This window comes from Miscanthus floridulus, chromosome 7 (assembly GCF_019320115.1).
Source record: "Miscanthus floridulus cultivar M001 chromosome 7, ASM1932011v1, whole genome shotgun sequence".
In the NCBI taxonomy this organism is placed as follows: domain Eukaryota; kingdom Viridiplantae; phylum Streptophyta; class Magnoliopsida; order Poales; family Poaceae; genus Miscanthus; species Miscanthus floridulus.
In genome coordinates, this window is record NC_089586.1 from 78,384,293 (window position 1) to 78,442,935 (window position 58,643).

At 45.5% G+C, this 58,643-nt stretch overlaps 1 protein-coding gene and 2 pseudogenes across 2 annotated transcripts; 2 read left to right on the top strand and 1 right to left on the bottom strand.

Annotated features, from left to right (window-relative positions):
* Positions 1–17,903: 17,903 nt before the first annotated feature.
* On the bottom strand, positions 17,904–22,630 carry LOC136463526 (protein PSK SIMULATOR 1-like). 2 transcript variants are annotated; one of them, XM_066462514.1, is made up of 14 exons: positions 22,368–22,630; positions 22,208–22,276; positions 21,724–22,094; positions 21,108–21,433; positions 20,910–21,002; positions 20,741–20,831; positions 20,485–20,578; positions 20,276–20,373; positions 20,090–20,159; positions 19,890–19,987; positions 19,298–19,414; positions 19,124–19,200; positions 18,989–19,033; positions 17,904–18,875 (listed from the first exon to the last, which is right to left on the bottom strand). In XM_066462514.1, exons 3-14 carry the CDS (start codon positions 22,048–22,050, stop codon positions 18,284–18,286), a joined length of 2,028 nt encoding a protein of 675 aa, XP_066318611.1. In that variant the 5' UTR covers positions 22,051–22,094; positions 22,208–22,276; positions 22,368–22,630; the 3' UTR covers positions 17,904–18,283. The 2 variants fall into 2 exon arrangements, with proteins under 2 accessions (XP_066318611.1, XP_066318610.1); XM_066462513.1 differs by having other exon boundaries at positions 22,208–22,630.
* A 7,894-nt stretch (positions 22,631–30,524) lies between these two features.
* Positions 30,525–32,291, top strand: LOC136463528 (putative multidrug resistance protein; annotated as a pseudogene).
* Positions 32,292–32,482: 191 nt separating this feature from the next.
* LOC136465695 (putative multidrug resistance protein) lies at positions 32,483–56,812 on the top strand (annotated as a pseudogene).
* The last annotated feature ends 1,831 nt before the right edge of the window (positions 56,813–58,643 follow it).

Sequence of the window (58,643 nt, forward strand, 5' to 3'; positions counted from 1 at the left end):
GGAAGCTCTACGCCTCATTGCATAGAACACAGCTCATGCCCACCCATAGCAATAAGGGCCTGAGCCAAACCAGCACAGTACCTTCAAGGAATTTCTGGATACAAAGCCTCCTATCTTCAAGGTGGCTGAGGAACCGCTATAGGTGGATGAGTGGCTCAACACTATTGAGCAGAAGTTTCATCTACTAAGGGTCACCAAGCACTAGAAGGTTGAGTATGCGTCCCATCAGTTGCAGAGACTGGCAAGGATTTGGTGGACGCATTTCTTGTCCTCTCTACCTGCTAATGCACGAGTAACATGGGAGCAGTTCAAGTTGGCCTTTTAGGGACATCACATTCCCCCAGGGCTGATGCGTATGAAGGTAGCTAAATTTATGAGGCTCACACAAGGGACTAAGACCCTCACTGAATACATGCATGCTTTCAACAACCTGTCCAGGTATGCCCCAGGTTTTGTTGATACCGAAGAGAAGAAGATAGAGAGCTTCAAGTGGGGTCTAAGCACAAAACTGATGAAGACTAGCCAATTCCAAGTGCACCACCTACAACGAGTTTATTTGTGATGCTTTGACCTAGGAAAACCATAACAATATGCATGCGGCAGCTAAGGGCCGCAAGAGGGCAATTGAGGCAGGTGCCTCTAGATCTTCACAGTCCAGAGCTCCTATAACAGCTAGACCATAGTTCCGCCCACCTACACCTAAGTTCAGGCCTCTGCCACCAAAAGCTCAGAACAATAGGCCTTAGAAGGTATTTCATAAGGCATTCACTATTGCCTTACCTAAAGGGAATGGCGGTCAAGGAAACTCCATAGGACCTAGGAGCAATCAACCTTGCTACAACTACAATTAAGTGGGTCATTGGGCCAAAGAATGCCCCCACCCTAAGAAGAATGGCAATCAGAATAAGAACAATTAGAGGCAGGTGAACTCAAGGGCATGTCCTAGATTCGTGCACTATACCGCTGTTGAGGAAGTGCCCGTGGAGAAGTTGTCACGGCTGGTATGTTTCTTGTCAACAAGCATCCCGCTATTGTTTTATTTGATTCAGGAGCTTCTCATTCATTTATGAGCCAAGCATTTGCATCTAGACATGATCAGAAAATAATTGAAGTAAGTAAGGGTGGTTATAATATAAGTTCAGCCGGGGCTACTATTTCTACAAATAAGATAGTTAGAAATGTGCTCATCTCTATACTAGAGAGGGAGTATACAACAGATTTGATAGTATTGCCCGGGTTATTCATAAGTGTAATCTTAGGCATGAATTGGATGAAAGATCATGGTGTTCTCATTGACACTAGCACTCGGACTATTATGTTGAGAGAACCCAAGGGAGGAAATGCTTTTCTAGTACCACTCTCCAAAAATTTTGAACTCCAACACTTAGCTTGTGCTATCCAAACCACTAACCTTTGCGATATCCCAGTGGTTTGTGAGTTTCCTGATGTATTTCTAGAGGAGTTACCAGGTTTACCACCTGATAGGAATGTGGAATTTAAGATTGAGTTAGTGCTAGATATGGCACCTATCTCAAGAAGGCCTTATAGGATGCCACCAAATGAGTTAGCGGAACTTAAAATTCAGCTACAAGATCTATTGGACAAAGGTCTCATTCAACCTAGTTCATCTCCATGGGGATGTCCAGCATTGTTTGTAAAGAAGAAAAACAAGTCCTTGAGAATGTGTGTGGATTATAGGCCACTCAATGCTATGACCATCAAGAACAAGTACCCGTTGCCTCGCATCGACATCTTGTTTGATCAGTTGTCCAAAGCAAAGGTATTCTCCAAGATCGACTTGAGATCAGGCTATCATCAGATAAAGATTAGGCTAGAGGATATACCTAAACCTGCTTTCTCCACTAGGTACAACCTATATGAGTATTTGGTTATGTCTTTCGAACTAACGAATGCTCCTGCCTACTTCATGTACCTGATGAATTCGGTATTCATGCCCGAGCTCGACAAGTTTGTGGTCGTGTTTATCGATGATATATTGATTTATTCAAAGAATGAGGCAAATCATGCGGAGCATCTGAGGATTGTTCTATCTAGATTGAGGGAGCATCAGTTGTATGCAAAGTTTAGCAAGTGTGAATTTTGGTTGAGTAAAGTACCTTTCTTAGGTCATATCTTATCAAGAGATGGGATATCTATAGACCCATCAAAAGTACAAGAGGTCATGGATTGGAAGGCCTCAACTTCGGTTCATGAAGTTTGGAGTTTTCTAGGGTTAGCAGGATATTATCATTGTTTCATTCTAGATTTCTCCAAGATAGCTAAGCCTATGACTAGACTACTTCAAAAAGATGAGAAGTTCAAGTGGACTCTAGAATGTGAAGCAGCATTTCACACCCTCAGGACTCTGTTAACTACAACTCCTATTTTAGCACAACCTGATATTGAGAAACCTTTCAATGTATTTTATGATGCATCGGTATAGGTTTGGGGTGTGTGCTCATGCAAGAAGGAAGAGTTATTGCATATGCTTCTCGGTAGCTGAGAAAACATGAAGTCAACTACCCTACGCATGATTTAGAACTTGTAGCAGTTGTTCATGCATTAAAGATATGGAGACATTATTTGTTGGGAAATATATGTCATATATATACTGACCACAAAAGTCTCAAGTATATCTTTACCAAACCAGAGCTGAACATGAGACAGCGAAGATGGCTAGAGCTGATTAAGGACTACAATTTGGAAGTGCACTACCATCCCGGGAAAGCCAATGTTGTAGCCGATGCACTTAGTCAGAAATCTCATTGCAACCCTATGGAAGCATTGTTGGAAGATGGATTTAATTTGTTACATCCTGTTATACTACACAATATCACTATCAGTTGTTCACTTGAGAGCAAAATCATAGAACTACAGAAGACAGATGTAGGTATATTTCACATCAAGAGCAAGAAACTAAGCATTTTAGATTAGATGAAAGGGGTGTGCTATGGTTTGAGGACCAACTTGTGGTACCGAAAGACCGTGAGCTTAGAAATCAAATTTTAGATGAAGCTCATTCATCCAAATTGTCTATCCATTCGGGCAGTAGTAAGATGTATCAAGATTTGAAAACCCATTTTTGGTGGACTAAGATGAAGGAGATCGCAGCCTATGTCGCTAGGTGCGATAACTGTAGTAGAGTAAAAGTTGTTCATATGAAATCTGCTGGATTACTTCAACCATTGCCTATCCTAGGTTGGAAATGGGAAGAAATTAGTATGGACTTTATCACAGGCCTTCCGTTGACACAGCAAGGTCATGATTCCACATGGGTCATTGTAGATCGTCTCACCAAGTCAGCATATTTTATACCTGTGAACATAAGGTATCACGTGGGGAAGTACGCTGAGCTGTATGTTTCTTAGATCATGAGACTACATGGAGTACCTAGGACCATAATCTCAGATCGAGGACCACAGTTTATAGCCCGTTTCTGGGAGCACTTGCACCAGGTTTTGGGAACTAAGCTGATTAGAAGTTTGGCATACCATCCACAAACTTTGGGACAAACTGAGCGAGTAAACCAGATCATAGAAGATTTGCTGAGAGCTTGTGTTATATCTTCCAAGGGTTCATGGGAGAAATGGTTACCATTAGCTGAGTTTTCCTACAACAACAGTTATCAAGCAAGCATCAAGATGGCTCCTTTTAAAGCCTTGTACGGTAGAAAATGTAGAACCCCATTGAATTGGATTAAGCCCGGTGAAAGGAGATACTTTGGTATTGACTTTGTCACTGAAGCTAAAGAACAAGTGTGTATTATTCAATAGCATATGAAAGCCGCTCAATCCAGACAAAAGAGTTATGTTGATAAAAGAAGAAGACCATTGACCTTTGAGGTAGGAGACTATGTATACTTGAAAGTGTCACCCATGAAAGGAGTGCAGAGATTTGGAGTGAAAAGGAAGCTTGCACCTAGATATGTAGGGTCATACAAGATTATTGAATGGAATGGGAATGTCGCTTATAAGTTACAACTTCCACCGGAGATGAGTGCAATATTCGATGTCTTCCATGTTTCTCAGTTGAAGAGATGTCTTCGTGTACCTAAGGAAGCTATTACACCCACCAACATAAAGCTTCAATTGGATTTGACCTATGAAGAAAAGCCAATCCGAGTGTTAGAAGAGATGGAAAGAGTAACATGGAGTAAGATCATTAAGTTTTATAAGGTGGTATGGAATAATCATAGCGAACAAGATGCCACATGGGAAAGAGAGGATTACTTACATGAGGTTTATCCCGCCTTTTTCCAAGAATGGTATGTCTTGCAAATCTCGGGATGAGATTTTTATAAGGGGGAGGGCTGTAACACCATAGGTGTTAAGCTTGCATAATTTGACTTGCATTGCATGAGCATGAGCATCGAGCATTCATATATAAGCTTTTACAATTGAAACATGTGATTGAGACATATGAAACATGCTTGTTATTTTATGTTTCCTTGTATATATGCATATGATCATGAGTGAATACAGGTAGATGGTTGATGTGAGTCGCTAAAACGTCAAAGCTATACTTAGGATGACTAGTGGAACAATGTTCATGAAGGTCACTTTATATGATCAAGTCCTTAAGTGATATTATATATGTTGACCTGGAAAGCTTTATGTGTAACTCATATATGAAATGATTGTGTGAACTTGGGAATAGCTTAAACATGTTTAGAATGCCATGATGAACAACTTTGGTATTCATGGCTAGGGCTAATTTATTCACTAAGTCATAGTTCAAGTATAAGTCATCATTTGAATGTAATAGGTTTGACCAAGTTTGAACTGTATGATAGAGACCTTGCATGGATGTGTGCACTAAAGTAAAGTTGCAGTGTTGGATGAGAGGAACAACTTTTATTTTTGGGTCATAGGCTAGTTTAGCTCCTAACATACTTAAAAATTGCTCACAAGGGTCAGCATTTCATTGATTTCAGCACTTAGGAAAAATTTTCTAAGTCTTGCGTGCTTGCAGTTGGACGGTCACTACTTTGAATTGATTTTACTCTCTATCCATTGCAAATTAGATCTTGATTTCTACAGGAGTTTTGTAGCTAGTACTTAGGGCTACGAGTTCTGTTTAGATTATTTACACTATGGAGCTACGGATTGGGAGTTTTATCGCCGTCAGATCACGTCGTCAGGCTTGGTTTGGGGCTCTGATGGCCAACTCGTTCGGTCTTCAGTGGCCGACCAGCAACAGAGCATGGCCCCTACGTGGTGGAAGTGAAGTCGCATGTCACTGCTGATCTGAGCAGCCAGGCCATGTTGAGCCACAACGCGCCTTCATCATCCCCAGCACTCGCCCGCTCCATCCCGCGCTTTCATTTCGCTCTCTGCCTCCTCCTTTGCCCACCCGCAGTAGCCGCAGCAGCGGACAGCGCCGCTGTCACCATTATCGGCCACCCCTCTCGCCTTGCGTCGTGTCACGTCGCTTCACCATGCCACCTCCACCGAGCACCATGCCACCTCCACCGAGCACCACAGCCACTCCACCGTCATCCTAGAGTCTCACCGTGCCCACATTTGCTTACTAACCGTGCCCGGTAAGTCGTCGTGGCCGCACCGCCTCCGACCGCCTTTTGCCATAGCGGTTGGTGCTCTAGAACCACCATCGTGTGTAGCAGCTCGTAGACTCACTAGATCGAGTCGTCGTAGTCACCGCCAGTGTAGCGCTGTCGTCCTGCTCTACTATGCCGCCATTGATGTCGCCGCCGTGCTTAGCTCTGGCAATAGGTCCAGCTTGTCAGCTCAATAGGTGCGGGAGGTCATGGGGATCATGGTTGGGTCGGTACCATCGCCGGAGAGGGTCACCGTCGACGAACGTCGGTTGTCCCATGCCGCGCTCTGTATTGTCGTTGCTGATGTGTGGGGTCGACTGAACCGAGGGCTCTAGCTGTCAGTGACTCGATTGAGAAAGCTAGGTCATCTGTTTTCAGATCTGATGCAAACTTTGAAAAAATGATAAGTGGAGTTGTAGAGATCCAAATCTGGTGAACCAAAATTTGTTGTATTCCTTAGGAAGTGTAGTTTTTTATAAAAATATAAAATATGTATTTTCTAGTATTTTTCATGGTGATTTAAATATAGTTAAATGAGTGCTTTTTGTATGTTTTCCATTTTCACTAAAATAACCCTTGCTAGCTTGTCATTTTTGCATAGGATGTTATACATGTGCAAATAGTATGAAATTTTTACAGTAGCATATTGTGAGCATTAGGAGTCCAATGTAATTTTCTGAGAATTTATTGTGCACATTTGGTGTATGTTTATTATTTACCCTAATTATTTAATTAAATTAATAAAGGCATTTAAATAATTAGATTGTGATTAAGTATGACGTTTTCTATGGTTCTTATGATGCATAGTAACTATTGATGTCAATGGTAAGGCTTATAAGCCATTGATGGTATGCAAATAACTAATTATCACTTTATAATTCAAATACAAAGCTGCATGTATAGTTTTAATTGTGTGGATGATTTCATATGGATAATGGTCTTTGCTGTAAAACTTGTTAATAACAAAGTTGTAGATAACTTACTAATCTACCTTCTGTTAAATTTTTACAGTCATAGGGCTTAGGGTTTTTGAGTTCTAGCTGTTACAAGTTTGCTGTCCGAAATGTTTGCTTTCTGGACAGATTTTATTGAACAATTTGTTTGCCCTATACAACTCTTGAATCACAATAAGAGTATTAAAAGAGAGTTGTAGATAATTTTATAAGCTTTCCAGAAAGTCCAAGATCACAGCATTTGGATAAGTAGAACTTCAGTTATGAGTAAAACAATTAGCTGCTATTTTATGGTATAGTAAATAAATTGTTGAAGTGTTTGATTAAGTAATCAAGAAGAGATATGTACATACTCGGTAAAATGTGATGCACTTGTTCTTACTTTAACACCATGCTGTTAAGAATACTTACACGAATGCATTTAGCATGTGTCATCATACTATACTTGTCAGCATATATGCATTCATAATATCTTATGCCATATTCATGCATCTAGGATTGACAGAGGAGATAACGTTGCTGGAGTTCAACAAAGGAGAGGAAGGGGACCAGCAGGAGATTCCTCAAGCCACAACTCCTAAAGGCGAGGAGTAGACCCTAGAAGAGCTTCTGGAGTGCCCTGACCACCGCCCCACTTCTTTTCTGAAAGGCAAGCCCCAGAGCATTCTAAGTCTCCCAGTGTTTTACAAAATATTACTCGAGTCCTTTATGATTGATGCATTAGGTTATAAGAGTTTATTGGAACCACTTGATGCATATGATTTTTTTGTCCAAAAATACACCTTTAACCCTATGTAGGTACAGGATCGAATATATGCTTAGCCCTGCTTAGACCAGTAGAAGTCGGGTGATTTCCCGTCACCTGTGAGATATAGGTGGGTACCAAAGCACGGTTGGCTATATTTGCTATCGTGGAAAAGAACCATGGGGTAAAAGTAAATGGAGGCCAGGCGGAGTCTATGGTAGATTGACTCATATGATTCCATATGTGCCGATTAAGGACCGTACCGTTGTTGGCACTTCTGACAAGATTGAACGCATGCTTATCACTTAGCTGGCCGGATAACTCCTTCCGACCGCGAAGCCAAGTAGCTCAACTCAGGCCGAGCCCCGCTCTATAAGAGTGCGCACTCTGGATGGTAGTAAGGATGTGTGGGGAAGCCAGACATGAGCCCAAGGGTAGGATAGTCCTGAACGTCCTGGCGGTTGGTTGTCCCTGATTGTGCGGCGCTGGGCGAACCCACGACATGTGGATTTGAGTTGTACCAAAGGTGACCTAAGGTGACCATTGATCTGGTCCGCCTGGGTTTGTGTTAGGAATAAATTCCCAGCTGGTTGAAATCGATTCAAATTGCCGTCTCTCCTGGATAGTGAAAAACTTAGCTAGCCCTAATATCATAGTAATTGTATTATGGAATATGATGGTTCGGATAAACATGGAATTACTATACCTGCTATGGTTACTATTGCATGCTCTTAAAAAGATATACCACATGTTTGGCACAGGATAGTTGCTAATTTAGAGATGGATAGTTATAAATAACTTGATAACGGAATTATAATTGTATAACTAAGTTACTCGCTTTTTATGCAAATATTGTCAAGCTATCTCCACTTATACAGCCTTGCATAATCCGTGGAGTCAATTTATTTTTGGTTTATGATGGGTAAGTCTAGCTGAGTACCTTCCCGTACTCAGGGTTTTATTCCTATTGTTACAGATGGCATAGTTTATCATGGTTATTGCAAGAGTTGCTTCTATCCCGCTGTGGATGAGGAGTAGGCCTTGGGCAGGCTTCTTTATTAATCCCTCTACATGCTTTTGTGGACTGTGATCATATGTTGGCACTATATTAAACTATGTTGGCAAATGCTACTTTCAAACTTAATTTGCTTCCGCTATTATCTATCAAACTTGGTTTGTAATAACTTGTTTCGTACTCTGATGATGGAAATGTATCTACGAACTTTATATAATATGTGACATATATGTTAAATCATATATGATCTTGGTTGGTTGTGGATCATTTATCGAGGCCCGTCGTGGTACTCGATAGACTATCGGGTTTATATGGGCTCAAGTATGACAGTGCGACCGCTTGTGGACTGCCATTGTACTTGTGCTCTTATGAATTAGTCAGTTCTATGACAGACAGGCTCTTAATTTTCATTATGGCCAAATAGATTTTTAGCTCTTCTCCCCTTTTTTTAGAAAAAGGTTAATGTCTTTTGACCCTTTTCGTTGTTAAGGCTATAAAGCTCAGGGTGCGGGTGAAAAACTCTGATCACGCTGGTGAGCAAAAATGTCGTAGCCGCTGGAGCGTAGGTTTCTTGCAGTCCAACCAATTTTACTCAGCGTTCATTTCTGCAACCCTTGCTTCTAGATCTTAACGTGAGAAAGGGTCGGGCACAGAGAATGTTTGCTGGGTAGATATACTCTTTAATGCGTTCTGATTCTTTCCATAGTTAAGGCTAAAAAGCTCAGGGTGCAGGCAAAAAACTCTGATCACGCTGGTGAGCAAAAACGCTATAGCCACTGGGGCGTAGGTTTCTTGCGGTCCGACCAGTTTTACTCAGTGTTTGTTTCCGTTCTAGATCTTAACATGAGAAAGGGTCAGGCATAGAGAATGTCTACCAAATAGATATGCTCTTATCAACCCCCGAGTGAGACCCGACCCCTTGCCGTTGCTGGAGTCGGGTGTCACTAAAGATCGAGGAGACGATAGCGAAACCGATAAGAGAAAGCATGCGTAGATTAAGGGTAAAAGCGATGTAGCTATTCGATGTTCATGGTGTTGATGAAGACTTTGTCGTTGATGGTCTTGAGCTTATAGGTGCCTGGTCAGAGCACCTCTATGATGACATATGGTCCCTCCCACGGCGAAGAGAGCTTGTGGTGGTTCTTGTTGCTCTAGACGAGGCGGAGCACCAGGTCCCCGACCTTGAAGGCTCGACCCCGCACTCAACAGTTGTGGTACCGGCGCAACGCTTGTTGGTACTTGGCCGAGCGGAGGAGGGCAACGTCATGCGCTTTATCTAGTTGGTCCATGGCATCCTCGAGGGACGTCTTACCTCCCTATTCGGCGTACATCTTAACCCTCGGTGCTCCATAATCGAGGTCAGTTAGAAGGATAGCCTCAGAATCATAGACCATGAATAATGGCGTGTAGCTGGTGGCCCGGCTAGGGGTCATCCTCAGGCTCTAGAGCACCGTGGGAAGCTCTATGACCCATTGTCTGCCAAACTTGTTCAACCGGTTGAAGATCCTAGGCTTGAGGCCTTGTAGGACCATTCCATTCGTGCCCTCGACCTGCCCATTTGTGCAGCATGTGCCACGATGGCCCAATCGACATGGATGTGGTATTCATCGTAGAATTGGAGGAACTTTTTCTCAGTGAACTATGTGCCGTTGTCCGTGATAATAGAGTTTGGGACTCCAAAGCAATGGACGATGTCAAGGAAGAATAGCATGGCTTGCTCAGACTTGATCGTGGAGATCGGTCGAGCCTCTATCCACTTTGTAAACTTGTCTACGGCGACAAGCAAGTGCATATAGCACCTGGGCGCCCTCTTGAGAGGTCTGACCAGATCAAGACCCTAGACCATGAATGGCCACGTGATGGGGATCGTTTGGAGTGCTTGGGCTGGCAGGTGGGTATGCCGAGTGTAGTATTAACACCCTTCATAGGCATGCACAATTTGTTCAGCATCGGCTACTACAGTCGGCCAGTAGAAGCCTTGTCGGAACGCATTTCTGACCAGGGTCCTAGGTGCGGCATGGTGCCCATAGACCCCACCATGGATATCACTCAGCAACTGCTTTCCTTGTTCAATGGGGATGCAGCGCTGTAGGATCCCAGTATGGCTTTGCCTATAGAGGTTGCCCTCAATAATGACAAAGGACTTGGCATGACATGCGAGCCACCAAAGCCTCTGTTTTGTCCATCGGTAGCACCTCATGGAGGAGGTAGTCAAGGTAAGGCGTCCTCTAGTCGGCTAGAGGGTCGGCCTCTATCACTGGATCCTCGTCAAACTCCATGACTTTGGGGTCAGATGGAGCCATTGGCTGGTTAGACCCTAAGCCTAGGGCAGGCGGCCCATCACAGGTCTATTCTGGTTCCATGTAGTGGACCCAAGGCTTGTATTGATCATTGGCGAAGACACCCATTGGCACCGACTCTCAGCCAGACACCATTTTCGTCAACGTATTGGCCGCCTCGTTGAGATGCCTCAAGATGTGATTGAGCTCAAGACAGTCGAACTTGTCCTCCAACTGGCAGACTTCTTGGCAATACGTAGCCATCTTGGCATTGTGGCAGCTTGATTCCTTCATGACTTGGTCGATGACCTGCTGGGAGTCGCCCTAGACATCAAGCCATTGGATACCCAACTCGATGGCGATACGCGGGCCATTGATGAGTGCCTCATACTCAGCCACATTGTTGGAGGGGAAATAGATGTGAACCATGTACCTCATGCGTACCCTAGGGGGTAAAACAAAGAACAGCCCCATGTCGATGCCTTTCTTCATCAGCGATCCTTCAAAGTACATCGTCCAGTACTCTTGGTCGATGACTACTGGTGGCATTTGGATCTTGGTCCACTCTATAATGAAATCAACCAGCACTTGGGACTTGATGGCCATCCAAGGGGCATATGAAATGCCTTGACCCATCAGCTTGAGTACCCACTTTGCAATTCTTCCTATGGCATCCTAGTTTTGGATGACCTCATCAAGAGGGAAGGATGTCACGACCATCACTGAATGCGACTCGAAGTAGTGGCACAACTTCCTCTTGGCGATAAGAATGGTGTACAGGAGTTTTTGGATTTGGGGGTAGCGAGTCTTGGAATCGGACAAGACCTCACTAATGAAGTACATGGGACGTTGCACTTTGAGGGCGTGTCCCTCTTCTTCTCGCTCTACCACTAGGGCGGTGCTGACCACTTGCGTGGTGGCCACAATGTAGAGTAGAAGCGGTTCCCTATCAATTGGGGGGGACTAGGATCAGGGCCTTTGTCAGGACCTGGTTGACCTTGTCAAGTGTCTCCTAGGCCTTGGGCATCCATTCAAAGTGGTCGGCCTTCTTCAGAAGACGATAGAGGGGGAGACCACATTCGCTGAGGCATGAGATAAAGTGACTGAGCGCGGTGAGGCACCCTGTAACTCGCTGTACCCCCTTTATGTTCTAAATCGGGCCCATCCTAGTGATGGTCGAGATCTTCTCTGGGTTGGCTTTGATGCCACACTTGGAGACGATAAAACCTAGCAGCATACCCCTTGGGACCCTGAAAACACACTTCTTGGGGTTGAGTTTGATGTCATTTGCTCAGAGTTTCATGAAGGTCTACTCTAGGTTAGCTACGAGCTGGTCAGCCTATTTGGACTTGACCACGATGTTGTCGACGTAGGCCTCGATGGTCTACCCGATGAGATCCCTGAAACACTTGAGCATGCAGCGTTGGTACATAGCCCCTGCATTCTTTAGGCCAAACGACATTATGATGTAGCAAAATGATCCGAATGGGGTGATGAAAGATGTCATGAGCTGGTTAGACTCTTTCATTGTGATTTGATGGTACCCGAAGTACGCATCAAGGAAGCAAAGGGTTTCGCACCCTGGGGTCGAGTTGACTACTTGGTCTATGCATGGCAAAGAAAACGGATCCTTTGGACATGCTTTGTTGAGACTCGTGTAGTCAACACATATTCTTTATTTCCCACTCTTTTTTTGTACAAGAACGGAATTGGCTAACCACTCAGGGTGGTATACTTCCTTGATGAACACAGCCACCAAAAGCTTCACAATCTCCTCACCAATGGCCCTACGTTTCTCCTCATCGAAGCGACGTAGGCGCTGCTTCACTAGCTTGGAGCCTGGCCTGATCTTCAAGGCATGCTCGGTGACTTCTCTCAAAATGCCTGGCATGTCTGAGGGTTTTCACATAAAGATGTCTCTGTTGGCACGGAGGAAGTCGACGAGTGCGCTTTCCAATTTGGAGGAAAGCGTGGTGCCGATGCGCACCACTTTGCCCTCAGAGCCGCTAGGATCTATGAGGACCTCCTTGGCGCCCTCTATAGGCTCAAAAGACTCGGCCGACCACTTGGGGTCGGGTGTTTCTTCAACAACCTCCTCCCTGATGCCCTAGAGCTCTTTAGAGGCGACAATTGCCGCTATGTGTTCGCAGCACTCAACCTCGCACTCGTAGGCATGCTAGAAGGAGGTGCCAATGGTGATAACCTCGCATGTCCCTGGCATCTTCGACTTTAGATAGGTGTAGTTGGGGACGGCCATGAACTTCGTGTAGCATGGACGTCCTAGGATGGCGTGGTAGGTCTCGTGGAACCCGACCACCTCAAAGGTAAGGGTCTTCATCCTATAATTGGTTGGATTCCCAAAGGTGATGGGCAGATCGATCTGCCCAAGTGGCATGGCCTACTTTCCAAGCATGATGCCGTAGAAAGGCACCCCAGTCGACCGGATGCGCGATCGGTCGATGCCCATGGTGTCGAGCATTTCAGTGTACATGATGTCGAGGCCGCTACCTTCATCATTTAGCACCTTGGTGAGCCGCTTCGTGCCGATGATCAGGTCGACCACGAGCAGATATCTTCCTGGCTATGGGACAATTCCGGATGGTCGGTCTGATCAAAGGTTATGGCGGACTCTAACCATTGGAGGAAGGAAGGCATGGCTAGCTCGGCCGTATAGACCTCACGGTGCACAAGCTTCTGGCGACGCTTGGAGTCATGGGCTGTCGACCCTCTGAAGATCATGAGGCAGCCATCCATCATCGAAAATCCACCATCCTTCCCCTCGGAGTTATCTGCGGCCGACTTGGGCTCCTTCCTATGCTCCCCCTTGTTGGAGCCTCTAGACAAGAACTGCTTCATGAGGACACAGTCCTTGTATAGGTGCTTGACGGGGAAGGCATGGTTCTATCATGGCCCTTAGAGCAGCTTCTCAAAGTGGTTCGGGGTACCCTTGGCGGGCTTCCAACCCCCTTTGCAGTCAGTAGTGGCCACGAGCAATCACTCGCGCTGCTGCTTGTTCTTCTTGTTGTTGGGGCGGTTGGAGGCACCTTCACCAGCGTCCTCATCACATTTTGCCTTGCCCTTGGGGTGATCAAAAATCACCCCGACCACCTCCTCGCCCGAGGCATGGCTGGTGGCGATGTCGAGGAGCTCCTTGGTGGTTCGCGGGCCCTTACGTCCCATCTTGTGAATTAGGGAATCAAAGGTGGTCCCGGATAGGAAAGCTCCTATGACGTCGACATTGGCGATGTTAGGTAGCTCGTTGCACTATGGAGAGAAGCGTCGGATGTACCCACGAAGAGTTTTCTCGGACTTCTATCGATAGTTTTTGAGATCCCATGCGTTCCCAGGACGCGCGTATGTGCCCTGGAAGTTTCCTACGAAGATCTCTTTTAGGTCCGCCCAACTTTAGATTTAGTTGGGCAGAAGGTGTTCCAACCACGTTCGCACTAAATTGGTCAGGAATAATGGAAGGTTGCAGATAATGAAATTGTCACAATCCGCTCCACCAGCTTGGCAAGCAAACCGATAATCTTTGAGCCAAAGTTCGAGGTTTGTTTCCTTGGAGTATTTTGGGATGTTGGTCGGCGGTCGGTACCACGGTGGGAAGACATCGTTGAGGATGTGTCGGCCAAAGACCTGAGGTCCCGGCAAGTCGGGGCTCAAGCTTCGGTCCTCGTTGTGGTCGTAGCATCCACCACGATGAAGGTAGTAGCTACGGCTAGCCTCCTCCCTCTCATCACCATGGGCATCTAGGGTGTTCCACACGTCACGGTGGAGGCCGAGACACTCATGCACTAGGGCCACGGTGCACGGCCTACCACCTCGCTATGCCTGGTGGACTGACATGTCCCTATCGGGTCGCTCTGAGGGCAGGCACTGGCTGGCATCGAGCTCATGTCATCGGGACAACGAGCTCTTGGCCTGCTATGCCACCGCACGCTCGAGTAGTGTGCGAATCTCGCAAATGAGCCCAACGATCCTCGGGTGTCACGGCTCTAGAAGCCCCTAGAGCAAGGTCACCGCGGCAGCGATGTTCAAGGTTGCCTAGGTGTAGTGTGGGAGGGCTTTATCTTCCTTGATGATCCTCCAGTTCATGTCGTGGGCCACGGCGTGCGCGCCCCCCTCTCCATGGCTTTCAATCTCTCGCTCGAGCTCCACACGTTCCTGCTCGAGCTAGAGTCATGCTTCTTTGAGCTCTTGGTGTCACGCCCTTAGCTGCTCTACCCACAGGCGAGACGAGGCCCTTGCATCCCCCTCAACCTCATCATCGAGGTCATCTATTGGGGTAGCCCCTCCCTCGTGGATGCTTTTGATGTATCCCTCGAGGGTACCTGCCATGAAACATTCTCACGAGGGGTGATGGCTCCCCCTGCTGGAGTTAGAGTCAGAGGGCGACTCTGATTCTCCCGCAAGAATGTCATGGAAAGATTCCGTGACGTATTCGATCATCCCCATGAACTCGTCGTTCGTAAGGGATGGGGCACCCGCTGCGCCACAAGGTGGCCAACGATCTCTGCGGCGTTGTGCAGACCAAACAGGAGCGCTGTCGAGGTGCTTCGGATGAGGTATTCCAGGGAGAGTGGCTCTCCTTCGGCAAGCTATGTCATGACGTTGGCGAACGAGAAGGTGAGGCAGCGCAGGTCCTACCGAGACGGTCGGGGTCCTAGGAAGGCGCCGAACTGGCGCTCTAGCCTCCCATAATCGAAGCCAAGGAGCTGGTCGCTCCTAGGGGCGCAGGCCTTTGGTGCGTGCAACTACAGCTCCTCAAGTGCCTCAGTGATCACGTCGAGGCCAGCGAAGTGGAGAGGCTGGACAGCGGCGGGAACCTGCGCCAACTCTTCCTTTGTCGTAATAATAAAGTCTAGGTTCCCAAAGCGCACGTGCGTGCCCGGGACCCAGCTGACACCATGACTAGCCCTCTGAGGCCTGATGTGAACGTCGAGACACGCAAAAAGCCCCTACCTGGTGCACCAACTGTCGGTGTTTTCGGACCACTAACGAGTAAATTTGTATTTGCGCGTCTGGCTTGGATGGTGTGCTCGGAGGACACAAGGGTTTATACTGGTTCGGGCGAAACGTCCCTACATTTAGTTTGCTGCTGCTCATGTTACCGGCACTTGGTTTGTAGTAGGGGTTACAAACAGGCGAGATAGGGAGAAGATCCCAAGTCTCTGGTGGAAGGAGTGAACGGGTGTTGAGAGCTCGCTTGCCGCTCAGCCATGTGCTCATGTCGTGCTCTTGTATTTTTTATCCCCCGTGTCGAGATCTCGATCCATGGGGGCCCTGCTTCCCCTTTTATAGACAAAGGGAAAGCGCGGGTTATAGAGGAGGAAAAGGAGAAGAACGACAGAGAGAAGAAGGATTCTAGGGTTCCCAGGTCCTTCTTCTCCTTCATGCGGGTCCCGTCGATCCTATAGATGTCAACAGAGACGGTTCCATGTTGCTGCCCTGTTCGTCACTGACGCCGTGCGCAGGCGTCATCTGCCGGTAATGGTGTTTCACTCCAACCCGGCACACGTCGTGGTGAACTAACGCGCATGCCAGCGTCCGTACGAGAATTAGGCAGAACAGCACCGGCACGCCCGATACTGTTCTTGATGTGAATCCCCAGGTATAGCCTGTCATGGCCATGGGTTACATCGAGGCGTACTAGCCTCTTCCCTGACGTCAGAGTTTTGACTCAGGCTCATACGCTTGTTTGTGGCGGTATGGGTTCCCGTCAGACGAGATGGAACCCATGTCCTCAAGGTCGGGCGAGACGGAGCCCGCGACCTTAGGCGAGACAGAACCTGCGACCTTAGGGTCGGACGAGACGGAGCCCACACCCAAGGGGTCAGGCGAGACGGAGTCCGCGGCCTCGAGGTCGGGCGAGACGGAGCCCGTGGCCTCGAGGTCGGGCGAGATGAAGCCAGCACCCAATGGGTCGGGCGAGACGGAGCCCGCGGCCTTAGAATCGGACGAGACCTTTTAATATGTCTCGAACCAAAGACAGTGTGGGCGCTAACTTTTGATATTCCTAATATCGATACTCGACACTTATGTTCTTAAACAACACGTTTTAATGCACAGGCACTGTTGCACTTACTAGTTGGTTTTGGTCAGAAATTAAAGTTGCGCGCCAATGGGCGACACACCCTTCCTGTTGTCGTCACTCGACGTTTGCACTTTTGCCTGAAACACATGGAGTCGTAATAATATATCTTGTGCTGACGCGTCCTCATCGCTTTCCGTTAGTTAATCATCGAGCGAGAATACATGGAAGATTTTTGCATGTACACTACTTTATTATTTTGCAATCTCCAGCAAATAAATCGACATCATAGCTTATCTCAAAACTAAATTTAAGATTTTTTTACAGTATTATTTCCATTGTTATTGGTTAGGACATCTCTTCTCATATCATCATAGTAATATATTACTTATATGTATCTTCTAAATAAAAATAAACAAACCTTTGATTTTGGAACCGCGGAAGCGTGCTATTCCTGCTCATGTACTTCCACCAATACAATATCTGTACACATCACTCTTTGCGAAAAAGTGAGCGTGCGTGCGTGCTGTGGGTGTCACATTGTGCGGTGTAATTCTAAAAAAAAGTACGAGCATGTGGTTCTTTTTTTTTGAACGAAAATTGAGTAACTTTGGCAAGGCAGTGGCCGTACGTAGGTATAAATACTGGTATTCTAACGTCTACGTCGTCCAGCTTGCCCGCTTCTTTCGGTATGTTGCATTTGGATCAACTTTGATGGAGGCGCCTGTGGACCCTATGGCTGGACTTCCTGCGGGCACCGGGCACGTAACCTAACCTTCATTTGCTAAAAAAAAAAACGTAACCTAACATTCACACCATATATACGATGTGTGGAACGGGTGTTGAAGCGGCTGTTTACGAAGGTCAATCGGCATGGTTCGGTTTATTTCATATTCGGCTTGTTTATTTTTTTTTTTAGTTGAAACAGTGTTTTTCTCTCACAATAATTTAGTCGGAACGGTGTTTTCAACCAGTTTCAGACAAGTGAACGGAGCCACGCTTGCTTGCTTGCTTCTGGTACTACTCTATTGCAGTGCAGTCACCACTCACCAGGCAAGGCATGGTGGCAGGAATAGCCATCCACAACCCGTTCATTTGGCTGAAATTGGCTAAAAAATACTGTTTCGCTCTGAAAAATCAGGCTGAATAGTGCCGCTTTTAAGGTGAGCCGAACGGCTTCGTCTCCTGGCCTACGGATCTGTGATCTGGCGATGCATACACGCCGCAGCAATCTTGGATGGCTTCCCAGCAATGTCAACAAGCCCAAAGCAGGAGCATGCTTTACGGCTTTACTACTCAACTTGCACCGGGAGTGCATGCCTACTGCATTTTCGCGACTTGTATGTACAATAATATATACAGTTATTACAGCTTACAAGCAACAGAGTTTGTTTGGCCTGATGATTTGGCACGGTACATATACAAATACTGACCGCCCGAGAGAAAGACAAACAAAAAGGAGAAAAATCTTACCTATGATGCGCTATCCATCCTGCAGTGTTTCTGCAGGCATTATGTATGCTAATATGCTAGTAATCCTGATGATCACTCACGAAATCTTGGTTTCCCATTCCTAAACCTCGCCTACTACACCTCTCCCTTCCTTCCCATCAACACTTCACACTCACAAACATCCACGCCATGCATACTACGCTCACACTTCACTGCGTTTCTTGAACGAGACACGCATGCAGTGACCAGCCTCACGGTTGCTTCTGCTGCACATCCACTCTGTCCATCACGTCCAGCGCCAACCTGATCCGGTCGATGTCGAAGCCAACAGCCACGGGCGACGACGAGGCGGGAGACCTGCCCGTCGCCAGGGGGGACACCCTGCCGCCGCCGTGCTCCCGCTCCCGCGACGCCGACGGGCAGCAGTGGCTGCCGCTCTTGCTCAGCCTGTCGTTCCTGCTCAGCGCCAGCCTGTGGCCGCGGCCCGCCGCAGCCGCCGTGGACAGCTCCTGGCTCTTGCTCTTCCCAGTCGTCCCAGCGGACCGTCGCCGGGTGTATGCGTCCTGCAGCATCTCGCGGTCTTCTCGGGTGAGCCCAGGAGCAGCTGGGCCCCTGGACGATGCTGCTGCTGGCACCGCCGGGGCCACGCCCAAGTGCACCGGCGAACGCACGGGGGATCGGCTCGGTGACCTGTTGTTAGGCGGCCTGCTGTAGCTGATCAGGATGTGGAGCCACACCACCAGGTCCAGTATGCACGCGTCGGCCTTCTCCTTGTCCGCGTGATACAGGGTCTCGATCCTCAGCGCGTCAGGTTGACCAGCCTGTTTCCGTGACGGATCATTCCTGCACAAGCACGAATCGGAGAGTTCTTCAGTTTGGGGACACACATTTAGCTTAGTACTTTGAGAATAGTAATTACTCTTGAAAAAGAAGAATTGATGAGTGTCTTATCTTACCCTGTGTTCGCCCACTCGCCAACCCATCCGAATCCATGGTGCGCTCTGGTTCATAGCATTACAAACAAGGGTTAACATCAGAGTCGATTCTACTTTTTTTTTTTTTGGTAGCTAAAGCAATTCAATTTGAAGTACCTGGCCGTATTATTGGCAACCGGGACAATCCATTGCAAAGTTTTCTCCGTCGAACTCCTGATTTTAGTGATCGGAACCTAACGCAGCAGGAAATAATGTTTAAAAAAATAAAGCTCCCGTGTGGATGTTATCAATGTGGATAATGGAGCATCATATTCCACAGCATCAGAGTACCTCTTCAGATTCTGTGGAAGTTAGTAGTCTTGTTCGAAGAGCAGACTTGACATTTGGGGGCAGACCTTGATAGAGTGCATCTCTTGTACTTTGAGGGGGGACAGAACTTCGGGAAACCTTAAGCAGCGACGCGAATATCAGTCAGTAAACAGTTCCCCAGGACTGTTCAACAAGTATTTTGTTGAAAATATGTTCCAATTATGCATTTATGCTCATTGGTAGCATGAGATCTGTAACTATGACAACATTCCTTTTTTTTCCAGAACAAAAGTTGCAAGATTTCTGTATGATGACCGATTGGCTGTAAAAAATAAAAATAGCACTTCTAAAGCGAAGATCTCGAAGTTTCAGAATGTAGTAACCCAATCGGCTTTTTGAACCTTATCCTATAACATCATTGACCAATATGGCTACAGGTTGTGGACTGTAGAACAAAATATCTAGAGAATATATACAGCATATTTGGTCTGTTAGTTTCAGCATAACCTATTGATAATTTGAATATGAAAAATAAATGTAGCTGACCAATGTGGACACATGCAAAAGAGAAATGAGGTAGCAAAATATATTTGAGTAAACACGAGACACTTACAATATTGTCAATCTGAGAAATGATATTAGCATAGTGAAGAGAGAGACCAGCAGACCCCAATGTTTGATGGCTCTCTTGCGATTCGTTTGACTCTCCATCTACAAGAACAAAAGAACACAAAAAAGGCAAGTTAGTAGTAATTACTAGGTGGTAACCGTGACTGGTTTGATGACAAATATAGAGTTGGCGAGCAACCTTACCACAAGGCCCAAAAGTATCTCGAATCTCGACATGTAAGAACTGGACAATATCTACAAGCTTCTCCATGACCTACAAATAGGAGGTACAATTTGCATCATTCATCTTACCCGTTAAAAGCAGAAAATTAGAAAATTTCCATCTGTGTACACTTCATCTTGTGCATGATTTGCATATGAACTACTTACACCATCAAGAGACTTAGACCAAAGAGACTTTTTCTTCAAATTATGTACATGCTTCCTCTGGCTCTTCAGTTCTTGTCTGATAATCTGAACAGTGTCCCCTGTTCATTCATGGCAGTCAGTTATAAGTGTGATGAGGATCAGGGAATTGGACTGGCAGCAAAATAGCATCTGAAACTACAAGGGCGATACATGGATGAACATCGGCATACCCCTTTCAAATGTAACTGATCTTTTCTCTTCCTCCAATTTACGGCGATAATCTTGCTCAAATCTATCTAATGCATGTAATTCATGGTAGAGATCCTATGGGACAAGTAGTGAAATAGCAATCAAATCAGAAAAGGCTAGAGGAATCAAATGGACTGCATGATCTGCAAAGGTTAACAAAAACCAAAGAAATGTAATCAAACACAGTTTGTTTTCTGTAAGAACACTAGAGACTTTGTCAACGTATGTAATACTCACACCAGTGTGTCGAACAAGGGTCATCAGTTGCTGCATATGTGCTTTTGCCGTTTCTTTTAATTCTGGTTGGGGTGTAATTTCTGACCCTAGCCTGGAAACAAACACAAGGACTAGTGAGATCATTACACTAGGAATCAATCATTAAGCCATGTTTACGGTGGGAACCTACTTGGAGAAATAACGATCTAGGTTGTGCCACTGAGGATCTTTGCAACGATTCCCAAATCTTATGACTTCTCGTGAAAATATACTCAGCTCTTGCCTGCAAAGAATATGAAACCTTTTATTATTTAGGAACGTTAAAGTTGGGTTATAACATCTGCTAAACCATCACAGAGTTAAAATGCTAATATATGTGTTGGCAAACCTCTTGTCGGCTGCAGCAATTCTCATCAGATCATCCATGTCGCTTGAAACTAAACGTTGTACACCTTCTGATAGTAGGACCATGTCCTTCAAATAGTTCAGGCTTTCTTTGGACAAAGACTGCATGAGGCTCATGCCCTTAACTATTGTGTTTGCAACCTCGAATGCAAGGATTGATATTTTGTTCCCCTTTGTCGTTGGTCCCGCCACAAAACCACCTCCAGGGCTCAAACTTGACATGCTGCTGCCCAGATTATCTAGAACCTCTACTGCTTTCCCAAGTCCAGAGGTACTCTTTCTACCAAGCGCTATGCCTATGTCTGAAACCTGCAAGAAGAGTTGAGAAAAACAGAAGCATTACGAAACCTGGCAAAACAAGCTTCTTCGAAAGATTGACACAAGGTTCATGCTACAATGTCAGAACTTAGCTCCTCTCATTACCAATAAGATCACAAAGTAACATTATCTTCAGCAAAATTATTGTCATTACTCATTACATAATGTAATGCAACACCTAAGTCTTAATGCAAGATCCAGCATTTTTTTCCCAACAGTGAACTTATCAATTTGGATGCGCAATTATACAAGCACATGTAAATCCAGAAGGAAAGACTTGCCTTGCTCGGACCGGCCTTGCCGGAGGTGCTTCTCCTAGGCTTGCCAGCCTTGGCCTTCCGCGATTCGGTATGCGTCAAATGCGGTTCCTTGGAGACCGAGCGACGAGTCTTGGCGCTCGTGGACGGCGGCGAGACCTTCTCCGACAGACGAAATGACTGATCGCTCACCTGGTTAGGATCCACCGCCTCCTCGACGGGCGCGGTCTTGTTATTGCTGGCGGCTGAGAAGGCCCTGAAATCCTGCTCCACCACGAACCCCATCGCTCGGAACGAGAGCTCCGTCGGCGATTTGTCCCCGGCGATCCCCGCCGAACACACGCTGCCCATGATGACCAATGCCGACGCGACAAGTAGCTCCACCAGCCGAGCACCTGTAAGATGCGAAATTGGCCGTGAATATCGCTCAATCCCACCCGACGCCGGCGTCCGTCGCCGGCGATAACAACGAAGTAAATGGACACTGAAAAGATGGAACGAATCTTACCCGCTCGAGTCGTCGCGTTGACGACGCTCCCGCCGATGAAAAAAATCAAAGCAGGAAGAAGGTGACGACCTCCAACAAACCAAGAACCAAGTGAGAAATGCTTCCTTTTGAACACCAAACAAGGGAAGGGAATAGAAGGTATCAACCACCAGGCAAGTACCGATGGGGAGGAACAAGACAAGGCAGCCAACCCAGGCCGCGAAATTCCGCCGCCGATTAGTCAAGAAAGCCGGCTTCAGAGAGACGGGAGGATTAGATTTTTTTTGACGGGACCCAACCGCCGTTGAAAACTGCAGAACGAGGGGAGGGAGGGACGCTCCGGGCCGGAGCCAAGAAGCGGCGACAGGCACCTCCCACCGGTGGTGTTGATGGCGGCGGCCGGACGGGTAGGAACCGCGCGCTTTTCAGTGGTTGTTCCGATGTGGATTTGATCGGAGAGGAGACACCCGTGACAGTCGCGCTTGCTGGCTTTGCTTGTGTTTTGGTCTTTTCAGTGCCAGAATTTATTTTATAAAAAATAAAATAAAGGGGGCATTGGCAAAGTCCACGGTTCAGAGGGGTTTATTAAATGCAGGGTCTGTCAGCCCACCGCAGCACTGACTTTTGTTTTTGTGTGTGGGATTTGACTTTGCGCTCTTTGTCGACAAATCCACCGGTTTTCAAGTCCCTGATTAACTCTGGATTTCCTTTTGGTGGACATGAAATTTGGAGATAACGTACAGAAGTTTTTAAATATTTCAAATCCCCATACTCATTTTTCCACATTTGTCTTCTTGTGTTGACCATCCATTTGATGTGCGTCACTTTTGTACTCCGTAGCTTAGACATGAATTCAACATGCATTCTATTGTGGGAAATCAGTGGGTGTAGATTGAAATATACTAGTAATCGTTAATAAAAATAGAATAATATAACTGAAAGAACAACTAAATATATTCTTTTTTGTTCTTTTTAAGTTTCACCTAGATTTATGTGTATGTCAAACCTTCTTAACAGGATCTAATAGAAAATATTAGTAACATGTGCATCTCTAAATAAGTGTATTATAAAAAAATATTCAATGATTAATCAAATGATACTTATTACGCACCATAAATAGTAATCTCTTATATATATTGGTCAAAGTTGAATATATTTAACTCATCGATACGTGAAAACGACACTTAAAAGGACCATAGAAAGTATTTCTTATATTATAGAGTGAACCCTCTATATATATAGTTATATACTCCCTTTGTCATTAAAAGAATAGATTTTTATACAAAAAATTTGTCCTAGAATAAATTAACTTCTAAGCCCTCACATCCATCAGGCCCATTTATTTCCTCGAGCCTCCAGCACACAAATATTCATGAATACTCTACAATAAATTTATCTTTTAATGAGCGTCTATGTTGTACTGTGTAATCTTAAAACTATAGGGCGGTGTGCGTTTTGGGTAGGTTTAACCCTGTTAGCAGGAGCTAGGTTGTAGGCCAAGCATGCAAATTCCAACACTAGGCCATCATACCAAAACTAGACAGCTCCAGCAAGCACTAAACCGGCTTTTTAGGTTGCCACCTTGGCCTAGGGACTGTTTGCTAGACATTCAAGGATCCAACTCATGGGAACACTGCCTAAGCAAACAAACACCGTAAACCAAACAGGTTAATGGACCGTAACTAAATTGTTCAGATTCCAAAACTGACGATTTCATTCTAACCCATCCATTTTCGGAAACACTTCCTGTAGGGCGTCCGTCCGTGAATGCGTCTGGATGTGTCTCCTCAGGAGCGGGTCCCAAATAAAAAACAAAACCACATTCCCTTGTGCTTATCGCCCGTTCCCCTGAGCCCACCCACCATTCCTTCGTGCGTATCCGCCCGGCCTCAAAGTAGCGTGGATGCTCATCCGTCCGCCCCTTCTCCAACGTGTGCTCGTCGGGCTCCGCGCCATTTCCTTTTCCCTTCGCCGGCCGCGTCGCGCGCCCTTGCTCACCTACATCGCTCGCTCCCTCGCCGTTCGTCCGTCGCCCATCGCTGTTGGCCGTGCCGCTGATCCCGCCATGGCCGTGGGGGCACAAGTGCCATGGCACCTCAGGTCTTCCCCAGCCAAGCCAAGGGACCCACAAGCGTGGCCGGTGCTGGTGGTACTCGCGCGCCGGCTCCCACCCTGACAGCCGGAATCGACTGGCCTGGCCTTGCATCCCCTGTGTTGCATACTTGAGACGTTTTTAGATGTATGTTGCAATTATTTTCGTCTTGATGTTGCAAAAGTAGATAGGGGGTGTTGCACATGTTGCAAGTGTTTTAGAGGCATGTTGCATTCATCTGTTTCCAAACGTCTGTTGCAACCTTTTTTTATCTGGATGTTGCATATGTTTCAGACATATGTTGCAACAGTATGTCCCAAATGTTTTAGCTGTTTCAATCTTATATTGCAGCAAGTGGTTTCACGTTGCAAGTTGCAAATCTAGATGTTTCATGTGTTTCACACACATGTTGCAAGTGCGCGTTGTTGCTTTCAAATGTTTTTCATGTTGCATTCAAATGTTTTTCATGTTTCAAATCTACTTTCAAACGGGCCGCTGGAGGCCAGCAAACGGTGGTGCTACAGTCAGGGCGTGCTCGTCCTCAGTTGCATCCTGGCTCGTGTTGCCCATGTGGAGAGAGAGGAGGGTCAGGGGCAACCAGCAGGCATAGAGACAGGGTTAAGTGCATGTGTGGGGAAGAGCAAAAAGCGGGGTCAAGGTGAAGGCAGATGGGGGTAGGTTGCGCAGGGGTAGCGACGCCCATCCATTTTTCCCAACATGACCAGCCCATTTATAGAAAAGATTCACAACTTATGTTTTTGCATAATCCCATATTCTAGGAAAAATCTGATATTCATCCTAAATTTATCCTTGCCGGGATAAGCCCTTGTCCACCCTACTCCCTACCCAAGAGGCCGGCGAGGCAAGGCAGATAGACAATAGTCCTAACAACGGCAGGATGTTGACGATCGTCCATCATGGTGGCTAGCAACCCCAAACGCCGTATGCCAGCGCTCCCTCTAGTATGACAATTATAGCGGTTCACATGATGTCTTCATGTCATAATTTACATGAACAATCAGCTACTCTGAAACGTAAGCAGGATAATGAATAGTGACATCATCTATCCTGTTTGCAGTATAAGGAGTTATATACATCTTCACTCAGAGCCTGATGGTCCTAGGTTGAGTCCAACGCAAAACATCCATGGGTCCTAGCTACAATGCAGCTCATCCTTGGCCCTTTGGTAGCTTCTTTGTTCCAGCTGTGGAGGAGAAAGGAAGAGGCATGTAAGCCATAGTTCATACAACAAAAACTAGGTTGAGCGATTAATGGCATCACAATCAAGACTTACAGTCTTCCACGTCCTTTAGTTGGTAATAATGTGGTGCTATCTCTGCCAGCCATTTAGGCTTCAGTTCCGTCACCTGCAGTGCCACAGAATGTCAATTGTCTTTTTTGACGGCAAAAACTATGGGGGAGATCCCTACAGTGTCAAAGAACTTTTTATAAAATTAAAGGACTCCAAGATACTTACAAAGGAAATTAACTGAGATTATCTAACCAAAAGCAAAAAGCCGACCTAAGGTCAGCCTTGAATCTAACAGACCGGAGAAAACATTGATTTTTTTATTTTTGAAATTACAAAGCCATCTGGCTTGACACGGCTCCCTTCTTTCAAACACCTTGTAATTGCGCATTTTTCAAATTTCCCATGCAGCAATCAATGAAGCTTCAGTAAAGAAACTTTGTCCGTGGGACTATCTAGCTTGAATGAACCGATCCTGTAGGTTGATTGAGTGATCCCAGACAAAGTTGATTGAGGCCCAACATTGGCTTGCAAAAGGGCATGTGAAAAAGAGATGCTTAATGGTTTCTTCTTCCTTGTCTCACACATGACACAAAAATCATCATCATGAACGTGGAGGTGCCTTCTTGTTAACATTGTCTCGGTATTGAGCCAATCTACCAGGACAAGCCAAGCAAAGAATTTGATCCTCGAGGTGATGAAGCCAAGCAGGACCTCATTTACACTTACTACCACAGCATCATGGGTACGTCGTTCATGCGATCGCATGGGCTGGTTCTTGATGGACTGCTGCCACGGCTCGACCTTACAGGCATCGATGCCTGCTTCACTAAACAAGAGATTTGGGAATCCATCAAGGCTATGCCGCTGGACCGGGCACCCGGGCCAAATGGCTTTTGCGGGGCATTCTATAGGGCCTCATGGGAGACCATCAAAGTTGACGTCGTGCACGCGTTTAATGCGCTTTGGTCGCTGGATGCACAGAGCTTCAACCTGCTGAATGACGCTCTGATGGTTTTGCTTAGGAAGAACTCGGCACCGACAAGACTAAAGGACTATAGGCCCATAAGCCTAATACATAGTTTCAGTAAGCTATTCGCCAAGGGTTTGGCGAGGAGGCTAGCACCAAGGCTGGGACATATTGTAGCGATGAATCAAAGCGCGTTCATCAAGGGAAGATCCATCCACGACAACTTCAGATCGGTGCAACTTGCTTGTCGATGGTTGCATAGCAAGAAATTCCCAGCAGTGCTAATAAAAGTCGATATTGCCAAAGCCTTCGACTCAGTGGCTTGGCCGTTTCTCTTACACGTCCTCGAACATGTCAGCTTTCCTCGAAGATGGACTAATTGGATTTCGATCTTGTTGTCTACTGCTAGCACGAAGGTGCTGCTCAATGGTCGCCCAGGAAGGAGAATAGCACACGCGCGGGGGCTACGGCAAGGGGATCCCCTCTCGCCCCGCTGAATGCATTGATTTGGGAGGCTGATCGTCTCCGCGCGTTCGCTCCACTGCCAGGAAGATCCATCAAGCATAGGGCCTCGCTCTACGTGGATGATTTAGTTGTCTTCGTCACGCCGGCTGCTGAGGACCTCACCTGCCTTCAACAGATTATGCTGCTATTTGCGGGGGCGTCTGGACTAATAGCCAACATTGATAAGTGTGTCGCCTCGCCGATTCGCTGCACTAAAGAAATGATGTTGGATGTGCAAACGGCCTTCCCATGTGTTGTTGCCCTGTTCCCGTGCAGGTATCTGGGCATTTCGCTATCGCTAAAGAGGCTAAAACGTGCAAAGGAGCAAGCATTGGTGGATTCAGTCGCCGCGAGGATCCCGACTTGGAAGTCAGGACTGCTCACGCACGCGGGACGAGTGTTACTGACCAAGGTCACGTTGTCGGCGATCCCAGTGCATATTAGCATTGCGTGTTGCCTCTCGACCTGGGCCATTGAGCAAATTGATAGACGTCGCAGGGCTTTCCTCTGGTGCGGTACTGACACAGCGCTAGGAGGAAAATGCAAACTGGCCTGGACTACTGTCTGTCGTCCGACATCTCTAGGCGGCCTAGGTGTTTTGGATCTCAGGTTCTTTGAGCTGGCCCTCAGGATACGTTGGGAATGGCTAAGCAGAATTGAGCCTGATCGCTGCTGGGCTACACTGCCGGCACGTGCTGAGAAGAATGTAGTCACAATGACAGACGCCAGCATGACTGTGATCATCGGCGATGGGGCCTCAGCAAAACTGTGGATGGGCAATTGGTCCAATGTTGGTTCGCTATGCTCATTTGCGCCTCAGTTGTTCGCTGCCATCTCACCGAGAGGAAAGAAGATGTCTCTGAACGATGGTCTCTTCCAGAACCGGTGGGCGCGTGAAATTCATGGTGTGGACACTGTGCAGGTGCTCCTTTAGTACCTGCGTGTGTGGGCAATCCTACGCACCGTCGTTCTCGATCCGCATGTGTCGGACCGATTCACATGGAAGTGGTCGCCTGATGGGAAGTGCAGTGTGTCGTCGACCTATAGAGTTTTTTTCGAAGGATCAACTGCGCTCCTTGGTGCCAAGGAATTAGGGAAGACTAAAGCTCCACAGAAGGTCAAGTTTTTTATGTGGTTGGTGCTTCACCGCAGGATCTGGACTGCAAATCGACGATTGCGGCATGGCCTACAGGATTCAGATGACTGCAACCTGTGCAGCCAGGCATCCGAGACATGTGATCACTTGTTCGTGGGGGTGTGTGACTACCAGGCAACTCTGGTATAGGTTGCTTCTACCTTTGGGGTTACAGGACTTGACGCCGCTGATAGAGGAAAGCTTGGGAATTTGGTGGCTGAGACAGAGAGAACGGCTGAGTGCTGACAGCCGGCCACCGTTCGATACCCTGCTACTACTCATCACCTGGACAATCTGGAAGGAGCGGAACAATAGGGTCTTCAACCGAATCATGTCCAACTTGGCGGCAATCGCACAGGAGGTGATCAGAGAAGCGCAATGCTGGTGCGAGGCAGGGTACTCTTCGTTGGCTCACTTGATTAGCTTATGGTCGCAGAACTAGGTGGTCTTGTAATACGACTTTTGGTAATCCAGTAGCTAGGCTGCGGTTTGCTTTGGTGATGGTCTCTCGCCACCATCAGCTAACGGCTTTATTGTAAGGTCTATTGACCATTCCCGTCCTCTTAATGAAATTCGAGCATATATGCCTGCATGTGAAAAAAACAAATCAGCTTGAACTTATCAGCCTGGCTTTAGTCCATACCAAGGTAATTGCAGAAAAGGAGATAGGTTATAGATGTCTTTGCTGCACATATCTAAAATATCAACATGACATAGGTGTGAATCTGATTACTCTATCCAAAAATGGATTCCACCACTAAATTGGTGGTTGATGATCAATGTTGATGCATGCAGCAATATTCAAAAATCCTTCCTGCATGGGGTTTGGAGTAGCGGTATGTGATCACAAGGGTGCTTTCCGTGAGGATCCTGTTCCTGATTCCTGAACTAGTTGAAGCAATTGTAGACAGAAGAGTTGTTTCCTTCGCTGCGTAGCACAATCTCAGATAGTTCACTGTAGCTTCTGACTGTCGAAATGTTATTAAGAAGATAAACTCCAAGGGGATTGATACATCTCATGTTGGAGTCCTCATTCATCAGGATGTTAAAAACCTTTTTTCCCCGAAAACTGCTGGCAGGACATCTGCCAGTCAAATATATTAATACAGGAGAGTTAAAAACCTGATTACTGTAAATCCTTCTATTTCTTTTGTCCATGCCAGTAGGATGTTGTTATGACCGGCGTCACATATACCAGGCGGAGGCCCATTAGTGGCTGAGCCTGTGCGCCGGCATTAGGGGGCTAACAGCCCACATTATCTATTATTTAGCCTATTTATTAGATATATTCCTTATTTGTGAGAACTATATATATGGCTTGTAAGACATTTGGATAATTAAGCAGAAACAAATCTATTGTTCCCGGCTTCCCCTGGGAGCCGGGAGTTCCTAACCCTAGCCGCCTCTACTGTTCACGCGTGAACAGTGTCGCATTTACTGTAGCTACGCGAGGGTTATGGCTACGGCCGCAGCCGCCATCCTCCACCATGGCGTCCAGCCGCCGGCAGCGAGGTTCCCAACCTGCTCCACCTCCCTCTCACCCCTACAGACTCCGTGATCTACGCGGTAGGATCCGTAATCCTATCAGATGTACTGTAACGAGGTAGCTCATCTTTTAGTTAAGATGTTCACTCAGTTCAATGGTGTAACGAGGTTTAGCTCATCATGGTTGTAATCTGTAACGAACAGTTGTTGCCTTGTTTTAAAAAGAAAAAAGAGCAGAAGCAGTAGGTTGTAGGTAGTGCCGACCATTTGCACTACAGGAGACATCATCCAGGTGGAAGGATCCACAAAAGAGCCAGCTGCAATAGCAGATCCACATGGACAACGCTGCCAGCCACGCTTTTTATTTGCACAAATGGGTCCATCCTCCTACTCCTAGCATCAGAAGTATGGAAGTGCGGACATTCCTTTGTCTAGCTAAATACTCCTACAGACCTACATGACGGACGATTTGGGAGGGAGCAGAAAATGGCACTGTCATCATCACCGATCGTAGACGGTTAGGATCCTGATCTTTGTGGTCGTGACAAGTACCAATCCAGACGTTCTGATTTTCAGTATATGTTACACTGCTGCTTCTGGTGGTGAATGCCAGAGTTTGTACAGTAGGCTAGGTAGCTGCATAGCATCAGCATATGTCGCCCTAGGCCGTAGCATGTCTGATCTGTAGGGCCTCTCTTCTGTCGGCATTGGCATAGCAAAAGGCCAAAATAAGGAGAGGCGTGCTGTTACACGGCTGACGGCTTATTAAGCATGGATGCTTGCTTGCCCTGAGAATCAATATGATGCAACTCGTGCGAGCAACAGAGCATCACAGGTTTCCTGTGATCGATCACATTGGCCTGCTGGTCTACTATATATACTGTCTCGTCAGTGATCCTTGGGCGTCGCGTCTGCAACACCGGCACGTACTCTGATCGACGGCGACGACGACGGTAGTCCATCACGTACGTACGCCTTCATCGATCAGTCATGGACGCCGCCGGACGACGCGCAAAGAAGGTGGACGCGGCGGCCCTGGTGGCGCTGGGGTCTTCGGTGTTCGTGCACGCGGACGCCGTCGACGTGGCCCTGATGGTGCTAGGCCTGGTCGGCGCCGTAGGCGACGGCATGGCCACGCCCCTAAGGCTGCTTGTCGCCAGCCGCATCGCCAACGACCTCGGCAGCGGCCCCGATCACCTCCAGCATCAGTCAACCTCCAAGATCAACGCGGTAGGCCGGCCGTAGGCGTTCACTTCCAATCCATCCAAGATCAACGCGGTAGCCTCAGGAAGGGGCTCGCCAAGGGCATCGCCCTCGGCACCAACGGCATCGCCTTCGCCATCTACGCCTTCAACATCTGGTACGGCGGCTGCCTCGTCATGTACCACGGCTACCCGGGCGGCACCGTCTTCGTCATCTCCTCCCTTATCGTCATCGGAGGCGTGTACGTGACTACTAACTTACTACTGTCAGATAGGGGATATATACTTAGAGATGACAACGTCACTAATAAGCACATGCAGGTCGCTGCGGTCGGCACTGTCGAACGTCAAGTACTTCTCGGAGGCGACGGCGGCAGCGGACAGGATCCTTGAAATGATACAGCGGATGCCCAAGATTGACTCCGAGAGTGGCGCCGGCGAGGAGCTGGCCAACGTCGCCGGCGACGTGGAGTTCAAGAACGTCGACTTCTTCTACCCATCGTGGCCAGAGAACCCCGTCTTGGCCAACTTCAGCCTGCGGGCCGGCTGGGCACACGGTGGCGCTCGTCGGCCCCAGTGGGTCTGGAAAGTCGACGGCGATCGCGCTGCTGGAGCGGTTCTACGACCCGTCGTCCGGGGAGGTGGCGCTGGACGGCGTGGACATCTGCCGGCTCCGGCTCAAGCTAGTGGCTGCGCGCACAGATGGGGCTCGTCAGCCAGGAGCCCGCCATGTTCGCCATGTCAGTGTTGGAGAACATACTGTTCGGCGAGGAGGATGCTACAGGGGAGGAGGTCGTCGCCGCAGCAATGGAGGCCAACGCCCACAGCTTCATCTCGCAGCTGCCGCAGGGCTACGACACGCAGGTAACAACCTGTATGATGAATTGATGACAGCTATCTAAACTTGGACTAATAATCACTGACTGAATTCCGATACCGATACTAATCATGTGTGAAACGAAAACAAAAACAGGTGGGTGAGCGTGGTGCACAGATGTCTGGAGGGCAGAAACAGAGGATCGCAATTGCTAGAGCAATCCTGAGGTCACCCAAGATTTTGCTCCTTGACGAAGCAACGAGCGCACTGGACACCGAGTCCGAGCGCGTCGTGCAGGAGGCGCTTGACGCGGCCTCCGTAGGCCGGACTACCATCCTTGTTGGCTTGTTGCACATCGCCTCTCCACCGTCCGAAATGCCGACAGCATAGCTGTCATGCAATCTGGGGCAGTCCAGGAGCTGGGGCTCCCACAGTGAGCTCATTACCAAGAATTGTTATGAACGACGTATAGGAATATGAAGTAAAGAATCAAACCACAGAGGAGACACACGATTTAACGTAGAAAACCCCTCCGATGTGAAGGGGAAAAACCACGGACACCAGCCAGCAACAATCTCACTGTCTCAAGAGTTTTGGGTTACACGCCTACGGCGGCTTACAAGAGAATCAAGTCTCCACGAAACCCTAGCAAGAGTGTATATACCGTACCGTACCGCGGGGGGCTCCGCCCCCCGCACCCCCCGAGCACAGGGGCAAGACCTGATAGGCCGACTTCAGACTCCGCTTCGCTCCGTCAGAAGCCCGGCCTATATCCTGGAGTGAATTTGGAACAACTCCAACAAGAATGGCATGTACTCATCTCTTGTCCATTTTCAGCCATCGGATCCGTTCGCTTCGCTGAAAAAATAAGCCAAAACACTGTTCCGATTGATTTGATATGAGAGAAAAACACTGTTCCGCCTAAAAAAAACAAGCTGAAAAGTACGGATTATAAGACAAACGAACAAGACACCGCCGAGGTTGGCGGAACTTGTGGTGCATCTCCTAGTGCAGGGCAATGCAGCAGCAGCAACAATATCAAGATGGGCTCTTCAGCTAGCTGCAGGTCAAGTTCAGCATGCTCCATTATCGGTGATGCAAGAGATGGCGAGAACGCTGATGAGAAGCCAAAGCCTCCTGTGCCATCCTTCGGAAGGTTGCTTCTCCTCAATGCACCGGAGTGGAAGTTTGCACTGGTGGGGAGCTCATGTGCAGTCCTATCTGGGGCAATCCAGCCTATTTTTGCATATGGCATGGGGTGCACATTGTCCATCTACTACTCGACCGATCATGAGGAGATCAAGGACAAAACAAGGATGTATGCTTTCATCTTCCTCGCTCTCGTTGCGCTCTCATTCATGCTCAACATTGGACAGCACTATAGCTTTGCTGCCATGGGAGAATGCCTGACCAAGAGGATCAGGGAGCGAACTTGCGAAAATCCTCACTTTTGAGATTGGATGGTTTGACAACGATGACAACTCCACTGGCAATATATGCTCACAGCTCGCGAAGGACGCCAACATAGTAAGTACTGTACTCAGAAAAATACTATGTACTATAGCTTATGATCATACTTGCAAAAGTATAGTCATACATACATGTTCATATATACATGAACATATATTTGTGTTGCAGGTAAGGTCACTGGTGGGTGACACTACTAGAAAACAGACCTTTCATCCCGTCTCTATTTTTGTCTTTAGTCTCAGTATTTTTTGTGTTCGGGACTAAAGGGACTATTAGTCCCGGTTATATCCTCAAACAAGGATACAAAGTTCCTGCCCCAAGTGTGTGGCGACGGCAGGCAACAATTAGTCCCGGTTATAGCCCAGAGCCGGGACTAAAGATTATCCTTTAGTCCCGGCTGAACCCTCCAACCGGAAATAAATCTTTACTCCCGGCTTGAGGATCCAGCCGGGACTAAAGGATGACCTTTAGTCCCGGCTCTGGGCTATAACCAGGATAAAATCTTTCTTGATAAAATAATACAGTCCCGACGCTGGACAAAAAAAATGGGGCAGCCAGGCATTGAACCCATGACCTCATAGCCAAGGTCCAAACCGCAGCGCACTAGCTAGCCATCTGAACTAAGTCACTTTCTCGACAAGAAAGCACCCAAACATTTATTTAATAAGAGAAAAGACCCTTTAATTGATTATATTCTTTTATTAACTATACTTTGAATTTTCTGGTCCATGTGCTTTCTAGTGCCGGATTGGTCTGAAACTTTTTCTCAAGACTTCAAATGCCTTATGTGTAGCCACCACCAAATTTGAGATTTTTCTGAGGTGATTTGGTACTTTTTTAACTTTAATTGAATTTCCGCCCAAACTCACCGATTAATTATACAATGATTAATGAAGAACCTAAAGATTTACGTTACAATTACGTGAAAACTAATTTCCTGTCGAAAACCAATAAATTTAATAATTTCAATTAAAGTCTACATTTTTACATTAACGAAAATAGTGAGTATTAGTTGCATTATGTTCAACATTTATAATAAAAAACATAATAGTTTAGGTCACATATTTTTTTTGTGCACTAAATGAAAATAAAGTTTATTACTTTTTCTAAAAAAAATTTATGCCTAGTATTGAATTTACTGCGCAAATAATAAGACTTAAACATTTAAATACAAAACATATATAAAATAAACTGATCTGCTTAAAAGTTGGCTGGAATGAAAATGTAGCACACCTTTAGTCCTGGCTCCTGCCACCAGCCAGGACTAAAGGTGGGCTGCATTTGGCGGCCCGCCAAAAAATTCTTTAGTCCCGGGCGGTGGATGGAGCCGGGACTAAAGGTCCCTCTCCTATATACCGCCGCCTCCCTTCTCTCTTCCTCCTCATCGATCGTCTTCGTCTTCAGCGCGTGCCCAGAGCTCCGCCGCCGCTGATTCGCCTCCCCAGCCACCCCCGACGCCGCCTTCCTCACCGGAGGGCACCCCGAGGCTCGCCTACCTCGCCGGAGTAGCCCCGACGCCACGCCCCTCACCGAGGAGCCCTCGGTCGCCCCCGATGCCGCGCGCGCGCCACGCCACCGCCGATTTCGCCTTCCCGGCCACCTCCGACGCCGCCTTCCTCACAGGAGGGCACCCCGACACCCGCCCACCTCGCCGAAGTAGCCCTGACGCCGCGTCCCTCAAGGAGGAGCCCCTGGCTGCCCCTGCCGCCACGCGCGCGCCACGCCGCCGCCGTTTCGCTTTCCCGGGCCGCCCACCCACACCTCGCCGGAGTAGCCTCGACGACGCCACGCCCGGCCATGAGTCCCCATGGCCTCGGATCCAGACCGCTGTCCACCACCGCCCGTCGCCAACACTCCATTCTAAACCGCCGGTATATATATATATATATATTATATTTATTATATTTATGAATTATATTGACGAAATGTGTATTAATGTATATATGTATGAAATTATATATGTATGAAATGTGTATATATATATCAATTAATGTATATATGTATGAAATGTGTATATATATATATCAATTAATGTATATATGTATGAAATTAATGTGTGTATATATATATATTTATCAATTAATGTATACATGTATAATTTTTTCCTTTGGAAAAAAATCAATTGTGTTATATTCTGATACCATGTGGCCTATACCCTAAACCCTAAACCACCCTAAACCCTCCCCGGCCACCGACGCTGGCCGGCCGCCCTGCGCAGGCACCACCGCCTCGAAATGTGTATGAAATGTCTATGAAACCCTAATTGCATAATCATTGTTTTATAATTGTTTAGGCTCTCTATGACCGACCCGAGAGACGATGACCTGGAGGTGGAAATGATGGATATTATCAACGTCGGCACTGAACATTGTGTCGATGTTGATAATGACCAGCAGAAAGACGACGGGAGTCAATACTTGAATCTCAATCATATTGTTGAGGAAGTTGTTCATGAAGATAATTCCGGCGAGGTATATATTTCTCAATATCTAGCTCTCATTTATTTATTATGCATACATGTAGCCCACTGGATCAACCTTCGTTTTATAATACTTTTTGTGTTTCTATGTGTACATAGCCATCTGGATCGACGACGACGACGGGGAACACAAAGAATGTTCGAGGGGCCAAAAAGCCGTTGGAAGGCTGCTACATCATCTCAGAATTCAACGTGGCTACATACGAACAACTAGGACAATATGCATAGAAATTCATGTACCACTGTGGGTACCTTGTAAGGGACAAGCTCCCGATCAATGCCCATGAATGGGAAAAAATAACAATGCTCCTCATATTAGTTATGTCTCTGATAAGGACAAGGAGCTGATTTGGCAAGATGTTCTTGCACATTTCACGCTCCAAACAGATGATTATCATGAAGACATCACCCATGAAAGGTTGACGGAGCGAGTTAGGCACTGGACAATGAAGAAGATGGCCACCCAATTCCAATGTTGGAAGAAGCAGCTGTACAAATCATACGTCAAGAAGAACAAGACTCCAAATTGGAATGATAAGGGCCCAATCGTGAAGGCAAGGCCCTACTAGGAGGAATTTGTACAGTTCAAGACATCAGAAGAGGGTGCGGAACGGGCGAGAAGGAACCAAGAGAATTCCAGACAAAAGCAATACCACCATAACATGGGATCAGGTGGCTACGCGACTTCCGTTCCCAAGTGGCAAAAAATAGAAGCAGACCTTATTGCCAAGGGGGTCGTACCTGAATCAGCACCGTGGCCTGAACGCACAAAGCGTTGGTTTTTAGGTCATGGGGGAGGATTGGACCCAGTCACCGGGAAGCTCGTCCATGGCACAAAACTCGAAAGAGCAACAGAAAGGTTGATTCAAATTCTAAAAGCTAAAGATAGTGGACTATTCCGGCCCAATAGAGAGAAAGATAAACTGACATATTCCATCGTGACTGCTGAGCATTATGGATGAACTAGAGGCAAAAGGTCTGTCAGGAACACCATATGAAACGTAAAGTGCCACTAAAAGTAGTGCTATACAAAGTAAGTACTATATACCTACCTTAGTTCAATTTCCCTATGTTCGGATGATGACGAATCTTTTTCTCGTAAAGTGGGTTTTGCTGCAGCCCCAGGGGACCAATCTATGTGGATACTATGTTTGTGAGTTCACGAGAGTGTGCTAAAAAAGAACTAGTCTAGAGCAAAAAAGGGTAAGTGTACACATATATATATATATTCTTCATACATATATTTTTTATATATATATTCGTGATAGATACAATTTATTTATCATTATTCTTGATACATATATATATATACTAATATACTTTTTCTTTATCTCATATCTCAAATTGAAGACTCGTTGGTTGAAGGAAAAAACCCTGGACACACACCATCTCAAAGCAATCCAAGAGACAATAGGTGGATTTCTGAATGATCAGGTCTTAACTCCCGGCGGTGAGTTTTACTATGACCCAAATATGTGATGATAAAAGCCAAATTTCATATTGATCCAAAGAACATGTGATGATGAAATGTATAATTAATGCAAACTTTACATGTGATGATGAAATGTAATATTATGTTTTAGTTTACTTTTACTTGTGTTGCTTGCGTGCATTGATCGAGCGAAAACTTTACAGTATGCGCGCATATACGTATATTACTTTGCAGCGAATAATGCGTATTTAAAAACCAAATTAAAACAAAAAAGAATCATCAATTGAAATAAGCAGGAAAAAAAAAAGACCCTTTAGTCCCGGTTGGTAATACCAATCGGGAATAAAGGGGCCAGCCCAGGCGCTGGCGTGGCTACCTTTTTAGTCCCGGTTGGTATCACCAACCGGGACTAAAGGTCCACTTCTATTCCCGGCTACTAACCCTTTATTCCTGAACTCCTATTCTCGGCTGCATAACCAGGAATAAAGGGGGTTGGCAGCCAGGAATAGAAGCCCTTTTTTACTAGTGTGACCGAATGGCTCTGTTGATCCAGACGGGTTCCATGGTGGTCATTGCTTTGCACCATGGGTCTTGTCATTTCCTGGCGGTCGGCCCTTGTCATGATAGCACTGCAGCCGTTTATCATTGCTTGCTCCTATGCTCATCGTGTCTTGCTGAAGAACACGTCCACGAAGTCGATAGAAGCCCAGTCCGAAACTAGCAAGCTAGCTGCTGACGCTGTCTCCAACCTCCGCACCATCACCGCCTTCTCATCCCAGGGCCGCATCCTACGCCTCTTCGGCCAGGCGCAGGATGGGCCACACAAGGAGAGCATCCGGTAGTCGTGGTTCACAGGTCTAGGCCTCGGCGCCTCTATGAGCCTCACCATATTCTCATGGGCCCTCAGCTACTAGCATAGTGGCAAGCTCATGGCTGAGCGGCTCATTGCTATGGAGGCGGTCTTCCAAACCAGCATGATTCTAATGGACTTGACAGGATCCACTAGTCATAAATCTAGCATATATATTGATATTTGAGATAAATAGCAAGCCCTAGAATATGAACTAGTACATGATTTAGAGATAGAAGGAGAGAGGTTTGAAGATGCAAACCATCGGCTTGGAGGAAGAGGAGGAAGCCATGCCGTCGGTGTAGTGTCCCGACGGCGGTGTCGAACGGCGTGGTGGAGGCACCGTCACAGAGGCGACCGTGCAGAGGCGGTGGTGAAACCGGTGGCGGTACTTCCCGTCTCTAGCAACGCCCCCTCTCTAAATCGGCTAGGGTTAGGAGTGTAGGTGGGGTTTCTGGTAGTGCAGGTGAACCTCGTGCCTTGTGCCCCGGCCCCCACCTCCCTTTTTATGGCGTTGTGTGACAAGGGCCCACCAACCATAGTTAGGGTTGGCCGCCCCTGATTAGGGCGCGAATCAAGGCCCAATTGACCGTTGGGCCAAACTGGTGGGATCAATCTAACATTCCCCCCTTGATATCACCTTATGACTTAAACTTAACTTACTTTATTTTGTTCTCATTCCATCACAGATTAGAGCATAGAGCATCCCTCATCGTCACGGTCTGTTGCTATTAGATTAAATAGCTACAAATGCACCTCTCTGTTTTGAAACAGATTCTCAACTAGGCCCTCATTGTCCAGGAATCATATGCTTTCCCTTAAACCCATGCCGACTAAGTGTTCTCTGAACACGCTGGGTGGTAAGCCTTTTGTAAGCGGATCTACGAGCATCTTTTCTTTTCTTATATGCTCAAGACTAATTATATGATCCTAGAATTTATCTTTCACAACATAATATTTTATGTCAATGTGCTTGGCAGCACCACTTGACTTATTGTTGTGGGCATAACATACTGTTGGATTATTATCGCAGTATAACTTGAGTGGCTTATCTATGTCGTCTACCACTTTCAACCCCGACATGAATTTCTTTAGCCAATTCACCTACCCTATGTCCTCATAACATGCTACAAACTGGCATATATTGTGTACGATATAGTGATGGTTTGCTTTGAGCTTTTCCATGATATAGCTCCTCCTGCGAGAGTGAATATGTATCTTGACGTGAATTTTCTGTTATCTCCCGCATAATCAGAATCTGTATAGCCCTCTATGTGTAAGAAATCAGATCTTCTGTACGTTAGCATGAGACCCTTCGTACCTTACAGGTAACGCAAAACTTTCTTTACTAATTTCTAGTGCTCTATTCCTGGATTACTCTGATATCTGCCAAGTAACCCAGTAACAAATGCTAAGTCATGGAGAGTACATACTTGGGCATACTGTAAACTTTCGATAGCTGAATTATATGGAACCGCTTTCATTTAATCGATCTCATATTGGTTCCTAGGACATTGAAATTCCCCATATCTATCGCCCTTGACTATGGGAGCAGGTGAAGACTTATAATTTTGCATACTGTATTTCTTTAGAACTTTTTCTAAGTATGCCTTTTATGATAATCCTAAAACCCCCTTTTCTCTATCTCGGTGAATCTCTATTCCTAGGACGAAAGAAGCTTCACCGAGATCCTTCATATCAAACTTCGAAGATAAGAACTTCTTTGTTTCTAGTAGTACATTAACATCACTGCTAGCGAGCAAGATATCATCCACATACAAGACTAGGAAAATGTATTTCCCATTCTTGAACTTTGCATAAACGCAATTGTCATCTACATTTTCTTGAAACCTAAGCTTTCTTATTGTACTATCAAACTTTAAATACCACTGTCTTGAAGCTTGTTTTAATTCGTAAATGGATTTCTTCAGGCGGCATCCCATATGTTCTTCTTCTTCCATAACAAAACCTTTTGGTTGTGCCATGTAAATATTTTCCTCCAGATCCCTGTTTAGGGACATTGTCTTTATATCCATCTGATGTAATTCTAAATCATAATATGCTATAAGCGCCATTATGATTCTAAAAGAATTCTTGCATCAGACTGGAGAAAATATCTTATTATAATCTATACCTTCTCTTTGCGTAAAACCTTTTGCCATAAGTCACGCTTTGAATCTTTCTATATTCCCTTTGAAGTCATGTTTGGTTTTGTAGACCCATTTACAGCCTACTGTCTTGGCTCCTTTAGGAATTATTTCTAAGTCCCAAACACCATTGGTTTTCATTGATTTTATTTCATCTTCTATGGCTTCAAGCCACTTTGATGAGTGAGCGCTTCTCATAGCTTCTTCAAATGAGGTGGGATCATCCTCCATTTGAAATTCCTCACAGTCATAAACTTCAGTCTTTAGGACTGACTGATCTCCTGACTCTGAGACCTTCTAGGGGCTTCGTTCGATGACGCTTGTTTTATATGAGGCTATTGTTGCTCCTCCTCATATGTGACAATGGGTTCTACGGGATCCTGAAGGACAGGTTTCTCATGTTCATTCATTGTTGTCACAGGAGAACTAACAACATGTGCTATTACTATAGTGTCTTGCACTATTGGTACAGCAACAACAGGTACCCTGAAGTATGGCTCCTGAACCAACAGAGTGGGCACGTATACCCGCTTCTCTTCAAAATTAATTTCTCAAGCTACCATGCTCCCCCTGATTATATAACATCCTTTAAGAACATAGCATGTCTTGTTTCTACAAACTTTGTTTGTTTATCAGGACAATAGAAGCGATAACCTTTTGACTTTTCTAGATAGCCAATAAAATAGCAACTGACTGTCTTGAAGTCTAGCTTCCCTATGTTTGGGTTAAAGACTTTAGCCTCAGTTGGACAACCCCACACATGTAAATAGTTAAGTGAGGGTTTCTTTCCTATCCACAACTCATATGGTGTTTTGGGCACCGACTTGCTTGGCACTCGATTAAGAATATGAATGGCGGTTTTTAACGCCTCCATCCATAAACTTATTGGTAGAGTAAAGTAACTTATCATGCTTCTCACCATATCCATTAAGGTACGGTTGCGTCTTTTAGCTACTCCATTCTGCTGAGGCTCGCCTGAAAGGTCCTAATATGGCTAGAGGGGGGGTGAATAGCCTATTTAAAAATCTACAAATCAACTAGAGCAATTTGATTAGTATGACAAATAGCGTAATGCAAACTTGCTCTAGCTCTACAAGGGTTGCAAGCCACCTATCCAACAATTCTAGTTGCAATGAATACTTAGGCACACAAACTTGCTATGTAATTACTCACTAAGAGCTCTCAACCTTGCTACTCTAAAGAGCTCAACTAGATGAATGTAAATAATAAAGCAAGCTCTCAATTCTAATTACACTAAAGAGCTTGTATCAACTAGTTTGCAAGAATGTAAATGAGTGAGTAGAGTGATTATACCGACGTGTAGGGGATGAACCAATCACAAGATGAATATATAGCCAATCACCAGGAGAATGCCAAAGAAGAGAGACAATTGATTTTCTCCCGAGGTTCACGTGCTTGCCAACACGCTATGTCCCCATTGTGTCGACCAACACTTGGTGGTTTGGCGGCTAAGAGGTGTTTCACAAACCTTGTCCACACGATAGGACACCGCAAGAACCAACCCACAAGTGAGGTAACTCAATGACACGAGCAATTTACTAGAGTTACCTTTCGGCACTCTACCGGGGAAGGTACAACTCCCCTCACAATCACCGAAGGCGGCCACGAACAATCACCAACTCGTGCCGATCCTTCACCGCTGCTCCAACCGTCTAGGTGGTGGCAACCACCAAGAGAAACAAGCGAAATCCACAGCGCAACACGAATACCAAGTGCCTCTAGATGCAATCACTCAAGCAATGCACTTGGATTCTCTCCCAATCTCACAAAGATGATGAATCAATGATGGAGATGAGTGGAAGGACTTTGGCTAAGCTCATAAGGTTGCTATGTCAATGAAAAATGTGCAAGAGTACTCCCTTGAGCCAGCCATGGGGCTATAAATAGAGCCCCCATCAAATAGAGCCGTTATACCCCTTTACTAGGCAAAACACGCTCTGACCAGACGCTCCAGTCATACTGACCAGACGCTGGCCCTCAGCGTCTGGTCGCCCGATGGACGCCATGCGTCACCAGCTTCAAACACTATTCGTCAGATTTCAACTGCTGCGAAGCTGACCGGATGCTCCGGTAAAACTGACCGGACGCTGAAGCCCCAACGTCTGGTCATTTCCAGTAAGCTCCCCGAGGCATATTTTTTCGATCGGACACGTCCGGTCCACCTTGACCGGACACAGACCAGCGTCCGGTGCAATACCCTTGGTACTATGCAGACCCGTCAGTTTGACCAGACGTAGAAACCAGCGTCCGGTGCTTTTAGACCCAGCGTCCGGTCAGTTGACCGACGCCAGCATCTTCGCGATCAACTCGTTTTCACTTCTAACTTCTTCACCCTTGATCCAATGTGCCAACCACAAGAATTTGCATTCGGCGCAATAGAAAATAGGCATTTCATTTTCCCGAAAGCGCTGAATCCCACCGAACAAGCTCGGCGGGAGGGAGAGAGGGACTCCAAACCCATCTCAACCCTGCAAACACCACCTCCTTTGTAGATGTGCCAACACCACCAAGTGTATCACCTTGTGCACAAGTGTTAGCATATTTTCACAAACATTTTCAAGGGTGTTAGCACTCTACTAGATCCTAAATGCATATGTAATGAATTAGAGCATCTAGTGGCACTTTGATAACCACATTCCGATACGAGTTCCACTCCTCTTAATAGTACGGCTATCTATCCTAAATGTGATCACACTCACTAAGTGTCTTGATCACTAAAACAAAATGGCTCCTATATTTTATACCTTTGCCTTGAGCCTTTTGTTTTTCTCTTTCTTCTTTTCCAAGTTTAAGCATTTGACCATCACCATTGTCATGATCTTCGCCATTGCTTCATCACTCGGAGTAGTGCTACCTATCTCATAATCATCTTGATAAACTAGGTTAGCACTTAGGGTTTCATCAATTAACCAAAACCAAACTAGAGCTTTCATCGCCCGATGTAGAATAATGGGCAACTATGTCATTTTCCTGTAGGAACCTTGCAAAAGGTCTAGTAACTTGGGCATATGGGGTGTGTCGACCGTAGTATGATCTTACTACCTTAATCTTTAAGCTGTGCTGATTTTCTACTTTAGCCTTGAATATCTTAAATTTATCCAATGCTTTCGATCTTTCCTTGATTGGATAAATATAGCCAAAACGAGAATAATCATCTATGAATGTTATAAATGAATTATAACCATCTACCCTCTTCACAGGAAAAGGACCACAAATATCTGTGTGAATTATTTCTTAAATTCCTACGCTTTGTTTGGCATCTTTCTTTATTTTCTTAACGTATTTTCCTTTTATGCAATCAATGCATTGTTTTAAATCTGAAAATTCTAAAGGTGCAAGAATTGATTTCTTAATCAATCGCTCTATTCTCTCCCTCGAAATATGGTCTAAACGATAGTGCCATAATTTTAAAGATACATCATGCACTCTTTCGCTTATCGGGCTGCATGTTAGTAGAGTCACCCTATGAGCTTTTCAGCCTCTTCTCTTGAACACAATTGCAATAAGCTTCTCTGTATCCCACTTATCGGGCTGCATGTTGCAGTTCACAACAAAAGTTTCATATTCTTTGTGCAAGGAAGCAAAAACCAAATGAATAAGGAACTCATCCTTGAGCCCCAAATCCATTGGCTTTAGCTTTAAAGCCGTGTTGCTCATCTTCAGTATGTGCTCTCTGATACCACCACCAGTGTATTTCTCATTGAATAATTTCTTGATCAAAGTACTGGCATAAGCCTTTGAAGAGCCAGTAAACCGACTCTCCACTTTCTTAAGATACTCTATGGCGGTATTACAATTTGGGATAGACCCTCTTATCGCATCTAAAATAGTGGACATAGCCACCATCAAGCACTTGCGGTTTGAAATATCCAATTTCTTATGTTCGAGATCATATTTCATCCGTACTTCTGCATGATCTCACCGTCGAGCAGTGAAATCAACATCAAACTTATTTTCTTCCCTCATCGGGTCCACTGGCTCAGTACGACATGGGGAGGTAAGCGCTAGGTCATTTTCAGACAACGCAAGTGCTAGCTCATACTTCTCTCGCCATACCCTATAGTTGCCCCCTTCAAGAAGCGGTATGTGCGAGATAAATGCCAATAGGTTGAGCCCTGAAAAATACCATCAGAGATAGTGAGAAAATATGTCATAATAATTGCATGCTTAATTTAACATTGGTCAAAATTAAAACATACAACTTTCTTATACACTAATTCTACATCACCGTTGGGCAGAAATAGAATTAATGCATAGAAAAACTTATGAATAAATATTATAATATTGCTATTATCAACGCTGGTCAGAAAAATAACAATATTATAATTTACTGACTAAAAATGACTACTCTTCAAATTAAATTCTCCCGTTGGTTCGAATTTAATTAGAAGATAATAAACTTTAATATTGCAGCGAAAACATGAAAAAAATATTTATCTACTTTTCAAAAGCATTTTACTGTACTAATCTACTCTCTGAAAAATTATTCCATTGGTTCAAATTTTGACAAAGATTAAAACTGGACAAAAAAAGATCAAAATTTGCTTCTGAAAATAATAAAAGAATAACTCAGTATCTACTATTCATTTGGCCCAGCCCAGTGAAATAGTACGCGGCCTAGCAGCGAAAACCCACCCGCGCGCCCGCGCTCGTGCCCAGGCCGCAATGTGGGCCTGGGCTGGGAATCTCCAACCTCGCCTGGGCCAATTTTGGTCTAGCGAACATCGACCGTCCATCGTGATCTGACAACCATCCACGCTCCATGTGAGATCAAAACCGGCATCCGCGTCGCATCCGAAACCCTAAGCACATTCTAATCTTTCTTTCCCTCCTCTCTTCTCCTCAGCGCTGCACCCGGGAAAGTAAACGAGCAGCAGAGTGGCGCCACGGTCGGTCCCCTCGTCGATGCGCGCACTGGCCCTTGGTTGAGTGCGCCGTCGTCGAGCGGTCTGGGCGACGGTGCCCTAGCCGTCGTCGAGAAGATCAAGACAAGACTTGGCTTGATGGACCGGTTGCAAGCGTGAAGGGCAAGTTGGAGGCTTTAGAGCGATGGACCGTGTGGCGGTGAAGCTTAAGCAAGACTTGGTGCCGATGGACGAAGGCAACGGTGAAAAGTAAGTGTAGTCAAGATCGATGAACCATATGATCATGTGATGATATAAAGTGGATCATATCATTGTTGATCATGTTGGTGCATGTGTTGCATCAACATTGGAGGAGATGGAATAGAATGCGCAAGGCAAAGGTATAATCTAGGGTATTTCATTTCACCGGTCATAGGTGTGTAGAGAAGTTTATGACCAGGTTTAGGATAGATGGTCATACTATCAAGAGGGGCAAACTTGTTTACATATCGGTCATCTAGTGCCACTTGAGTGATCCAACTTTGCATCGTCGCTAGGATTGAGTGGCATGGCAAGTTGAGTGGCTAATCCTTTGAAAAATGATTGTGAAAATGCTAACACACATACACATGGTGGTGTACACTTGGCGGTGTTGGCACATTTATAAAGTAGATGAAGTTAGAGTTGATGTGGATTAACTCGGCAATGGAATGGAGGCGAGAAGGGATCAAAACTCCACCGGTGGAGTGTCCGCCCATAGAGTACGGATAGTCCGACGGTGCCACCGATGTCCTATTTAGAGGTGATAGGGTCTCACAGAGTGGACCGAACGTTGGTCACGTGGTGACCGGACGCTGGGGTCCTGTGTCCGATCAGTGGCAGCAGAGAGCGTGCAGGTATCGATCTTCGACCGGACGCTGGCGCTGGAAGTGATCGGACACTGACAGGGTGCCTCCGGTCAAGCTAACGTACGGTGACGTAGGCGCCACAAAAAAGTTGGAGAAGGACCAGATGCTGACGCTGCATCCGATCATGACCGACCGGACGTGTTCGGTCGTGACTGGTACCTTACTGGAAACGACCGGATGTTGTGGTTGCTGCGTCCGGTCAATTTGAGCAGCTGCGTCCGATCATCACTTGACCGTTGAGATCAAGTGAATGAGGTTGAATGGAGGCGACCCGTGGCGAGCATCTGTTGACCAGACGCTAAGGTCTTGCGTCCGGTCGATATGACCGGCGCATCCGGTCAACCCAAAAAACGCCCAGTGAAGGGGTAACGGCTATTTTAGCCCATGGGGCTATAAATAGAAGGGGTCACAGCCTTAGGCCGGTAGCTGAGCACACTAGAGCCTTGGTGGCTTATATTGTAGTGCTTGGAAGCCCTCCATCTCACATATGCTTGATAGTGATGATCCGATTTTGTGAGAGAGCGATTCTAGTGCGATTGCATTGTGAGGTTGCATCGAGTGGCACTAGGTGATCGAGTTGCAAGCCAGTGGTGCTTGTTACTCTTGGAGGTTGCCACCTCCTAGATGGCTTTGTGGTGGTCTCCGTTGAAGCCCACAAGAAGCTTGTGCGGTGCTCCGGAGAAGAGCTTTGTGAGGGGCATTGTGCTCGCCCCGCAGAAGCCGCGAAGAGTAACTCTAGTTGAGCGTGTCATTGAGCTATCCTCAGTTTCGGGGTAGGTTTTTGCGGTGCCCGACATTCGGGCTTGACGGGTGATGCCAATTAGCTGCCGAACCACCAAGTGAGCAGTCGACACAACGGAGACTAGCGTGTTGGCAAACACGTAAACCTTAGGAGAAAAATCACCGTGTCAACCTTGTTCTTCCCGTTGGTTTGCATCCTCGTTACACAAGCTTGTAATTACTTTTATATACATTGTGCTTGTGTAGTTGCTCTTATAATTAGTTAGCTTGTGTAGCTTACTAGTTACCTTCTTGCTTATGTAGCATAGAAGTAGCTCCCTTGTGTGGCTAATTTCGTTTGTGTGACCTTATTAAGTCACATTGCTTAGGTTGTGTAACTAAGTAATTGCGCTCCCTAATTTGACATGGGTTGCCTTGTTATTGAGCATTGCTAGTAAGCTTAGATAACTTTGTGCTTTTGCTTACTAGTTTGTATAGGAGCTCCCTTGTTGCTTAAAGTATTAGTGGCATAGGTTTGTGTGACCTTATTTCTAAAATTGGTTAGGTGAGCTCTAGCTAGTCCGACACCTTTGTTGCTTAATTAGTATATTTGGAAGGTGCTAGAGAACATAGATAGAGGGATGTAGCCTTAGCTAGACCGATAGTTTTAATTTCGCACTTATTTCAGTTAGCCGACGCGGTTAATTTTAGAAATGACTATTCACCCCCCTCTAGTCTGCCATCTCGACCCTACAAGTGGTATCGGAGCTAGGTCTCTCATTTGTGGTTTTCACCGACCCGAGAGGATAGCGTCTAGTGGGCTAGATGTTTGTGAGACATATTTTTATGGTACAAACTTTGTACTTTAGAAAAATCACATGCTTGATCATTTTCGTGCAAAGGGACCTAAGTTTTGGTGGATTGTCACTAGTGGTCTCACCCATGTCTTGGACCATAAAAATCTCACCAAAACTCAAAGAGTTCTCTATGAACTTGATGCACATGCTTGTTGTTATCTAACGGATGCTTTGAGCTTTGATTTAATGAAAAGGATAAACTATGTGGGAACCGCTCATGAGATATGGGAGTCAATCAAGCACACCTACGGTGATTCCTCCATGTGGGATGATGGCAAATTCAAGGAGGATGAGCCCAAGAAGGAGGTGCATGAGTGTGTTGAGCATAGCCACAATTCGGTAATTATGGAAGATTGCTCCACCTCATGGTCAAGTGATGATGATGATGATCACACCACAAGATCACTTGACAAGAATGATGATGCCACAAGTGTTGCAAATGATGATGCTATCCCATGCACATTTGATGGTGATGTTGGTTCATGCTCAAGCTATGATGATGATGCTACTACAAGCTCTCAAACTACACCATATTGTCTCATGTCACAAGGTGACACCAAGGTATCAAATGATAATGTGGTTGATCATGTTGATTCATATGATGAGCTTGTTAGTAGACTTGCTAGCATGACCATGTCTTTAGAAAATGAGAAAGCTAAAACATTGAAATTGAAAAATAAAAACTCATTTCTCAAGAACTCTTATGAAGAACATAAGAAATTACTTGATGCTTTCAAATCTTCACATGATGAGCTAAAATTGAATCATGAGACACTACTTGCATCTCATGATGAATTATTAGAACAACATGCATCTCTCATTAAAGTGTTAACAAAGAAACTTAAAAATAGTGAGAGCTCACCATATGGGTCAATTGATCAATCACATATTGTTGCTAACCCTTGTGATGTAGGCAAGAAGCATATATCAACCTCTTGTGATGATTTATTAGCTATGCCATATTCTTCGCATATAGATACTTGTTCTACTTCTATGTCTTGTAAGACTAACCTTTTGAAGGAGAACAATGAGCTCAATGAACAAGTGAAGAAATTGAGCAACAAGTTAGAGAGGTGCTACAACTCTCAAGTCACCTTTGAGCATATATTGAAGACTCAAAGAAACTTTGGTGACAAAAGTGGAGTCGGCTTCAAGACTAGAAAAGTCAATCATCAAGAAAGCCACAATGACATAAGTGATATTGGCTTCAACAAGAGCAAGATCAAGGGCAAAAGATAGGGCAAGAGAAGATATAAAAGAGAGATGAAGAAGCAAGAACAAGAGAAGCTCTCTCATTTCATGTGCTTCAAGTGTCATGAAGTGGGACATCTTGCAAATGGTTGCCCAAATGAAGAAAAACTCAAGTTGAAGAAAGAAGAAGAGAGGCTAAGGCATTGAAGTGCTTCAAGTGCCGCACTTGGGGTCATCTTAGCTCAATGTGCCCAACCAAGCAATTGGTGAAGCAACAAGTGAAGCCTCAACCAAAGCCACAAGTTGAGCAAGAGAAGACACCCCAAAAGCAAATCAAGATCAACCATGAAGATGGTGGTGATTTGATGATAAAGAAGAAGAAAACAAGAAGAGGTGGAAAAGCAAGGCATCCAATGCAAACTCAAGATGCTAAGATGATGAGCAAGAATGAAGATGAGAAGAAAGATTATGCTCATATCAAGTGCTTCAAGTATAGAAGTACGGGACACTTTGCCTCTAAGTGTCCTACCAAGCTTGAGAAAAAAGCTTAAGCAATCCATGAGAGGCAAGGCAATGAGAAGCACCATATGAGCAAGGAAGAGAAGGCTCAATCAAAGAGAAAGTGCTACTCATGTCGAGAAAGGGGACACATGGCACATTCATGTCCCCTAGGTAAAACTTCTAAGCCTATTTCAATTGATGATGATTCTATACCTAGGAAGGATGATAATGGTACCTCTATGGTTGCTATTGCAAAACATTCCACTATTCATACTAAGGCTATGCCTAAGTATGTTGCTCCTAACTTGAGAGGACCCAAACTTGTTTGGGTACCATCAAAAAGTGAATGATTGATTGTAGGTACCATCGGCATTAGAGACTTGATTGAATTGATTTCATATTAATCATCATATGTTGAGTTAAGATATGAAGCCTAGTGCACATCCAAACCTAATGCCAAGTGAAAATTGAGTGAAGTCTAAGTGCTATCAACAAACAAGTATTATAATTCAAGTTGTTGGTGATTCATTGGATATACTTGATGACTTACAAATAATTAAGTTGAAGCTTGCTAGTTGGATGATCATGAGCTAACCAAAGTATATCTCTTGTTGATCATTTTATTTGGGTGCATATGAGTTGATTGAATTGGATAAATATGTAATGTTGCTTGCTATAAGATGATTGAATGGATAATTGATTAGTAGTCAAGTTTGGGTTGATTTGTGTTGGATAAGTTCATAAGATGACATTTAGTAAGTTGATTGAATGGATTTATGTCTTGTGAAAGTATTCAAACAAGTTAGTTTCAAGTTTGATTCATATTTGATGAAGTATAGCTCAAGTGATTGAAATCTGTCCTATATTAAAAATCTGAGTGAGCTATGATCTTAGCCATGTTTGAGTGATCAAAACTTATTGGATTGACATGAAAATTGGTGTACATGCTTTAGACTTATGGTATGAGATTCTTTAGAAATTTTATAAAAATTGGATAAGAAATATTTCGGTTTTGGAGTGGTTCTTGTCAGCTATAGTGCAACAGTTTTCAGCATGTAGCAGTGATGGAATAATTGAAATCTGGTAGCAATCTAGAAGTGAAATGAAGCTCAAATTTTTACAACTGTTAGATAACTTAGTTAAGCACATCTCCACCAAATTTTGTGGCATTTGGATTTGTACTTTGGGATATATGTATTTTTCTTTGAAGAGTACAAAATCTGCTAGAAACGTGATAATTATTGGATTTATTTGGAGTCACTTTGATTGAAAGGTCCTCAAATTAGAAACATGTTTATAAATAATTGAGGCACCTAAGTTTGGTTTTGAGATGATCTAAAAGCATGACAAGTAAAAAGTACAAAGCCATTTGATTGTGGAGTGTACTTTGCACACATTTGATACTCAAGATGAAGATCAAGATCAAACTCAAGTTGAATATGAAGTTTAAGTTCTAGATATGATTAGAGATCATTTGGTAGAAAGAAAATGGCTTAAACAAGTAGAAAGAAAAGAACTTAAAGAAGAAATTAAGGTTACTCATCAAGTTAAGTCCATCATTTGGATCAATCAATCGAGATGTTTCAAGTGAGTATCAAGAATGGTTCTTTGAAAAGAGGTCACTTCTCCCTAGTGTAGTGGCTTGCCGCCTATATGTAGGTAAACAAAGTGTGGTACTTGAAAGGCTAACGTGGAAGTGGTGATCCGAGGGATATTTGAGATGCTTAGTTGAAGCAATCAAAAGGGTTGATCAAGAAAAACAAGCAACACCCAAAAAAGCTAGTCATGATATTTCAAGTGGTATTCCAAATAGTTCTATCATGCAAGCAAAGATCAAAAGATGAAGCAAGCCAACCACAATAAGAAAGTACACTTGATCATAAGTGGTATTCATTTCATATGGGTGAAGAGTGGAATTCAAAATGGTGTCTATTGGTCTTCACCAAACTTATAATTGGACTTTACATTGCTATTGGAGTAATAAATTGAAATCTATGTGACTATCATCTACTCCAACATAGCAAATGTATCATTGTAATGTGCATGATTATTTCATCCCATACTAGTATGTGGTTAGTGCATATAGTACATGCTTCATAGGATCATGCATAACAAATAAAATGTTTAAATTCATAGTCTGCCACTATTACTTGAATGATTACTTGATCTAGTGGTTAGTATATGAATTTGCTCATGAGCTAGTGAACCCAATTACTTGACTTAATTTGGATTGCTAACAAGTGACACGTACAACATTGGCAAGATAACCCTTACAAGGGGTGTGAAGAAGCTTGCCATTGGTTCAAACCAGACTTAAAAGCTTAGGCAAATCAATTTAATTCAAGTCAACCATAGAAGCTCATGATAGTGATAAGAGTACAAGCACAAAACAACAATACAAATAGATATCTAGTTTGTTTGTTACAAGTGGTATCTAGACTCAAGTATTTCATTAAGAATCTACAAGTGATGTCTAGATCAACTCACAAGTGACATCCTATAAGTGGTACTCATGAAGATAGCAAATGTTCAAGAAATAATTTTTATTGATAAATCCAACAAGTGGTTCCATACTAGAAGATTTTTTCAAGTGATATCACATCTATACATGGTATCAATCATGTAAGACGATGGTTCCACAAGTGATCCTCAACTTTAAGTGATCATCAAATAAAGAATGCATCCTTCACCTACAAGAGCTCAAGTGTATCAAATGGATGACCCATGCTATCACATAGAGGGAGGTGTCCCACAAATTGATCTCAAGATAAAAAATCTTATGTGTGGTATCTCAAGAACCCCTACACAAGATACAAGTGGTACAAGTTATAAGTGGTATCTACAAGTGGTGTTATTTCAACAATCAAGTGATGTCCATAAAAAATGCAAGATTCAAGTCTCAACCATCTACCCTAAAACGTATACCTTTGCATCAATGAGAAGCTCACCTTTTATAGAGATTGATGACAAAGGAGGAGAGATTGTATAAAGATATGAAAGCTTTGAGATTGAGATTATACAAGGGGGAGAGATAAGATATAAAAGCTCAAAGAAGTAGAGGTTGGATATGGACATGAACAAAGAGAGAGCAACATTGAAGAAAAGAGATGGATCAAAATTCTTTGGACAAGAAAAGCACAAAAGTAGGGGGAGCAAGCTCATAAACTTTGATTGATTGCATTTGATATGTGCATATTCATGTGCTTGCTTGCATAACATAAGTTTTTAAATTCAATATGCATGCTTGTGTGGTGTATGCTAGTTGTAGAATTTGTTTGATGATTTAATAACTAGCATGCATAGGATGATAGCTCGACACTTGGTATGATTTTCAACTAATGCTAGTACCATGGTTTTAATGTTGATCTCATGAGGTGTCTAGTCATTTTATTTCCAAGTGATATCTAGCTAACCATGGTGCTAAGGATGAACTTAAAGGTGCAACTCCGATTGATTTCACGCTTCAAAGGTTTACTCTATACACCTTAGCATTATTTGGTAGTAATTACTCTCCCACAATTCCAATCTATACATATGTGTGAACTTCAAACCAAACACTCTAGCACATATGTAGGGGGAGCTAATACTACCATCTCGGATTTGTGGTACTTGTCCAAAATCATTTTCACATGGTAAAATTGCTTGAACAAGCAACATGAATCCAAAAGAGCTTAATTTCCATATCTTTGTAGAGTTGTCATCAATTACCAAAAAAGGAGAGATTGAAAGGTCCTTGTGTGATTTTGGTAATTGAGTAACAACCTAGGTGAACTAATTGTGTTTATGTGAGATACACAGATGATTAGTCCATAGGTTCATATGTGTGAGCAACATATGCCATGAAGGTGAAAATGACTTGGAGATGTTGCAAAGCTCACACATGTGATGATGAAGGAGCTCATTGCAAATGAGACATGACATTGAGTCATGTGATCAAGGTGGAGAAGATCAAGACATGACTTGGTTTGATGAACCAGTTGCAAGCGTGAAGGGCAAGTTGGAGGCTTTGGAGCGATGGACCGCGTGACAGTGAAGCTTAAGCAAGACTTGGTGCCGATGGACGAAGGCAACGGTAAAAAGCAAGTGTAGTCAAGATTGATGAACCATATGATCATGTGATGATATGAAGTGGATCATATCATTGTTGATCATATTGGTGCATGTGTTGCATCGACATTAGAGGAGATGGAATGGAATGCGCAAGGCAAAGGTATAACCTAGGGTATTTCATTTCATCAGTCATAGGTGTGTAGAGAAGTTTATGACCGGATTTAGGATAGATGGCCATACTATAAAGAGGGGCAAACTTGTTTGCATATCGGTCATCTAGTGCCACTCGAGTGATCTAACTTTGCATCGTCGCTAAGATTGAGTGGTGTGGCAAGTTGAGTGGCTAATCCTTTGAAAAATGATTGTGAAAATGCTAACACACATACACATGGGGGTGTACACTTGGCGGTGTTGGCACATTTATAAAGGAGATGAAGTTGGAGTTGATGTGGATTAACTCGGCGATGGAACGGAGGCGAGAAGGGATCGAAACTCCACCGGTGGAGTGTCCGCCTGTAGAGTACGGATAGTCCGACGGTGCCACCGATGCCCTATTCAGAGATGATAGGGTCTCACAGAGTAGACCGGACGCTGGTCACGTGGTTACCGGACGCTGGGGTTCTGTGTCCGGTCAGTGGCAGCAGAGTGCGTGCAGGCATCGATCTTCGACCGAACGCTGGCGCTGAAAGTGACCGGACACTGACGCTACGTCCGATCATGACCGACCGGACGTGTTCGGTCGTGACTGGTACCTTACTAGAAACGACCGGACGATATGGTTGCTGCGTCCGGTCAATTTGAGCAGCTGTGTCCGGTCATCACTTGACCGTTGAGATCAAGTGACTGAGGTTGAATAGAGGCAACACGTGGCGAGCATCCGTTGATCGGACGCTGAGGTCCTGCGTCCGGTCGATATGACCGGAGCGTCCGGTCAACCCAAAAAATGCCCAGTGAAGGGGTAATGGCTATTTTAGCCCGTGTGGCTATAAATAGAAGGGGTCCCGGCCTTGGGCCGGCAGCTGAGCACACTAGAGCCTTGGTGGCTTGTGTTGTAGTGCTTGAAAGCCCTCCATCTCATATATGCTTGATAGTGATTATTCGATTGTGTAAGAGCGATTCTAATGCGATTGCATCGTGAGGTTGCATCGAGTGGCACTAGGTGATTTTGTTACAAGCTGGTGGTGCTTGTTACTCTTGGAGGTTGCCACCTCCTAGACGGCTTGGTAGTGGTCTCCGTTGAAGCCCGTAAGAAGCTTGTGCGGTGCTCTGGAGAAGAGCTTTGTGAGGGGCATTGTGCTCGCCCCGTGGGAGCCGCGAAGAGCAATTCTAGTTGAGCGTGTCATTGAGCTACCCTCACTTTCGGGGTAGGTTCTTACGGTGCCCGACGTGCGGGCTTGGCGAGTGATGCCAATTAGCCGTCGAACCACTAAGTGAGTGGTCGACACAACGGGGACTAGCGTGTTGACAAACACATGAACCTCGGGAGAAAAATCACTGTGTCAACCTTGTTCTTCCCGTTGGTTTGCATCCTCGTTACACAAGCTTGTAATTACTTTTATATACATTGTGCTTGTGTAGTTGCTCTTGTAATTAGTTAGCTTGTGTAGCTTACTAGTTACCTTCTTGCTTGTGTAGCATAGAAGTAGCTCCCTTACGTGGCTAATTTTGGTTTGTGTGACCTTGTTAAGTCACATTGCTTAGTTTGTGTAGCTAAGTAATTGCGCTCCCTAATTTGACATGGGTTGCCTTGTTATTGAGTATTGCTAGTAAGCTTAGATAGCTTTGTGCTTTTGCTTACTAGTTTGTATAGGAGCTCCCTTGTTGCTTAAAGTACTAGTGGCATAGGTTTGTGTGACCTTACTTCTAGAATTGGTTAGGTGAGCTCTAGCTAGCCCGGCACCTTTGTTGCTTAATTAGTATCTTTGGAAGGTGCTAGAGAACATAGATAGAGAGGTGTAGTCTTAGCTAGACCGATAGTTTTAATTCCGCACTTGTTTCGGTTAGCCGACGCGGTTAATTTTAGAAAGGACTATTCACCCCCCCTCTAGTCCGCCATCTCGACCCTACACCCGCATGTCGACGAGGCGGCGACGGGTGCTTCTTCCCACGCGCGGCGGTAGCGACGACGGCGAGGAACCGGGTAAGTCCTCCCCTCGCCGACCTTTGTTCTAGGGTTAGGGTTTGGGTTCTGGGTTGGGGTTCAATCTGATTCACAAGTCAAATCCCCTCCTTCTACATTCTTCTACTCAGTTTTCTACCCCGATAAGCTAGATCTACGCCTAGTTAGGCGACTGATACCATTGATGGACTTGATAGGATCCACTAGCCATGGATCTAGCATATATATTGATATTTGGGATAAATAGCAAGCCCTAGAACATGAACTAGTATGGGATTTAGAGATAGAAGGAGAGAGGTTCGGAGATGCAAACCGTCGGGCTTGGAGGAAGAGGAGGAAGCCATGCTGTCGGTGCAGTGTCCCAGCAGCAGTGTCGAACGGTGCGGTGGAGGCGCTGTCACAGAGACAGCCGTGCAGAGGCGGCGTGAAGCCGGTGGTGGTACTTCCCGTCGTTGGCAGCGCCCCCTCTCTAGATCGGCTAGGGTTAGGAGTGTAGGTGGGGTTTCTGGCGGCGCATGTGAACCTCGTGCCTTGTGCCTCGGTCGCCACCTCCCTTTTTATGGCGCTGTGCGATGGGGGCCCACCAACCATAGTTAGGGTTGGGCGCCCCCGATCAGGGCGCGGATCAAGGCCCAATTGGCCGTTGGGCCAAACTGGTGGGATCAATCTAACATGTTCTAGTCAGCACAGGGCGTGTGATAGCAGATGCATGTAGCATGACAACAGATATCATCAAAGGTGCTGAAGCGGTCTCTTTTGTGTTCGCTATTCTCGGACGCCTAACGAAGATTGACCCCGACAATCCTCAGGGGTACAAGCCAGAGAAGCTCATCGGAGAGGTGGAAGTTGTAGGAGTTGATTTCGCATATCCATCCAGGCCAGATGTGATCATCTTCAGAGGATTCTCGCTGAGCATAATGGCAGGCAAGTCAACAGCCCTTGTCGGGCAAAGTGGCTCTGGCAAGTCAACCATCATCGGGCTTATAGAGCAGTTCTACGACCCACTCAAAGGCGTGGTGAATATAGATGGTAGAGACATCAAAGCATACAATCTCCAAGCTCTGCGTCGACATATTGGACTTGTCAGCCAAGAGCCAACATTGTTCGCTGGCACTATAAAAGAGAACATAATGTTGGAGGCGGAGATGGCAAGTGAGGCAGAGGTCGAGGAGGCGGCAAGGTCCGCCAATGCGCACGACTTCATCAGTAACCTCAAGGATGGGTAGGACACATGGTGTGGAGACTGGGGTGTCCAACTATCAGGAGGGCAGAAGCAGCGCATCGCCATCGCCCGCGCCATTCTCAAGAACCCAGCCATCCTGTTGCTAGATGAAGCTACAAGCGCACTGGACAGCCAGTCCGAGAAGGCGGTGCAGGAGGCCCTGGACAGGGTGATGGTTGGCCGGACCAGTGTGGTGGTGGCGCACAGGCTCAGCACCATCCAGAGCTGTGATATGATAGCTGTAATTGATAGGGGAGTCGTCGTAGAGAAGGGCACGCATGCGTCCCTAATGGCCAACGGTTGCTCTGGGGCCTACTTTGGTTTGGTCACTTTGCAGCCGCAGGGAGGCAAGCAGCACTGAGATGTTTGGATTTTGCCTGCAACTGCAAGAAGGAAGTCGGCTAAGTACAGAGCAGTAGCCGACCTTCGTAGGGTGCCGGGATGTGCAATATTCAGAGCTAGCACTTGGCACTTGGCACCTGCTCATATGTACTAATTAACGTCTTTAAGAGTTGGTGAAGGGGCAGCTACGTACTGACCCAGTTTCTGATTGTAAGTTCATATCATCCAATGGTTCACTATAACTTCCATGGGAACTAGTAGGACAATGAGTGAATTTCAGATAAGTACATCCCAAATCGACTTTACTGAAGATTGAGTTTTGTTTATAAATGAGTAGCCTTGTAATGATTACGATACTGAGCAGATTGATTAATTGGCTAAGACTGACACCTTCGACACACAGTAGCCAACACTGCAATTTCCACTTGGGAAAAACAACAAACAGGTGAGGAGCATGGTGTGACTTCCCTCACCTTGAGCTGGACGCGTTGGCTCTTGAGCCACACCACCCGCGGCTGCGCGGCGAACAGAAGCTCATCCTCAGGCCCGAGCACACCGAGTAATCTCTGCGCGGCGGCGCGGGGCCAGATCGCTCGCGCTGAATTGGCTACTCGTATGGGTTGACTCACTGCCCCGTACAAAGTCTGTTGGATTCACACTGACACCGACGTGTTGACTATGCGGCGCCGACGCTGGCCTTGGGAACTCAGATGCCGCGCCAAACACGAGGCTGCCCGAATCCCGCCCGGCCCTCTCCATCCCGCGGCATCGTCGCCGATCCCGGGGAAGAATTGAAGATTGCGGTGGTTCGAGCTTCCCTGGCTTCACAGGTTGTTTATTGCCAGCTGCCAGTCCACGGCGCGCGTGCCGTGCAGGAGTCGAAAGGGAAAAGCGAGCGGGAGATGCCCTCGTCTGACATTGGCACTTTTCGTGCTTCGAGCTCCAGTGTCCACCCGGTTCGCTTACCTTGGAATTTGGCTTAGGTTAGAATTTAGCTTAGGCCTCGTTTAGTTGGACGAAATTTAGAAATTTAGCCATAGTATCACTTTCGTTTTTATTTAGTAATTAGTATTTAATCATGGACTAATTAGACTTAAAACGTTCGTCTCGCGATTTCCAACAAAACTGTGCAATTAGTTTTTTTTTCGTCTACATTTAATGCTCCATGCACGTATCGTAAGATTCGATGTGATGAATACTGTAGCACTTTTTGGGAAAAGTTTTTGGAACTAAACAAGGCCTTATGCAGATACTTATACTAAAACGTTATGAAAGTAAAACACTGTTTCATATCTGAAAAGTAGCCTGCATAGTTAGATACACATAGGAGTCCTCGGCTTACAGTTTTTAAGGATTGAGGGTACAGTGGCTCCGATGGGTATACTCCCTCTGCTTTAAATTTTTGGTTTTCATGACACAAGTTTAACTCGATTTGTAGAAAATACGTGCATATTTGTATCTCCAAATAAATTTATTAAACAACTAGATTCAAAGATCTTTTCAATGATACCAATTATGTACCATAAATATTAATATTGCAAGCACCCGTGCTAAGTCGAGGATTTTAACACGGATGGACAGGTTCCACCACAAGGACCTAACCATCTGAGCCAGGCTTAGTTCACTATGTGGTTGTTCTCTTGTTTAACTTAAAAAACTAATTAGATAAGGTCGTGTTTGTTGGCGTCCCAACCTCGCCAAAGCGCGTTGTAACTTCCACACCGCAGTATTGACGCGCGTTTTTGGATCATGCCCATGCCAGTTTAGTTTCCGCGCTAGAGCTCGCCAAATGTGTGGGGATCAAATCGAGCATCGTAGTTTTGGCGTCGGCGGTGAGACGGAGGCGATGG

What these genes read in the sequence shown, in the direction of transcription:
- LOC136463526 (XM_066462514.1), bottom strand. Translation starts at nt 22,050, where the DNA reads ATGGGCAGCGTGTGTTCGGCGGGGATCGCCGGGGACAAATCGCCGACG. An exon ending in AGATACTTTTGGGCCTTGTG is followed by an intron (nt 19,988 to 20,089) that starts GTAAGGTTGCTC and finishes TTGTTCTTGTAG; the next exon opens with ATGGAGAGTCAAACGAATCG. An exon ending in GTTGCCAATAATACGGCCAG is followed by an intron (nt 19,034 to 19,123) that starts GTACTTCAAATT and finishes GCTATGAACCAG; the next exon opens with AGCGCACCATGGATTCGGAT.